The 72,089-nt window shown below is 39.4% G+C and overlaps 1 protein-coding gene and 1 pseudogene across 2 annotated transcripts; both read left to right on the forward strand.

The window, feature by feature from the left end:
* Positions 1–1,146: 1,146 nt before the first annotated feature.
* Positions 1,147–56,340, forward strand: GPAT3 (glycerol-3-phosphate acyltransferase 3). Of its 2 annotated transcripts, none has more exons than XM_053598800.1 (13): positions 1,147–1,249; positions 1,590–1,865; positions 9,995–10,061; positions 33,165–33,435; positions 39,618–39,692; positions 40,247–40,336; positions 41,957–42,050; positions 46,914–47,029; positions 48,164–48,219; positions 49,609–49,694; positions 50,222–50,350; positions 50,846–50,925; positions 55,102–56,340. In XM_053598800.1, exons 2-13 carry the CDS (start codon positions 1,725–1,727, stop codon positions 55,211–55,213), a joined length of 1,317 nt encoding a protein of 438 aa, XP_053454775.1. In that variant the 5' UTR covers positions 1,147–1,249; positions 1,590–1,724; the 3' UTR covers positions 55,214–56,340. The 2 variants fall into 2 exon arrangements, with proteins under 2 accessions (XP_053454775.1, XP_053454690.1); XM_053598715.1 differs by having other exon boundaries at positions 1,205–1,442.
* Positions 35,892–36,011, forward strand: LOC128593041 (uncharacterized; annotated as a pseudogene).
* Positions 56,341–72,089: the final 15,749 nt, after the last annotated feature.

Consider the following 72,089-nt stretch of genomic DNA (forward strand, 5'->3'; position numbering starts at 1 on the left):
GCATACGGATAGAGCACCGGGCATACAGATAGAGCACCGGGCATACAGATAGAGCACCCGGCATACGGATAGAGCACCGGGCATACAGATAGAGCACCGGGCATACAGATAGAGCACCGGGCAAACAGAGCATCCGGCATACGGATAGAGCACCGGGCACACAGATAGAGCATCCGGCATACGGATAGAGCACCGGGCACACAGATAGAGCACCGGGCATACAGATAGAGCATCCGGCATACGGATAGAGCACCGGGCACACAGATAGAGCACCCGGCATACGGATAGAACACCGGGCATACAGATAGAGCACCGGGCACACGGTTACAGCACCGGGCAAACAGATAGAGCACCCGGCATACGGATAGAGCACCGGGCATACAGATAGAGCACCGGGCACACGGATAGAGCACCGGGCATACAGATACAGCACCGGGCACACGGATACAGCACCGGGCACACGGATACAGCACCGGGCAAACAGATAGAGCATCCGGCATACGGATAGAGCACCGGGCATACAGATAGAGCACTGGACACACGGATACAGCACCGGGCACACAGATAGAGCACCGGGCACACGGATAGAGCACCGGGCATACGGATAGAGCACCGGGCATACAGATAGAGCACAGGGCACACAGTTAGAGCACCGGGCACACAGACAGACAGAGCACCCGGCCCGGCAGCTGGGCGCAGGCCCGCTGGGCCGGGCGTTTCTGCGACGCCTCTGCGCGGAGTGTAGGAGGAACCGCAGGAGCAGCCGCGGTTGGAATTTTCCTCTGGAAAAGGAGTGACGGACACTCGGCCAAAGGATCGCTATTCCAGGGAGACGACAGTTGAGTGGATAAGGCGATTCCCAGAGAGCTTTCTACTCTCGGGGTCAGAAAGACCGAGGCCCGCACCTCCGCAGGGGAGGGGACGGCCGCTCTTCCCGAGAAGTCGTTTTACACTCGCAACAAACAAGACCTTCCCAAGGGCCCGGGATACGTCAGTCGTTCGTCTCGCTGGGGAAGCAAACACTGACATTTCGCAGATGAGAACTCTGTTGGGGAAAGGACCTCCGCGGAGCGCCGTGGGGGGCGGGGCACGGCGGCGGCCCGGGAGCTCCCGTTGGGCGGCAGCGGAGGTGGGGCGAGCGCCGCGCAGAAATAGCCCCAGCTCGCCGCGGCTCCACGCCAGTTCCGTCCGCGGCCGGAGAGCTGCAGCGCGGCGCTGCCTCCGGGATCCTCGCTCCGGGCGGGCCTCCGTGAGTCACCTGCGGGGCTGTCGCCATCGCCGCCGGAGGAAATCGCGCGCCGCTGCGGCGCGCTCGGCCGGCGCCCGGAGTCCCCTCGCTCACCCCAGCCGCGTCCAGCGCCCCGGGGTCCCATCGCACACCCCAGACCCTCCCGGCGCCCCGAGTCCCCTCGCGCACCCCAGCCCTGTCCGGCGCTCGTCAGGTCTGCGCACGCCGCTGGGGCCTCAGCCCCGCCTGCGCCGCGAGCGGGGGGAGAGTTCATAGGCCGGGGCGAGGAGGAGTCCCGGGAGGAAGGAAGGACATTGCCGCACTTCTGAAGTTTTTTCCTTCCTCTCTTCTTTCCCGGCAGAGGTGAGTGCCGGGAGGCGGCGGCGGCGCTGACTCCGCCGGGCCGGGCTCGGCGCTCTGCTCCGTGATCTCCGGCCGGACTGCCTGGGGACAGTGACGGCTGTCGCGCTCCGACCGCCAGTGCGGACCTCAAACCATGGAGGGCGCAGACCTGGCCGGGAAGATCCTTTCGACCTGGCTGACGCTGGTTCTCGGCCTCATCCTTCTGCCGTCGGCCTTCGGAGTGTCTCTGGGCATCTCGGAGATGTACATGAAGATCCTGGTGAAAACTTTGGAGGTGCGTGCCCGGGGGATGCCGCCGTCCCCATCTCTGCGCACCTCTGCGGGGCTTTGGGGAGAAATGGAAGGCGGTGGGCGCCTAGATCAGAGCAGTAAGAGTCTAGGTGATGCGAAGGGTCCAGCTCTCAAGGTCAGCGGTCGGGGGGCAGGTGTGTGTATATATATTTCGGGTTCTTGTCCGCAGCAACAAGGAAATAAGCTTGGCAGTTTCTCGCGCGGAGCTGGAGGCATCAGGGCCGAGACCCCTGGACCACCCTGTGGTTCCTCAGGCTGAAGGCGAAACCACTCCACCCCTGACTGTTATCATTATTATTTTACTGATTAGAATATCAATTCTATCGCCTTTGATATCAGCCAATTTGTTTATATCCATTTTGCAGTGCAGCTGGCACTTCACTCTCCTGAGTTTTTACAGCCCCAGGTGCCAGAGGTCCTTTCGTGCACCCAAAGGCATCATATTCTACTTTATGCCCAAGATAAGAGACCAATTGCTGGATGGCAGAAAGAAAATTGATTTTTAGTGGAGTCATGGAAATTTTATCTAACCGACAGACCTGGAAATGCCATTGAAAAGGCGAATTCTTTGACCTCATCTGCAAAGCAAAGTGTTAGATGGAGGTGGGCCTGGCAGGACAACTGCAGGGTTTTTTGGCAGGTGTCGAAAGGCCTTGTCAGGTAGGGAGGGCAGGTGCTATCCCTCTTTCACAGACCTGGAAACTGAAACTCAGAGAAGTTCTGTGGTTTGAACTGAGCCTTGGAAACAGGAGTCTGAACTGAGAAGGGGCTGGCGAGGAGTGCAGTGGTTAGGACTGCAGATGCAGGTTTGCTTAGATTTGGCATTAAAATCCCGGCTCTGTTCCTCTATACGTGACCTTACAGACGTCACCTAACTCTTGTGCCTCATTTTCCTCATCTGTGAAATAGAATAGATAACACTTCTTCCCTTAGGGTTCTTTAAATGAGTTAAATTGTATCAAGCACCTTAAGAAAGGTATCTGCACCTAGTTAGGTGCAATAAAACTGCTGCTATTAAAATAATAAAATGATTACTTAGTTGCCAGCATTCCACAGTGCCTTCTACTCCTGCTTCCTATTTTCTGTCTGCCCTTAGGACATGGCTTTATCTGCTCATCTTCCTGAGCTAATGGGATGGCTCCCAGGTATACTTGAGACACTGGCTTCCACCTATTAACCTTCTGTTTTACCCCAGGTCCTTGCTGAACTTTTCTTTCTATAGCTATGCCTCTGCCTTGTCTTTGAACTTAGGTTTGATTCTTCTCTCATGTTTCCAAGTTCTGTTGACAGCTATTTCTTTGGAACTTTTCTTATGGATAGTACATCTGAGCCTGGTCATACTCTGCTGTGAATTTCTTAGCTGCTTCCTAGTGTTAGATCTTCTTCAAATGTTCTCTCCCTGGAGATGATCATCTTCAGCTGGTGTTCCCTCTTTCTCAGAATTTGGAAATGATGGAACTGCTCTCCCTCTACAGCAATGTCTTCTGGAATGTGTGCCCCATGTGAGAATGGCCTGGAGGTGACACACATATTGCACGTGCTCACTCCTGCCTGCCTTGCCTCAGTGCTTCAAAGGACAGCTAAGGAGATGCCCAGGAGGGAAGCCAGGGGTTGCTGTCAGCCTGGCATGTTACTGTGCTTGATGGGATCATCTCCAGTCCAGGATCTGCCTTTCAGCTTGACAGGGCCCCAAGTTTTAGTTTTTGTCCATCTAGTGTTGAAAAGACTTTCAGGGATGAATTCCTTTTTAATTAAACTCTCAAGAATGTCAAGGAGGCGCAGTAAGGAGGTGACCTCCCTAAGGTCATATATGGTCAAATGGAGCTGGGATTTTGATACAAACTCTAAGCAAATTTAGTGGCAGATACACCACTTAGCTAGAAAACCAAGTAGGTGGCAGGGTAGGGAACCACCCTCTTTGCTAATACTAAGTTATTAGGTCAGAGAGACGCTTAGCATATGTGGATTTCAAACAAGGATTCATCCTATGAGCCATCTCTGATTTGTTGGCTGTGGCTGCCTGGAGTTCCTGCATTTGGGAGCAGTGAGGCTCATCAGGAAAGAGAGCTGTGATCTCACAGATTTTTCTGTTTTATGCACAGGAGAGGGAAATAGCAACCCAGGATTTTCCACCCTTCAACTACAACGATGTTTGATGTTTCAAAGACATTTCTATTAGGCTAGGGTTAATACAGTAGATTGCTTTTCCTAACTATAAGAATAACTCCCTTAAAAAATTGGGCCATTATTTAGTATTAAAACATCTTTAGTGCTGGACAAATGCCCCGCCTTTCTACAGATTCCATTTAAGGCCCAGCCCTTCTGTCACTCACTACTATTTAGCAAGTTCTGAACTGTTTGGGTTCTTTCTTCCTTTCTTTAGATTTAATTCCCCCAAATAGTCCTTGGGTTCTAATCAGAACTGGTTATTTATTAAATTTCTTTGGTTATAATTTACATAGATTTTAAAAGGTCATTTGGTTATGTGTGTTTTGAAAAACAGATGGCTTTTTCCAATTCTAGAAGTTGAAATGTGTGTAGTGGGTGCCTTCTAAATAGCTGACTGGTCAAATAACTCATTCAGTTATATGCTGCTCTCTGACCCCTTCTTAGTTCATCAGTTCAGGCAGTAATTGTTTATTGAGCACCTACTGCATGCCTTCTTCATCAAAGATCTGTGCACTTAAGTCCCTGATATGGCAAGCTGCTTGGGGATAAGGCTTGAGTACTTAGCTTAGATTCTCTGAACCAGTGATGTCAGTGGGTAAATGATAACTTGTTTAACTGTATTATAATTTTATAGGAGAGAAAATTGTTTTAGGAGTACAAACTATAAAAAGTACAACTTTTGGCAGAAGGGATGTGTAGAGGTAGTCCATCTGGATAGTATGGTGTATGGGTCAGAATCTCCGAGTAGGGATGTATGTGAACTGATGGAGAGAAAGAAAGTAAGGGAACATTAGGTGACATGCAAATATTGTAATCCAAACAGATAACATGGGCAATAGACTGACAGTAAGTGTTAATGAACTAATTTTCCCTCCATGTTTGAGGAATAAGATAGGAACATGAACAGAGAGACTCCTACTTTATGTCCCTCTGACTTTGGGCAGGTCACTTTCCATCTCAACCTTATGTCTTCATGTGTTTATAGGAATAGTCCTCATAGGATTAAGCACTTGGTGCATAGTAGGTGCTCAGATCTCAGTGGAGTATGAATTGGAACACTCTCTGCTACTGTTTTTTATTGTATGAGGCTAATATTTAAGCTATCTTCAGGTCTTTGATGAGTCAACACACATTCTCATAGCAGACTCTTCTTACCTTTTGTTTTATTCTTCCTTCCTTTTACTCTCTTCTTCATCCACCAATTAGTTTTCTATCTTTTTAAAAAGGCATGCCTATAATTGTCAGATGGTTATAACCCCTCTGTACAAGGGACATTATCTCTGATGTTAGAAACCTCACCTAAGAAAACTATTTTGCCTTGGAGGCCAGCACTTATTTGAATAAGCCATTTGAGTTTTATATAACTTTAAGGATTTTTCTTTCTTTTCTTCTGTCAATCCTTAAAAGTCTTTCTAATGTAAAAATTGGAAATTGTAATTGGCTAGGTTACAGTGTTATAATTTTGCAAGCTTTTGGCCTAAGCTTTAAAAATTAGACGTGAAACTGTTTCTTTTTTGTGAATTGATTTGGAAATTAAGTGGAGAGAGAACCTGATTGATAAATGTCTTTCCTTGAGGGCAGAGTGAGGTGGGGAGTATTAATTGGAGTTGTCAGAAGCCACTTTTGTACTTTAGAACTCTGTTGCTGACTGAGCAGCTTCTTGCTTGGGGCATTGGGCAGATGTGTTCTGGGATACCTCTGGAAGAGATTGGAATCTTGGAGAAGCTGATGTTCTGTGTTTGTATTTGGGCTTACCTGATGGGCTTGAGAAGCTGGCATGGTAAAAGAGAAATAGCTATTTCTGGGGAGCTGCACTGATGTTCTAGAAAAACGTGGGGACTAACAGTGGGCTGTGGGGAGGGAGGAGGAAGCTATCCTTTTTTAACTTTGTGGCCTTCTGGGTGGTAAGCCCCAGATAGCCTCTCTTTTAATTTTTACAGCCACCCTTGGTATTGTTCCTATTTTAAAGATGGATGATAAAATGGATGATCCAAAATGTTAAAGTCTCTTGTCTATGATGATCATAGACAGTAAGTGGCAGAACTGTAATTCAGGTGTGCATCTGTCTGGCTGCAAAGCACCATTTGTTTTCACTCTCACTGGAGAATAAACCTATAGAAGAAAATGGTTTTCTTGTGCAGATTCCCTTTGGCATTACATGGCTGCTTTTCCAGCCTTTGACTTTGCCTAGCTGTGTCTTGCTACCCTTTCAGGAGAGGTTATGCATTCTTAGACTTGTCTGGTGGCAGCACATGGAGTTCTTTGTAGCACATCACGCTATTCAGGGAAAGTCACTGTATTGGTTTGCTAGGGTTGCCATTAAAAAAGTACTGCAAACTGGGTGGCTAAACAGAAATTTTCTCACAGTTTTGGAGGCTAGAAGTTCAAGATCAAGGTGTCAGAAAGGCTGGTTTCTTCTGAAGTCTCTCTCCCACACTTGTAGGGGGCTGGGGCCCTCACATGGCCTTTTTTCTGGTGTGCTTGCATTCCTGGGATCTCTTTGGCATCCAAATTTTCTCTTCCAATAAGGACGCTAGTTAGATTGGTTTAAGGCCCACCCTAACAGCTCCATTTTAACTAAATCACATCTTTAAAGACCCTCTCTGCAAATATAGTCATATTGTAAGGTATTGGGAATTAGAGCTTGAACATATGAATTTTGGAGAGACATTTCAGCCTATGAAAACCATAAAATACTGTAAGCATGGAATAATTGTTCTAGTCTAAGGTCAACTACTACTTGTACACAATATAAAATCATATGCCCATAATATAAAAGGTGAACTCTGAGATGAACAATGATTGATTGTTTATAAGATTTTATTTTGATGATATGTTTGGTTTACTTACAAATAATAATAGGTACCAAAGCATTTTTTAATTTAATATTTTATTTGGTAAAGAAAAAATTTGCAATTTGGGGAATTTAGACTGAATGGTCTTTGGTATGTCTGAGGAACAAAGAGGAGGATGGAGGTTTTATAAAGGGAAAAATGTATTTCTTGTCATCCCCTTCATCATGGAAAAACTACAGGTAATGGAAAGGCCCATAATATCGCACAGTCATTGAAAATTACTTTTTAAAAAATTACAGAATATTAGGGGTACACACGCTTTGTTTACATGCTTTGTTTTGTGCAGATTGAGCCAGTGTATAAATGTGCCCTCTGCCCAGATAGTATGCACTGTGCCCCATAGGTGTGAATTTACCCATCCCTCCTCTTCCCTCTCCCCAGCTTGATTTTCATTGAGATTTACTTTCATATATGCACTTAAGTGTCAATCGATTAGTTCCAACTTGGTATTGAGTACATGTATTCATTTCTCCATGCTTGTAAAGTTTCACTTAGAAGAATGGTTTCTGCTCCATCCAGGTTGTCATAAAAGATAGTACCAAAGCTTTATGTGAAACACTATGGAAATAAACCTTTACCTCAAATGAGAAAATACGGCAGGTATGAGTCCAGAGTTCGTGAACTTCTGCACCCCATCCTAAGAAGATACTGTGTAACAGGATGCAATCAGAATAAAACCAAGTCCTATTGTCCTTAGTGACTTGTCACTAGAAACCCAGGAGATTAGGCCACTATTTATAGACTGTTCTCTAAGTGCCAATGGTGTGTTCCTACTGGGCTCTTTGAGTTGTTGTGCAGGGGCCCGATATTGTCAGATCAGGCCTTACTCCTTGACCTTCATATATCTGCTTTAGGTTATTTATCTTTATCAGTTATTTTCTTCTTTATTTGAAAGAAATTTTAACTTCTGGCTAACAAACCGTTCTGAGCCTAGCAATAACTGAGGTTTTTGCCTTGATATATTAATAAATCTGTCTTTTTGCCCCTTCAAGGGTGCGTATGACCAATTATAATTGTTATATTGCTTTTTATCATTTTGCTACTTCCCCCTTATCCTAAATTAATCAATTTAGGTATCCTTAGTTTCTGAAATTGTAATACTCTATGCAGCATTTTCATGGCTTATATTCTAACTAGAAAAAGAACCCTTGGGATTCTCTCTAGAGTGCTGAGTTGAAAAGATCACTTGCAGGTTTTGAACTATAATGTTAATGGTAAAGAATTTTGGAAATGCATAAAAGGGCATTAAAAAATGTTTAAATCACGTGTTGGGATTTTTTTTTTTTTTACATTCCTGTGTACATTTAAAGCAAATGAGAGTTGTTTCTCCAGTTCTTAAATTCTCTCAGATCCATAGATCTTCATAATCATAACACTTTCCCTATGCATCTTAATAGGTAAGTACCCAGGAGGGCAGATAATTTTCTTTAGCTATGATTTTACCAAGTTCTTTCCAGCTTGTCCTGTCTATTTCTGCAAGCTTATTTCTGGATGCATTTTTGAGCATATTTTACCCCTAATTAGTTAAGAAAATAATTGTTATACTTTATACTCTGTGTTTAGGTATTTACCTGTTACCTCATTTAATCTTGACAGCAGCCCTATGGGCTAGGAACTACTATCATTTTACAACCAGGGAGCTGAGGCCGGCAGGGATTAAGTAACCTTGACATTCTTGATGCTGTAGCCTGTACTCTTGCCCAGCTTGCTTCACAGCCTTTTCAAGGAGTAATTTTTTAGAACATGCAGCATGCGAGAAGGTTTAGAAAGGGTAAATATCGCTCTTCCCTTATTTTAGTAGGGGATTATCAGTAGCTAATATAAATGTATACCTGGTTCTTGGAATACTGCTACATCAGAGATTCGCTAGGCTATCTCTCTTTTTTAAAATTCCAGATTAATGAGGATACATACGATTAGGTTACCTTGTTTGCATTTGTAAAGTTAAAGTTCTAGTTGTAGTAGTGACCTTCACCCAGGAAGTGTGCCGAATACCCGGTGTACCTGTTGGGTGGGAACTTACCAAACTCCACCCCTGCTTCCTCTCATCTTGGATTTATTGAATTTTTCTCTCACGTGGGCCTGAGAGTAGTTATTAATCCACTAGTTTCAATTTAGTACTGAGTACATGTGATGCTTATTTTTTATTCTTTTATTTGTGATACTTTGCTTAGGAGAATGTTCTCCACATACAAAATCTCCATCTTTTCATGGATAAAGAGTCTTCCATGGCATACACATACCACAGTTTATTAATCTATTCATGAGTTGAAGGATATTTGGGTTGTTTCTGCATCTTTGTGACTGAATTGAGCTGCTATAAACATTTGAGTGCAAATGTCCCTATGGTAAAATGATTTTTTCCTTTGGGGTAGATACCTAATAATGGGATTGCATGATCAAATGGAAGGCCTATTTTAGTTCTATGAGGAGTCTTCATACTTCTTTCCATAGAGGCTTTGCTAGTTTGCAGTCCCGCTGACAGTGCATGAGTGCTCCCTTCTCTGCACATCGGCATCTGTTGCTTTGGGACCTTGTGATGTGGGCTGGATGATACTCAAAGCGGTTTTGATTTTCATTTCTCAGATAATCTCTGAGCAGTTTTTCATGTGTTTCTTGGCTATCTGTCTGTTGTTTTACCCTCGCCGCCAGGCATATATTTCAAAATCTAGAAGTCCCGTCTTCTGAAGCAATCAGGAGGCAATCACAAATGCATTGGAGGCTGGTGACAGTGGAGCCAGTGGGAGAGCCCAAGGAGGGGCTTTTGTTCTCTTCTTGCTCCACAGCCATCCCAGATGAGCCCCCATAATTGTTATTCAAACTGCAAGCAGGTTTCGGACTAGGTTCATTTACAACTAGGTTCATTTACAATCCTGTTATTGAAACAACAAGGATTACTAAGGAAGAATGTGAAAGACATCTTGTCTGAGAATGAGAGAAGCTACCTCAAGTCTGTCTCTTCTGGGGTATCTCTTTAATTCACATACTTCCAGGGATTAATGTTTAAATTCACTTTCATATAATCATTTTAAGTATTCTACATGTATCTGAAGGATAGTTTAAATTGATATTTTTTGTTTTTGAACAGTGGGCCACTATACGAATTGAAAAAGGAGCGCCGAAGGAGTCAGTTCTTAAAAACTCAGCTTCTGTCGGTAAGTCTTCCTTTCCGTAATGGTTGTTAAACTACTTAGATTGAGCCTACCCAATTTGAACTTGAAATATGCGAGAGCAGTGTGTTCTAGAGGCCTTGGATCTCTCATAATTCTGTCCTTCATGCAAAATAGAAGCTGCCTGAGTTTTGATTGACTTTTTATTATACAGGTGTGATGTGTATTAGTTTCAGGCGTCCTCAAACTGTGGCCCCCGGCCCACATGAGGTGGTGTGATTGTATTTGTTCCCATTTTCTTTTTTTTTTACTTCAAGATAAGATATGTGCAGTGTGCATAGGAATTTGTTCATAGCTTTTTTTTTTTAAACTATAGTCTGTCCCTCCACCCATCTGCAGGACAGTGAACTGGCCCCCTGTTTAAAAAGTTTGAGGACCTCGGAATATGTTCTTGCAGGTATTACTTGCCTGTCTAAGGCCTGTTTTAAAGATGGCTGCCCACAGTTTTTAAAGATTAGTCAATGCAAAAACAAACAAACAAAAAAGTTAATTGGAGTACCTGGTAAGAAAGCTATTACTGAAATTTCATAACACCTCATTTTAACTTTTAATTTGTGGTTCTCAAAAAGTATGTTCCTCAAAGTGCTCTTTCTTGCTGGAGACCAGTTGCTAATACATGAAATAAAAATAATTTTTCAGTGAAATAAGCTTGGGAATCATCACATACTATATTTTCCTTTAGAGGAGAGCACTATGGCATAGTAATAAAGGTAAAAGAGTCCTACAGTAAAGAAACATTCTTAATTTTATTTAATTTCATGTTTCTTGAACTTGTTTGACCATGATAGCCTTTTTCCTTTATGACACCTGTTCCCTTCAGATAGAAGTGAGCTAACAAATGAATTAACCTAACCCATCCCTGCCTCAATTTCTGTGCTTTGCCTTTGTTTTAATAAAGCCTTTCACTTGGGGAAGAATTGTAAAACTTAAGTCACTGGGTTTATAAGAGGCTAGACTTCCACAGTAATGATGGCTATGCAGTAAGAACAAATAAATCCTTAAATTTAATTAAAAGGCTAAGCCTCTTTGTGTTTTTCAAAAACAGAAACAATTTTGTGCCCATCTGATTTAGAATTGAAAATGGTCAAGCTGTTAAATACTTCACTAGAAAGAATTTATGTTCTGGAGTCTTGTCTAAAAGGAATAATAGAAATTGTATGCTATAGTGAGTTTTGGAAGTAAGGTATTTGACTGAAAACACCTGAGAATTTCTGTATAATTGGTTATTATCCTCACATAATTGAAACAATTACTAGAACTTCATAGTATATATACTTAAACGCCAAAGTGCTCTTGCCAATAACATTGCCAAGGTTGGATATTTCAAGCTCTTCATTGCCAGAAGGTCTAGAAATCTAATTTTTTTATTTTTCTGAGTACTTTTTAAAATGTGTGTCATTATGATTTAAAGTGAGAACAAATGCTTTGCTGGTTTCTGTTGTGCTTGGTGAGATTTTGTGCTGTCATTCATTGATCTTGAGTGGAACTCTGTAGCCTTATGGATTAGAATGGTTGTGGTGCATGTCTTGGGCCATGAATTTATTTATTTATTTTTGAAACCAAGTCTCACTCTGTTGCCCTAGTCTAGAGTGCCATGGCATCATAGCTCATAGCAACCTCAACTCTTGGGCTCAAGCCATTCTCTTGCCTCAGCCTCCTGCGTGTCTGGGACTATTGGTGCCCTCCACAATGCCTGGCTAGTTTTTCTCTTTTTAGTAGAGACGGGGTCTTGCTCTTGTTCAGGCGTCTTGAACTCCTTAGCTCAAGAAATCCACATGACTTGCCTCGGTGCCCCAGAGTGCTAGGATTATAGGTGTGAGCTACTGCTCCTGGCCATGGGCCATGAATTTAAAAGGGCACAAGGTATTTCAATGTGATTTAAAGAAATTGGGTTTAGGTGGATTTTTTAAAACCTATGTGGAAGTGAGAACTTTATGAATATTTTCACCTGTGGCATTATTATCATTACTTGTCATACATTTGCCTTTTCTGTTTTTTATCTCTATCTTTTCCATGGTAAAGTGAGTAAACAGTGGAAGTGAACATGAGGGGAAAATATGAATCATGACGGTTTAGACTGGAGTATGGCCAGTGCTGCAAAAATTTGTCATATTTCATTCAGAGTGACTGCCCTTCCTTTTAGCATGTGTGAAACGAGGAATTGATTCTCACAGTTACTACACGTCTGTGACATGTAGGTTGAGAAAACCATGGTCCTTATGGGGAGACAGGCATCTGACAGGCCACTGTGATAAATGCTGAAACAGGTGCATAAACAAAGGGCAGTGTGAGGTCTAATTTAGGCTCTGACATGTGGCGCTTTCGTCTCTGTAGCCCCACAGCTGTACACAGTATGCACTCCGCTCCCATCCTGACTCTGTGCTCGAGTAGCCAGGACTTGCAGGGTGTGTGCCCTGTTGATGGATGCTGTGTTGGTGTTTGGAGTCATCTGAGAAATAGTGTCACAATCCTGACAGAGGGTGATGAAACACTGCCACTGGTGCTCGTGGCTGGTGCAATCTCCAGTCTTCTGAGCATCATGTCTGGGTACCACTGCCAGTGGCAACCCAAGTCAGTGTGCAGCCAGTCAGAGTGTACGTGGGGGTCGCAGCCAGGCTGAGGGCCCCAGGAGCATGGGCATGATTGTGAGTTATTTGTTTATTTATTTTTTATTTATTAAATCATAGCTGTGTACATTGATATGATCATGGGGCATCATTCACTAGCTTCACAGACCGTTTGACACACTGTGAGTTATTTCTGAATGACATAGTTCAGATAATAGATTTGGGGCTGCTGAGAGGGAGAGATGAGCTAAATAGAGAAAATAGTTATGTTTACTTTTTGCACCAAAAAACTTGCTTCTGCCAGTCTTTTACTCAGTGAAACACATTCTTTAAAATGCATTTCAGGTCTCCTTCCACAGTAAATCCCACTCACATTATACTACTAAGGTGCTTTTTTTTTTCTTTTTTAAAGACAGAGTCTCACTATGTTGCCCTTGCTAGAGTGCTGTGGCATCACAGCTGACAGCAACCTCAAACTCTTGGACTTAAGTGATTCTCTTGCCTCAGCCTCCTGAGTAGCTGGGGCTACAAGCACCCGCCACAACGCCTGGCTATTTTTTGGTTGCATTTGTCATTGTTGTTTAGCAAGGCCTGGGCTGGGTTTGAACCCTCCAGCCGTGGTGTATATGGCTGGCGCCCTACTCACTGAGCTACGGCCCCCATCTAATGTGCTTTTTTGGAATAAGCCGACTGAAAGCTGAGCCTAGGGGATTATTATCTCTATGGTTAAATGGTTCTCTACTGTCTTAAGCCATAGTCTATCATTCTACTGTGTTCTTTTATTTAAAAGCTGTTTAATTTACTGAGCTTCAGGTATGATTATGAGTAAGAACTTGTTAAGAAGTTCTAACGTTGTACCTTCCTCTTCCAGGCTTACGGGCTTTTCCTCATTGATAATACAAACATGAAGATAAACATTCTCTTCCCTGTCAAGTAATTCAGTGGAGAATATAGAGTTACCCTTCTATCCTAGTTTTGTTCCCCAAAAGGAGATGAGCCAGAGCTATGAGTAGAAGGCTAACAGGAAAAAGAAGGGCAGGGGCTCGGTCACTTCTTTCATGGCTGAGCTTTTACTGCCTCAGCCATAGGACAAATGCATCTCCTTGGACCTTGGTGTGACTTGAGATCTTAGCAACTTTTCTTTTAGTTTCTTATAAACGGTGCAAAGGACCATTTGACTTGGAAGAGCTGCCATCCTTATTCTTTAAGTACCTGGCTGATTTCCAGGATTTACTATGCTAGGTTCTTTTTTGGTCTGTTTGTTTTTTGTTTTTTGAAATAGAGCCTCACTCTGTCACCCTGGGTAGAGTGCCCTGGAGTCATAGCTCACAGTAATCTCAAACTCTTGGGCAAGTTCCTCTTACCTCAGCCTCCCAAGTAGCTGGGACTACAGGTGCCTGCCACAATGGCCTGGCCAATTTTTCTATTTTTAGCAGAGATAGGGTCTAACTCTTGCTTAGGCTAGTCTCGAACTCCTGAGGTCAAGCAATCCACCTGCCTCGGTCTTCCAGAGTGCTAGGATTATAGGCTTGAGCCACTGTGCCTGGCTTATGCTAGGTTTTTTTATGTTGGGTTCGCATCAGTTAATAGTTTTGATTGTAAATCATTATATGATCCTAGTGACTCAAGATGAATTCCACTCTAATTGTATTTTGATGTAGGACATTTGGAGTGATGACCAACCTGCATTTACCTGAGAGTGAGTCATACACATGGCAAACCCAGACAGGCTGTGGCTCATCTTTGGGGTGTTCCCTCAGAGTGTGTGGCTGGCCTGACTCAGCACCGTTGGCCACAGACTGTGCAGGATCCACGGCCCTCCACACTGCTCTGCTCCACAGGCACCCACACTCCAAGATTGTGGTCACACGGCCTGATGTGAATTTAGCCCCTTTGCTACATTTCTCTTCTACCATATATCTCATATCCCTCCAGCCACTGCCCCTTCATCCATCCAAACACTCAAAAAGGACAGAATGCTAAGGAGAAACTTCTGTGGGTGTACCTGTTCAGGGAGAATTCAGATTGCCTGATATTTTTCTTTTAATTTTACTCTTGAAATTTTTTGTCAAGGCATTCAACTAACCATATTGATATCCCATATACATTGGTTATATCAACATTAATAAAATCTTTTACATTCACAGAAAAGTGGGGGATTGTCTTTTGGGACAGAAATTTGGGGAGTATCACTTTTCTTTTCTTTTTTTTTTGCAGTTTTTGGCCAGGGCTGGGTTTGAACCCGCCACCTCTGGCATATGGGGCCAGCGCCCTACTCCTTTGAGCCACAGGCGCCGCCCAGGAGTATCACTTTTCGATATTTATTTTACCTTGAGCAGGCTGTTTTTGATTGTTTAAATCAGCTAAGTTGATTTAGTACTATTACTTTGATATAAACTCTGAATACAAACCAGTTCCTGCTGCCCTCAAAGATATGGAGTATACTGGGCTGGTGCACTGGCTCACGCTTGTAATCCTAGCACTTTGGGAGGCTGAGGCTGGTGTATTGCCTGAGCTCATGAGTTTGAGACAAGCCTCATCTCTAAAAAAATAGCCAGGTATTGTGGCAGGTGCTTGTAGTCCCAGCTACTTGGAAAGCGGAGGCAAAAGAATTGCTTAAGCCTAAGAGTTTGAGGTTGCCATGAGCTGTGATGCCATGGTACTCTACCATGGGCAACAAAGTAAGACTCCGTCTCAAAAAAAAAAAAAATACACTTAACGAGGTTATCTTATTGATAGAATGCAGGAATGTGTGTAGCTCCTTGTTGTAGAGAGCAAAATAGTCTAACTATGGGGGTTGGAAGGGTTACATGCTGAGATTTTCTTTATCGTGGCTGAAGGTCCCTATTGGAGAACATTATGCCTGATGATGATGATGATAATTTTCAAACATAAACAAAAATAGAGAAAAATAGTCTAATAGTCACGACCCACAGGAACCGTATTAAAGGGCCGCGGCATTAGGAAGGTTGAGAACCACTGATCTAATGAGACCTGTATAGCCAAGTTAAACCTTTGTTGAGTTTTGCCACACCTGATTTGTTTTTTGTTAAAGTTTTAAAATTAAAGTACAAAATTTTATGTCTTTTCAGGGTTTTTTTTAAGAAAGACTTTCAAATAATCATGATACTATTACTGTTTAAGAAACTTAACACTTTTATTCATTTTTTTCTATTTTTTTCTTTCTTTCTTTTTTCCCCCTCCCCTCCCCTCCTCTCCCCTCCCTTTCCCTTTTCTTCCCTTCCCTGTTGAAACAGGTCTCATTCTTTTACCCAGGCTGGAGTGCAGTGGCCTATTAACAGCTCACTGCAACCTCAACTCCTGGGCTCAAGTGATTCCCCTGCCTCAACCTCCCAAGTAGTCAGGACTTTGGGTGTGAGCCGCTGTGCCCCATTAATTTTTTCTGTGTTTTGTAGAGATGGGGTCTCTGTATGTAGCTTAGGCTGGTATTAAACTCCTGGCCTCAAGTGATCCTTCTGTCTAGGCCTCCCAAAGTACTAGGATTACAGGCATGAACTACCATGCCCAGCCCAAACTTAGTAATTTCTTCATATAATCTAATACATAGTCCACATTGAGATTTCCCTAATAGTTTTATAACTGATTTATTTGAACTGAGGTTCAGTCATAGTCCATGATAATGTTTATTTATTTTTCCATTGCTTTAATTGGAAATTTGGAGGTTATTGTGGGGGCAGATATACAACTTTTGTTAAGTAATTTACAAAAATTACTTAACAGCAAGTGATTCTGAGAAATGAATCTAGTAAGAATATTTATCATTATGATCAAAGATAACATACATAAATGCTGAACCATAAGGTTGACATTTTCATTGAATTGATGGCTCATTTAACAATAGGGTTTTATGAATGCTTCAGTGTTGTGGGAATTCTTGTTTAATGAAATTAGCTATGCTAAATCAACAGAGTGAATGTGCCTGTCAGCCAAAATATGGGTCAACAGTATGTTGAGTGGGTTGTTAAAGTGTTAATTGCTAAAATGGAATTCTGCCTGTTATTTTCAATGCCTCTGGTTTCTCTGTAGTATTAACTGACAACTGATAACAGTGTCCACAACTCCTCTATTTATGTTTTAAAACACGTAGGTAATTCCATGATTGGATTTATATTTGGGGTTAACATCTTCCCATTTTATAATCAGTATTAATTATTTTGTAAGTTTTTGAAGAATTATTGGAGTATACTATAATGATGAAAAAGGGAATAGATTTTCTCATTCACCTTTTTCAAGACAAAAAAGTAAATTTCTAGTGCTTCTAGTATAATGTTTGTGCTGCTGTAACAAAATACCATAGACTGGGTGGCTTATAAACAATGGAAATTTATTTTTCATGGTTCTAGAGGCTGAGAAGTCCAAGATCAAGGTACTATTTCCTGGGTATGTAGAGGGCTTCTGTGGTCCCCTCACATGTCAGGAGGGATGAAGGATCTCGCCAAGATTTCTCTGGGACCTCTCTTAAAAGGGCACTTATTCCACTCCTGATGGCTCCACCTTTATAACCTAATTACCTCCCAACAGCCCCATGATGAACTACCCTCACATTGGGGATTAGGTTATAAAATGTGACTTTTGGAGGAACACAAATGTTTAGTCTATAGTAATAATTTTAATCTCCATAACTGAGAGATACTTATAGAAAATTACTCAGAATAAAAGGGGATCAAATTATTCTATTACAGATATGCAAACTATGAGGGACCTTTATTTCATTAAAGCTGTTGATTCTCTTCTAATTCTATTCTGTTGCCACTTCCTCCGCCAAGACCCTGGCAAAAATCATGAGTTGACATCTTTGCCGCTGAACTGAGATGTGGCCTCAGAACTCCTCCTTCCCCCTGCCATCCAGCGTACAGCTTCTCATGACTCACTGTACCACCCTGATCTGGAGAATAGATAGGGACTGTTATGCTGGAGAGCAGAGGTCACTAAGTGAAAGGGGAGAAACTTGTTGAGTAATTGGGTTTGGCATGGATTTGGTTTTATTGGTTGAGGTTGTATTGATGACAGTTGCACATAATTGAAAGTGCAATAAAGTTGATCAAATGCTCTTAGAGTTTTAAGCAACATAGGCAACAGGATAGATTTTAAAGTAATCTTGCTAGTTTTGATGAATGAGCCATCAGAAAGCAACTTGGTTTAGGATTGTTTACTCAGAGATGATGCTCTAAAACGGGATAGAAAAACCATGCCTGGTTGCCTGAGAAAGCTTGCCACAGAATGACAGAGGCAGAGTTTTTGACAATCAGGGTGAGACCCAGAGCCTAAAAAGATGCTTCGGTGTGGTAGCCTCAGAGCAGTGTGATGGAAGCTCCGGTACGGACTTTTCTAGGCCGGATGCTGGTTTCCCTGCAGCTTGGGCTGGCTAGAGAAGAGCTTTGATCTCTTGCAGACTTTTTCAGTTTCTGTAAGATTCCTCAGGGAGCAGAACCAGTAGACCCTGACATCTCCTGTAATTTCTCGGGGACAGTTGGGAATGAGATCAAGAGTAAAGAGGGATGTGGCCTGCTTTTTGCCTCTGGAGCCAGGGTGCTTATCTCTGTGGCTGACTGGCCTGGCCTCCCCGCCCCTCTGGGATGGCTCTCTGGGCAGCCTGGCTCTGCTTCTTTCAGCTGGGAAGGTGGTAGGGGGACCCCAAAGTACCATGATGTGAGAGATGCTGAGGACAGATTTTTGTGGGTGGGATACTTTGGCTCTTTCGCCTTTAAGTATCTGGAAAAATGCACTGTCCTCAGAGGACAGCAACTTAGAGGAACGCTGGCCTCAGGCTCTTAGAAAAAGTTAAGGTATTTAAATGGGAGACAGTGAATCTAAATACCACAGCACCCTTGTTCATGTTATTAGAGAAAACAACATTCTGGTATCCCTTTGCAACCAATGGTATTCTCTTGATTTAGGTGGGGGAAAATTGATAATGAATTCTAGAAGTTATCCTTTAAGAGAACAAAAATAAACACAACCCCCCACAAAGGAAATTAAAATTGGACAGAGGGTACAGACTGTAGCTATATGCAATCAATAACATGTAAGAACTTTGTAGAAACATGTAAAGTCCTTAAAGTCTTTGCAAGTGTGTGTTGCTTTTTTCCACGCTTGGAAAGCTTTTTGTTTACTAGGCCTGTATCATATAGTACATGGAATTGGTGGTTCATGAGTTCAAGGAAAGTAAGAAAGAGAGAAATGGAGTTCTAAAAGACAGAGTGATTTCAGAGAAGGGCTCTGGGCGGAAGAAACTGTGAGCAAAGGGGAGAGGTTAGGAGAGCCGAGGTGGTATCAGGTGCCAAATAATGGATTTAGTTTGGCTGGAGTTGAGATTGGATATGCAGGTTTACATCAAATCCTGGAAGACTTTGAGTATATGTCAGGCTAACATATTAACTCCTTAGGGGAGAAGAGGTCAGAGTTTTGAGAAGATGAATCTGGCAGTTTGGTGGGAGTGGGATTAAGTAGGAAGAAGGTCGAGGAAGGGGAGAAAGCGGGCGGGATCCACCTCCATAGCTTCACCAGTGGGGAAGTGTATGTTTAACTTTTGGATTTACGCCAATCTGATAGGCAAGAAGGGGAAACTCAACTTAGTCTTCATTTCCATTTCTCTTATAAAGAATGTGAGTTTGTACATGTTTTCATGTCAAAGGGCCAATCCTGTTTCTTCTTCTGGGAACTGTATATTAATATCTTCTGACCATTATTCCACCAGGCTGTTCCGTTTCTTTGTTTTCTTAGGACCTTTTCATATATTAAGATGATTAGCTTTTGTCTGTGCTGAGATATTATAAATAGTTCTTTCATTTTGCAATTTTTATTTTTTTCCTTTGCCTATCTTTTTTTTTTTGGACAGTCTCAAACTGTCACCCTGGGTAGAGTGCCATAGTGTCATCAGAGCTCACAGCAACCTCAAATTCTAGGGCTCAAGCAATCCTCTTGCCTCAGTTTTTCTATTTTTAGTAGAGATGGGGTCTTGCTCTTCCTTAGGCTGGTCTTGAACTCCCGAGCTCAAGTAATCTACTCACCTCAGCCTCCCAGAGTGCTAGGATTTCAGGCATGAGCCACTGGGCCTGGTCAACCTATCATGTTTTTTACTGTGTGGATACTTTTCATTTACATATACCAATTTATCAATATTTTCTTTCTATAGCTTCTGAGTTTTGAGTTTTTTAGTAGAAGGATTTTTCCTCTGCCAAGTTTTAAGGGAATTCTCTAAGGTTTTCTTTGATTAATTCTATGGTTTTACTCTGTATATTTAAACCTTCGATTCATTTATTCTGGTGTGCTTCTCCAGATGGCTATCCAGTTGTCTCAACACTCTCTAGTATGGAGATGCATCCTTAACAGTTTTCTGAACTCTGTTCTATATTTGGATCTGTTTCTGGGAAGACACAGAAGGTGTTTTTTTTTTTTTTTTTTTTTTGCAGTTTTTGGACCGGGCTGGGTTTGAACCCGCCACCTCTGGCATGGGGCCAGCACCCTAATCCTTTGAGCCACAGGCGCCACCCAGTTTCTGCATTTTCTATTCTGTTCCATTCTGTCTACTTGTCTTTTTATGTACTGGTGTCATATTTTCTTAATTATCAATGTTTTAATAGGTTGTTCTAATAGCTGGAAGGAATAGTTTTTCTAATTGCTTTTCCTACTTACTCTTGTTTGCTTATTTTTCTTTATGATATTGAGATTCAGCTTTGTGTAGTCCAAGGAAATGCAGCTCTTTATGTTTATTGAAGTTGGATTAAATTTATTTAAATCTGGTGAGGAAGGCTTGTCATTATCTATATTGAATCTTACTCTCCAGGGACAGTGTATCTTTCCATTTGTTTAGATTTTGTATCCTCCAAAGATACTTAAAAATTCTCCTCAAATACATTTTGTACATTTTCTCTTATGTTTCGTTTGCTACCATAATTGGGGTGTGTTCTTCCATTATGTTTTCTAAGTGACTGTTGTTCATATATAGCGAAGATTTTTATTTTTATTTCAGATTAACATGGGAATACAAATCATTAGGTTACAATGTTTGCATTTATTAGGTGAGGCCCCTGCTGTAGGGTGTCCTGCACCCAGGAGGTCTGCCATATACCTTTACATTGTGCCCCTTAGGTGGGAGCACACCAGTCCCCCTTTTTCCTCCCGCATATGGGAGAGATTTTATTTTTAGTAAGGTACAAGGATATAAAATTATGAATTCTCATTCTATATGTGGTTTTTCAGGAGTTTACCCTCCACCCCCAGGTATACATTTTTTTAAAAAATCTTCAAATATTGATAGTTTTACAACTTCTTGTTCAGCTTTGGGTTGTATTTCATTTCTTCTCCGGTTTGGATTGCATGTCTCCCACTTGTCTGATTGTGTTGGCCGGTGCTCCAGCGCAGCGCTGAGGAGCACAGCTGGGGATTCTGCTGGGCACGGGCTTTCATCCCTTCCGTGTCTTCCCAGTAAGGATCGTGCTGGATTTGATCTATTTTTCCAACTTGTGTTAAGTACTTTTGTTGATTCTTGTTTTGTTATTTTAAATAAAAAAATCAGTGTTGAAATTTTCATGGTTTTTAGGCATATCTGGTGGTGAATACGTATTTTCCTCCCCTGAGACCTATTATGGTAAATTATATTAATAGCTTTTAAACTATGTGAATCATCTTTGCATTTATGGACTAAGCATTGCCTGGTCATAATATGATGCTGTAAATTGTCTGCCAAAATTGGAGTTAGGGTTTTTGTCGTTGATCCTCATACTTGCACTTAGTGTATTATCTACTTATCTTCTTTTCTTTCTCTCTTCCTTCTCAGTTTAAATGTTTGGTAGTATTTCCTGTAATAAATTTTGGTGCGGTGTTGGTTGGTTGGCTGGTTGGGTACGGGTATGGAAGGTTTTTTGCTCCCCACGTTATTGCATCTGTGCAAATGGCTCTCTTTAGAGTATTTTTTCTTGGTGTCATTAAAGTTTTGTTTTTAATGCAAAGTTAACTATTCACTTGGATTTTTATTAAACTTATTTGCATAGGATTTTGTGCAGAGTTTTCTTATGGTTTTTATCATTTTCTGTTCATATTTTTTCTTTGTAAATTTTAATGTGGTATTATGTATGGGCTTTTTTTCCCTGCTCCAATTTTATTTTTCTCAATTGGATTAAGTAGTGGGGTGTACAAGGGTTTAAAGTAAATTCTACCCGTTTTTGAATTAAAAAAAAAGTTGATTGTAACTCTTTAGTGTGCCAACCCAGCAACATTACTAGGGGGAGCTTGAATAGTTTCATAACCCTTATGCTTTCTTGAAAAAATAAGGAATCATGATTGAGTCATCATGATTAAGTAGCATTGAGGAAAACCAAGGGTGATGCATTTATGTTGAGCACGTTTCCTGCATATGAAAGGTCGTGACAGCTGTGCCAATTTTTCCGTGTTTTGTTTTCTGGACCTATTATATGGTATAACATACTCTGGTTCTTCTAAAGCAGTATCAGAAAAAATGTAAAAAAAATTTTTTTTTTTAAATAAAACAATTCCATAGCAGATGAACTGGTCAAAATTTTATGTAGTGAGTTTTTCCATTTTAGATTGGTATTCACATTTTCCTTTTTTCGTTCTCTCCAAGTCTCCCTCTTCCAAGAATTGAAAAATTTAAAACCTTAAAATAACAGCAAAACTAGCAAGCAGCAAATCCTCTTACTAACACGTTGCAAATGTGACCATCAAGAAAGATAAAATATTAATAATAAGTGAAATTAAGCAGAAAGGTATTAATGTGCGTCTGTGACCTCCCAATGTTCTAAGGGATTATTGGTAATAAGTTGGTTCTCTCATCTTAAATATTTCTCTAAATCATCTTAGTTTGTAAGGTGTATTGTTTCACATAAATATGTTGTTTGAATCAACAAAATGATAATGTGATGCAGAGGCGGGGGCAGATCCAGGTTTTGTGGAGGTTTGAAGTTCATACCATGGTTCATACCATGGAGGTTTGAGGTTCATACCTCTGTGATAAGGAATGCAAGGTGACCAACACAAATGCAGGTGCAGGCCCGTGAGCTGAAACCTAGATTCACAGCTGCAGAGAGAGTTGCTTGGCTGTTTGGACTGAAAGAGATAGAGGCTATTTCTACAAATCTTGCCTGGTGACAGTCCAGGTTAGTGAAGATCAAGGAGGTAGAAGGTTTGAGAGTATACCTAACACCACCACCAACAAAACCAAATCAAGGGTGATTATTCTTTCTAAACCTTGACTAATCAACAAGATGCATTGCTCAGCTCCTTCTACCTTGGAGGAGACTCAAAGAATAAGGATACTGGCAAGACATCTGTGTATTGATATTACTGAGTCATAAATTGGACAGACAGCCTCCTTGGACAACTGTCTGAAAAATGGAAATTGAAGGATGATAGGGTAGACCACTTCCCAGGGGCTTTTTCTTCTTCTTCTTTTTTTCTTTATCTTTGCTTTTTGTGGGAAGGCCCATAGACCTAACTGAAAGGAAATTAGTTGTGTTCCAAGACTCAGTAAAAAAACAAAGGGTGACTTGAGTTACAATTTTCTGAGAATGATGATCAAATCTAAATGAATTAGTGATAAGCGTATAGCTAGATTAATGTTAGATGAAGTTTAGGTTTTCCTCAATCAATTAAAGTTCCCTTTCTTCCCTTAAAGGTAGGAAAAATACTCAGAAGAACTGCTACTCAGGGCTTTCTCAGTAAGGAAGAACCGGGGGTGATGTGGAGCTGAAGGGAAAGATCTATGTAGTTGGGTTTCATCAACAGGAAAATGTTGCACACCGTGACATGGAACTTAAGGCTTTAAGAGATAAGGAAGCATTCAGTTTTGCGTCACAGGCTTGGTATCACATCCTTATTCTCGGTGACATAGCCTTGACCACATCACTCCATCCCTCTGAGCCTTAGTTTCCTCACGTATCAAATGGGGATAATGCATAACACCTCATAGGATTATGAGGACTACACAAGGGTTACGTGTCAAGGGCTTAGCATACAGCCTGGCGTCAGGAACTAGAGAACACTAGTTACCTTCTAGTATAGGAAGGAAGATTTAAAAATATACAGGGAAAGGATTGGTATGGTTGGCCAATCTCTAATTGAGATTGTAGCTAGAAATTTGGGAGACTCTTAAAAGGAATTTTTTTATGATTTTGAAAAATTAAGGTATAATTTACATAGATTAAAATGCACAATATTGAGTGTTCAGCTAGGTGAATTTTTACATCTTTGTAGATCCATGTCATTATTATACAGGTGAAGCTAAAGAACATATTCAAGATCTCAAAGCCTTTGAAGTTTTTCTTACTTTTGAAATTTATATGAATGGGCTCATATAATATGTATACTTCTTTGTGTCTGTTTTTTTCCACATAGTATAATATTTGTGAGATTTCTCCATGTTATGTGAATCAGTGAATTTTTTTTTCAAGGTTTTCTTTTTTTGTGTGTGTTTTTTGGCCAGGGCTGGGCTTGAACCCGCCACCTTCGGCATATGGGACCGGCGCCCTACCCCTTTGAGCCACAGGTGCCACCCAGAATCAGTGAAATTTTTTATAATTACTGTGGAATATTCCTTTGTACAAATACCAATAATTCGTTTATACATTATTATGTTGATGAACATTTGGGTTATTTCTGGGTTTTAGCCATTAGGAAGAAAACTTCTATAAACATTGTCATATGAATATGGTTGTGGGGTAAGCAGGTATATGTTTCACTCTATTATTATAGAAACTGCTGAAAGGTATTTCAAAATGTTTGTGCCCTCCCAGCGACGGTGTCTGAGAGTTCCAGCTGGTCCCAAGCCTCTCCAGCACTTTGGTATTTTTAGCTTTTAAATTTAAGCCATTCTTATGGGTGTGCAACAGTATCTCAATTATAGTTACAAAAATAGCATCTTATGTTTTTCCCAATATAAAATAATACATATACTTTTGACAAATTTGACATTGCAGAAGTATAAATAAGAAAAATAAAAATCAGCCATGTGAAATACTATTACCCATAAAAGTCCTAATATGTATATTTCTTTATAGTTTTTTCACCCATTTATATATATTTTTACAAAATGTAGTTGACATTTTAGCTTAGTAGATCTGGGGTTGGGCTCTGGCTTCTATTTTTTTTAAAGATTCCATAAGCCAGGTGTTGTGACGGGAGGCTGAGGCAAGAGAATCACTTGAGCTCAAGAGTTTGAGGTTGCTGTGAGTTATGATACCATGTTACTCTACCGAGGGTAACAAAGAGAGACTATGTTTCCAAAAATAAATAAGATTCGACAGATAGTTCTGGCATGTAGCCACACTGAGACCACAAAGTTAGTTCAACTCTTTTCCTTTCTTAGTGATTGGTCTGGTACCTGTCACACTCTCTGTATTGATTAACTGAATGAATGAATGAATGTTTTATTTAGATGAGGAAATTAATTCCCAGCTTAGTTGACTTTTCCAACAAATTTCTTAAGTGTATTTTTCTTTTTTCTGTTTGAGACAACATGGTGATAGGATCTTAAGTGTAATTTTCAGCATAGAATTCATTTTTAAAAGTCGAGAGAATAGTAAAATCAGTCCCTTTTTACCCATCACCCAAATTCAACAATTATCAAGAATTTGCTCCTTTTTTTCTTTTCTGAGACAGAGTCTCACTTTGTCACTCTGGGTAGAGTGCCATGCCATCATAGCTCAAGAGCAGCCTCAAACTCTTGGGCTCAAGCGATGCTCTTGTCTCAGCTTCCAGAGTAGAAAGGACTACAGGTGCCTGACAGAATGCCTGTTTATTTTTCTTTTAGAAACAGGGTCTCGCTCTTGCTCAGGCTGGTCTTGAACTCTTGAGCTTAAGCAATCCATCCACCTTGGCCTCCCAGAGTACTGCTACATTTTTTTATCCTTTTTTTTTTTTCTGGTTTTCCTTTGTGGAAGTATTTTTTCTTAATTAAAAAATTAATTACAGGGCGGTGCCTATGGCTCAAAGGAATAGGGCATCAGCCCCATATGCCGGAGGTGGTGGGTTCAAACCCAGCCCCTGCTAAAAACTGCAAACAAAACAAAACAAAAAAATTAATTACAGAGCCAATATATACACCATGTAGAAAGTTAGAGAACAATAATAAGCAATTAGAGACATAAGTCTCATCTTAATGTCCTTGCTTTTACATACATTATGTATATGTAAGTATTTTAAAGCTAACCCCAGATAGCATGTTTTTTTTTGAGACACAGTCTCACTTTGTCACCCTTGGTAGAGTGGATGGTGTCCTAGCTCACAGCAACTGCAAACTCTTGGGCTTAAGTGATTCTCTTGCTTCAGCCTCCTGAGTAGCTGGGACTACAGGCAACCACCACAATGCCCAGCTATGTTTAAAGACAAGGTCTCACTCTTGCTCAGGCTGGTCTCGAACCTGTGAGCCAGGCAATCTGCCTGCCTCAGCCTCCCAAGTGCTGGGATTACAGGCGTGAGCCACCATGCCTGGCCCAGATATCATGCCTTTTTATCTTTACATACTTTAGTATCCATCTCAAAAACTAGACTTTTTTTTCCATGAGACCCTAAAACCATTATTGTACTAACTAAATTAATAACAATAAAATTGATTTTTAAAAAGTACTTGGGAAGGAAAGCGGTGAAAAATCAGGAAAGCAAAAGGGTCACTATGAAATAAACATAGCCACATTGCCTAACTTATGTCCTGGAAATTGTAACTTGATTTATGACCCAAGCAACTACTTGGACATGGTATATCTGGAGCTTTGCCTTATGGTCTCATAGCTAAATTGTTGTGAGAAAAGTTGGCTAAAGTGGACTGGAAATCTGTGCCATTTTGCGATTATGTAGTTGATGCAATCATCGACATATTAGTACATGTAGTCATTAAGAAGAGTGAGATGGAGCTCGGTGGTGTGTGTCTGGGATCCCTTCCTGGTACTGGCTTGTTGGGATGTCGTAAAGATCTTTCCAGTCTTTAAGTGACTGCCTGAGCTTAGGCCATTGCCTCTGCCACGGTGTGAGTTGTTTCTGTTCTTTAATCACAGTAACAGTGGTCTGTCTTACTCCTCAGCTCACACATAGAGCTGCTTACTGTAACCTTACCTTGTTCTCTTAATCAGACTAGTCATGTTTTGGGGTCAGGAAGGAAGTTGGGGATGGTAGGCAAGGATCTAAGCCTGGCTTCCTAACCAAGGGCCTGAGCTGCTCAGAAGAGCTCCTCAAGCCAGGAAAGGACCCCACTACTGATAGTTGGTGCTGGGACAGGTAGACTCCTTCCTCCCTGCTCAATTTTTCAATAATTGGGTAGGGGGATAGAAGCATAAGATACATAGACAAGAGTGTACCTTTATAAATGTACAACTTCATGCATTTTTCAAAGTGAATTTACTCACATACGTCTCCTCTAGATCAAGAAATAGAACATATCAGCATTCCATCCAGAATGTTCCTGTAATGCCATGTCCCACAACTTTGGGAGAGGGGAGTGTATTTTTGTTAATACTCAACCAGATTTAATTGAAAATTTATAGTAATGGAGTTAGGAGACATTTCTATTGCATGCTATCACTGCTGTATGTTCACTCATTTTTGAGTTAATTAAGCTTATGATTAAGCAGTGTGCTTGCTCAGTTTAAATGAGGTTTCCTGAGAGGGTGTGTTTTGATCGCTGAGCTTCTGAGTTTGGGAACATATGTCATGGATAGATTAAGGGTTTCTGAGCTACTGTGTTCTCTTTTGGTCTGTAGGAGAGCTTAATTTTCTTAATTGTTTGCTTAGGAAGCTTGTTTTACAACTAGAGCCCCCCCCCCCCCAAACTAGTGCGATTTATTCTAAGAGTTCACTCAGCTAGTTTAGAGTTAATTGTATTTGAGATGGTTTTAACTTCCGCCTCCATTTCCACAGGCCTTTTATATCTGCTATTACTTATGTATGAGAGACTTGCTAAAGGCCCAGGGGCACAGGGCAGCTTGTGCAATTAATCTCTTACAGTAGATAGAGTTCTAATTTTATTTTCTGCCATGTATGGTCTATGTTGGTTTCGGCCAGAGTATTTGGTATATGGACAAAGTTCAAAGTGTTTATTGCTTTACTTTATTTATTTTTTTTGAGACAGAGTCTCAAGCTTTCCCCCTGGGTATAGTGCTGTGGTGTCATCATAGCTCACAGCAACCTCCAACTCTTGTGCTCAAGTGGTTCTCCTGCTTCAGTTTTTCTATTTTTAGTAGAGAAGGGGTCTCGCTTTTGCTCAGGCTGGTCCCTCAAACTCCTGAGTTCTAGCAATCCACCTGCCTTGACCTCCCAGTGTGCTACGATTACAGGCATGAGCCACCATGCCTGGCCTACAGGTTTACTTTAAAATTCTGACTTGAAATAAAAGGACAACATTTTTCCTAGATTCAGGCTTTTACCAATTTAAGAATTATGGATTGCTTTGAAGGATCATGACTGACTTATTACAAATAACTCATTTTAATGACAATAAAACTAATATAAGAATAGTATCTGTGCTAGTGAATGTGATGTGTGCTTATATTTTGAAGACTTTTGGTCTGCTCATGAATATTTCTTGATGCCAAGAGAAACATTCTCTCTCGTCCTTTCTAGCCTGTGACTTGAGGCCTGACGTGGAGTGAGTGTTTCCTATATGTTGCTTGATGGAATATTTTTTTCTGTCAGCAGCTTACATTTAGGTGAATTGGATCAGTAAATCTGACCTTCCATAGTCAATATGTATCAGAAAAAGTAACATTAAGTTTTTAATAGTGCTTCTTTGACAACTAATTTTATAATAGTTCCCATTTTTAGATATTGCGTTCTTAATATCAGGGAGATCTTGAGGCTGCTCTCTTACACCGCAGCTCTTCATCTTAGGAACAACTGTCAGTTCCATGTCACTTTTTATTTTTTAGTTATATGTGTATTTACCACCTGGTTTGAGAAATAAAACATTACAGAAACAATTGAATTTTCCTAGATATCTCTTCTGATCTCATAACTCTGCCACCCTTGGGACTACTATTCTGATTTTCATGCTTATCTTGCTGTGTATTTTCATACTTGTCTTACATGTTTAGATCTTTGATATGTAATATTTATTAGTTTACATTATTCAAATTGTACAGATGTCTTTCAGATATTTTGTATTCATTCAGATTTTTGCTCATTCTGATGTTTGAAGAATGTCTGTGTTGGTAAATGTTGTAGTAAGTTCTTTCAGCTTCTCTATAGTATGTGCTGCATATAGCCATCCGTTATCTCTCCTTAATGGACCTTAGATTGTTTCCACTATTTTTCTATAGTAAACGATATTGTAAAATGTTCTTGTATGTATTTTCTTGAGCACAATTTTATAGGAATCTTTCTAGAGAGTAAAGGAAAAGTCTTCTTTATGGTGGAATCCCAAATCATAAATGTGGAAGGATCAGAGAAAATGACATTTTAGCAGTTCATTCAGGCAAGAATTATCAATAGATGATGGTAATATCATGAGTGAAAGTTTGAATATCTAAAGTTTGATATCCTAAATATCTACTGAGAACAGAATATTTACATGGTCTCAAAGTATATTCCATTTGCAAATACTTACAGATCACAAGTACTTACTAATCATAGGAAAATACCAGCTTTACATGTAGAATCTTGGAAGCATCACCTTAAACTAAAAGATCAGATTTACACATCACCAGTCACGGGACCAGCAAAGATCATGTGGCTCCTGATGTGAGGTCCCGAGAGGGACACAATATCACTGACATGGTGTCACCACCCAAAGTGTACACCCTGCGTCCAGACATGAAGAAACATTAGATAAAGAGATATTCGGCAAAGTAAATGGTTTGCACTTAAAAAGTCAATATCTTGAAAGACAAAGGAAGGCTGAGGAACTTTTTCATGTTTGAGGAAACTGTAAACACTTGATATATAAATGTAAGGTATGATCCTGGGTTGAGCCCTGGGCCAGGAAAAAAATTGCTTTATATTATTGGGACATTTGTCAAAATTGGAATAAGGTCTGTAGATTAGACCACTAATGTATTGCATTAATGTCAGCCTTATTGATTTTGGTAATTGTATAGGGGTTAAATAAGTGAATGTTTGAAGGAAACATATGCTGAAATATTTTGGGGTAAAGGGCATGATGTCTATAATGTATTCCAAGTGGTTCAGAAAAAAAATATATTCTTATACACAGAGATAGAAGAACAAAATAAATGTAGCAGAATATTGGCAGTTAGTAAATAGGCACGAAGTGACCTATTGTTTCAACTTTTCTATATATATTGAAAATTATTAGAAAAACATCTTTCTGAATTATACCTGGGAATAGAATTGTTGGGTCACAATTGTTGGGTCACAGGTCACTGATGTCTTTGAATCACTGGACAGCACTGAATTGTTTTCCAGCATACTGGTGCTAATTACATTCCCATGTTCTTCACCAACACTTGATAGTTGACATTTCTATCAATCTTATGGATATGAAGTAGTATTTCATTGTGGTTTTAGTTTGCATTTCTCTGATTATGGTGAATGTGAACATCTTTTCAAATGTTTAGTCGTTAAGGCTACTCTTTTATGAATTACTTGCCATCTTCTTAGCCATTTTTTAATAGTATTCTTTGACATTTTCCTGTTTTTTGGTGTGTCTAAATATTCTGGAAATGAATTCTTTATTAACTCTGTACATTGCTTTTATCTATGTACTATTGAAACATGATTAACCAAAATAAAAAATTGAGTTATACTTGGAGTTATTCAGAATTCAGGAGGTAAGGGGGCAGAGAATATATTACACATCAAGTATGTAGGGGCTGAGGGCTGGCTTCTGTTCACAGATCTCTTTTTTCTCATCTCTATTTAATACAGGGCAACTTGAGCTTGCATTCTTATCTCTGGCTCTTCTAAAAAAGATTATTTTAAGAAAGGCTGTCTATTGTCCCTAGTGTATTTCCGTTAGAGATTTACTGAAGAACTTACTCTTCCCTCTTGCTCTAGACATAAAAAAAATCTGTGTATTGCTAAACAATGAAACTCTTGCACTGCTAACTATTGGCCAGTGCTTGGGTTGAGTAAGCTTCCTAGAGTGGTGTTGCAGGGCCTACAGAGATAATCCACAGGGACATTATCTTGGTTCATCTTCTAACACTAATTAAGCCTCTTATGGGAGATGGTGAAGAAAGATTAAACCTCATAGACTTGACTTCTGAAAAATATAACCTAATGATCATTTAAGAACTTATTTTAGGAGTGGCACCTGTAGCTCAGTGGGTAGGGCGCCGGCCACATATACCAAGGCTGGAGGGTTTGAACCCAGCCCGGGGCTAACTAAAACAATGACAATTGCAACAACAAAAACAACAACAACAACAAAATAGCCGGGCATTGTGGCAGGCGCCTGTAGTCCCAGCTACTCAGGAGGCTGAGGCAAGAGAATCAGTTAAGCCCAAGAGTTTGAGGTTGCTGTGAGCTGCAATGCCACGGCACTCTACCGAGGCTGACAGCTTGAGAGTCTGTCTCAAACAAAGAAGCAAACAAACAAACAACCAAACTTATTTTAGCACTCTAATTCTTATGATATTTAGATACTAGCTTTGGATGTGGGGCAAAAATAATCAATCTTCTCCCCACCAAACCCCCCAAACTTAAAATCATAAATTGTTAGCTTATTTATTTATTTATTTATTTAGAGAGAGGGTTTGGTGCTGTTGTTCAGACTGGAGTGTAGCCGTGCGATTATAGCTCACTGCTGCCTCGAATTCTTGGGTTCAGGAATCCTTCCAGGCATGCACCACCATGCCTGGCTAATTAAACAATTTTTTTGTATAGATGGGTGGAGATGGGGGAATGTCTCAGTATTGCCTAGGTTGGTCTTGAACTTCCGGCCTCAGGTGATCTTCCTTCCTCAGCCTCTCTAAGTGCTGGGGTTACAGACTGGAGCCACCATGCCCAGCCAGTCTCTCCGATTATAAAAGACACCAGTCATGGAGTTGGTGGTGGTTATCCTAAACAGAACTTGACTTTCCACTCCAGATTTTCTTTCCTTTCCCCTCCAGTATATTATTATTTCTTAAAAAAGCCAAAACCCTGAAATATTACAGCTCTTTCTATTGATGCACATAAAAGTTCTCCAGTGGACAGACGGCACGAGGGGCAGCGTAGCACTCTCCACTTTCTTCCCTGATTTCCTAGTAAGCTAAAAAGTGAGGAGATCAAGGGATCCTCTTTCAGGGAATTTAGTGTCTTCATCTCTACCCCAAAAGAAAAAGTGTTGTCATCTAACATTATTAGTAAATTCCTTTGTGACACACCCCAAAGGAACCGATGGATGGTCACATTCCTATGCATTTAGCTGCTCCTGATTCTTTGAAGATTTTCTCATTTATTATTCATATCTAAATGGCGAGAACTGGGTGGCAGTGGTCTTTTTTCTTTAAATAAAAGTATAAGTTTATTTTATAGTAGAGAGGGAAGAAGCGGGTGAAGAGATGAAAAGAGAGAGAGAGAGGGGAACAGAGAGCCAGGAGTGAGAGGGGAAGATCGTCATTTTTCAATTTATAAAAATTTATGCTGCTTTAAAATTCTTTGAATTATTTTCTTTATGGAAAATATAATAACAGTATAATGAGGGAAATATAATCCTATTACCCAGAGATAATTACTTGATATTTTCTTCTTGGTGTTTTTACTATATGGATGCACTGCATAAAGTTAAACTGTAGCTTTAGATTTTGTTTTTTCTTGCTTGACATTAGAGTATTTACAGTGGATGCATCAGAAATTATCATCCAGATCAATTATAATGCAGAATGCTGCAGTGGCCACCCTTGCATACATTTCTAATTATTTTTTTATGTCAGATTTCTAGAGTTAGAATTATTGATTATCAGCAAAACTATATTTGGTCTTTTCATGTTAAGCTGATTTTGACAGTTGCTTCTAGGTCCACTTGTACAGGTTGAATATGAGAGTACCTCTGTCATTTCAGTCATTAAATAAAAATATTGCCAATTTGTTAATGTAACTAGGCTAATCGTTGTTTAATTCATACTTATTACTAGTGAAAAAGTTTTAGCTTGTGTTACTTCTATGCACTTTGCTTACTTTTCTGAAGGAACCTGCATTTTTCTTATTTAATCATTTTTATATATTGAAAAATCAATTTATGCCATTTTGCTTGCTGTTGACTAATCTTTTTTAATCAGGGAGAACAGAGTCTATTTTTACACAGTGTATAAAAAAATTCCCTCTCTATACTTGGGAGGAGGTCGTTTCTGTGAGTTTTTTCCTAGTGGGATGTAGGGAGGAAATCCAAGCCAAAGAGTTATAAAGGACCCAAGTTCCTCGGTAGTGAGCTGGAATCTTTGGGTAGAGTTCCTTCTCTCTTCCCACCGCAGCTGTTTATCTGAAATCTGACTCGTGTTACCTGTTAAACTTACTCGCTTGTCTCATGTGTTCCGCACAGTTAAAGTTGCCCCTTTGGTCAATTGTCCCTCTGTCCTATATGGAATTTTCTCATGTCATGATGCTTTCTTTTAAGGTATTATCCAAAGAGATGAGTCACCCATGGAAAAAGGGCTCTCTGGTCTGCGAGGAAGGGACTTTGAGCTGTCTGACGTGTTTTATTTCTCCAAGAAGGGATTGGAAGCCATCGTAGAAGATGAAGTGACCCAGAGGTTTTCCTCAGAGGAGCTGGTGTCATGGAATCTCCTCACAAGAACCAATATAAATTTCCAGTACATCAGTCTAAGGCTCACTATGGTGTGGGTGCTGGGCGTCATAGTGCGCTACTGTGTCCTACTGCCTCTGCGGTAAGTCCCCTGCCCATAACTCGGCCATGTCATCGGCTCACCTTTTTTTTAAAATCATGTATGTAAGGGCCACCTAGGAGCACTGTGGTCCTAATTCCACCTTTTCCCACTTAGGGAACGCCACCAAACATGACCTCTGCAGGAATGTTTTAAGTATCTATTCTCCTTTCACATCTTTTCCTTAATAAAGATGGGTGTTCAGAATCCAAAGCATGACTTATAATCTGGATCCACTTTGCTACTGCAGTCATAGATAATTTGAGGATGGATAGACAGGGAAGTTAGAAAAAGGAGGAGGAGACATGATTAACAGTTTCGCATTCACCCAGTGTCAACCAGACTAGAGCAGCTGCCAGAACCCATTGGCCCTCTTTGCTGGTCTCTAACAATTCACAGCTGCATAGGAGGAGAAAATTCCTGAGAGTGATACCATGTGGAGAGAGCTATTCAGAAGTGCATTTGTTCCATCTAACTTCATTGTGATTGCCAGCGTCTCTTATTATAAGTTCCTCGCCTGTGTCTCCTTCCTGAGCTTGAGTGCTGCCTGATGAGGAAGCAGTTTGAAGCCCAGTTTAGTGGAAGCACCGTATGGACCATAAGTAGAAGACACTGGGCCGAGATCAGTCTAGCGTGGTGGAGGTGGTAGCAGCAGGCATGGGGACCAGCCACGACATCATTATTGATCGTCTCCCTGGATATGGCCTGTTGTCCTCTTCACAGAGCTCTCCAGGCACTTGCTACCAGACAAACGAAATTGGCACATGAGTTGAAAACTCTTAACTATCCCAAGGGTGTTCTCTCCTTTCCTTATCCAGATTTATTACAAGGGAAGGCATTGCTTAAGTATAGGCAAATGCAAATTTCCAAGAAATTCTTTTGGTTTTCTTTTGCTCATGTTCTCAGTCCAGAAGTTGGGGCATGGTATGTCTTTTGGGAATCATTTCATTTGTGATAACAAAGCAAAAGTCAAGGTTTCACATACACTTTTCCTTGGGCCTTAGCCACTGCTCCCAAAGTGGGGTTCATGCACTCTGGGAATGCACAAGGCTATTCACTGCTGTGCAGGAAGGAAATGTTAGAGCTTCTACGTGTTAAACACTTCTATTCTGTTCATAATTAGAACATCCATTTATTCTGTTTTTATTTATGTAAAGAAATGAAACTTTAGTAAATATGTGGATTAGTTCTTGCATCCTCACCTGGCCATGGATCAGACACTGTATCCAAGGTAACGTGAGGGGAGAGTGAGGATAACTCTGCGTGTAACACAGAGTACTTTTGATGCCCTCATTTGCTGTTGGTTAGCTTTCAGCATGTTGTCCAGAAAATACGTGTTTGATACCATTATCCAGTTTTAACTAAACTAATAATGCTCACATAATAGGCAAGTGGCATAAAAGATTTGTGAAACCACACATTGTGGATAATCCAGTAACATAATCATCCACTGCTTCTCAGCCTTTTGGCTAAGATCAAGTGTAGTAATGCATCTAAGAACAACAAGAAAATAATAAAGTAAGACTTGTATTCTTAGTACAGATTAAGGGTATGAAACAGGCTCGGCACATATAGCTCAGTGATTAGGGCGCTGGTCACATACACTATTGTTGGTGGGTTTGAACCTGGCCCAGGCCTGCTAAACAACAAGGGCAACTACAACAAAAAAATAGCTGGGCGTTGTGCTGGGCACCTATAGTCTCAGCTACTTAGGAGGCTGAGGCAAGAGAATTGCTTAAGCCCAAGAGTTTGAGGTTACTATGAGCTGTGATGCCACAGCACTCTACTGAGGGCAACATAGTGAGATTCTGTCTCAAAAAAACAAAACAAAACAAAAATTTAAAAAAAGAATATGAAACAATTTTCCGTCCAGTTAATGTAGTAAATAAAAAATTTTAATAGTTTTGAACGAAATCCTTAAACATGTTCAGATGCAACTCCCTCTGATTTAATATGTAGGAACAAGTGATTCTTATTAGGACAAGATGGAGAACTGTTCATTGACTCTCACTGGATAAAAGATTTAAATTTAAGACATGAAACAATAAAAATTTTAGAAGGGAGTGTGGGGAAAATACTTGTTAAAATTGGCCTGGGAAAAGATTTTATGGAGAAGACCCCCTTGGCCATTGCAGCAATCCCAGAAATAAGTAAATGGGACATGATCAAGCTAAAAAGCTTCTGCACAGCTAAGGGTACCACAACTAAAGCAAACAGATGGGATCCAGAATGGGGGAAGATAATTTGCATGCTATGAATCTGACAAAGGGCTGATATCTGGAATCTACAGAGAACTCAAATCAACAAGAAAAGAGCAAACAATCCCATTTATAAGTGGGCAAGACACTTGAACAGAAACTTCTCTGAAGATTGCCAACAAACGAAATGGCCAAGAAACACATGATACAAATGCTCATCATCCCTAATCATCACAGAAGTACAAATGAAAACCACCCTGAGCATGAATATTCTTGCTGTTCTGATTTTATAATAATCAGCACAGGCTAAACATTCACTATATAAAAACCATGCATGTGTCCCCAGACCTAGGTTTGGCTTTGTAAATGCTGGTGATAAACAAAAAACAAAAAACAAACAAACAAAGACCAACATGAGGAAGAGGAAGATCTTCTCTCTACTAAAAATAGAAAAATTAGACTGGTGGTGTGGTTGGCCCCAGAGTTCCCCGTTCGGGGGACTGATACAGAAGCTAAGCTGATGCCACAGCACTCTATCCTGGGCAGCGTGGAGGGAGATTCTGTCTCCAAAAAGAAGTGTGAAAAATGCCATCTAATTAAATTTCCTGAAATATTTTTAAGAATAGATTCTAGATTATTTTGTGAAAATGTTTATTATAAATATGGTAAAGGAATTTTACAAAATCAGGGAAATAATTTTCAGATTATAATATGAAGCAATACACCATGGTTTGTTTCCAAGTCTAATAATAAAATTATCAATAATATATTAAAAAAAAAAAAGAAAGAAAACCACCCTGAGATATCACCTAACTCCGGTGAGGTTAGCCCACGTCACAAACTCTTAAATCTGCAGATGCTGGCATGGATGTGGAGAGAAGGGAACATTTTTTACACTACTGCTGGGATTGCAAACTAATACAACCTCTATAGAAAGAAGTATGGAGAATTCTCAAAGACCTAAAAGTTTACCTTCCATTTGCTCCCGTAATCCCATTACTAGCTATCTACTCAGAAGAAAAAATTCATTTTACCATGGGGATGTTTGCACTAGAATGTTTATTTCAGCTCAATTCACAATTGCCAAGATGTAAAAGCAACTCAAGTGCCAATCAACCCATGAATATATCAACAAGCTGTGGTATATGTATACCATGGAATACTATTCAGTTATAAGAAAACATGGAGATCTTGCATCCTTTGTGTTTACCTGGACGGAGTTGAAACACATTCTTCTTAATAAAGTATCACAAGAATGGAAAAACAAGTTTACAATGTACTCAATACTAATATGAAACAACACACCCACACAGAAGAAAAAACACAAGTATAGTCTTGCAAGAGGGAGGGCAGAGGAGTGAGAGGGGAGCGGGGAGGAGGGAGGGTAATTGGCAAGTTCTCGTCTAATGTGCACAATGTGAGGGTATTCAACATGTCCCCTGGGTGAAGGGCTCAACTACAACTTGAACTTTACATTAGAATTGAAAACAATGTAACCTAAACATTTGTACTCTCATATTAATCTGAAATTTAAAAAAAGGAAAGAAGGAAAGTAAGGTAAAAATTTTGCATAATTGATGGATGAGATTAAAAAGTGATTTAGTTATTGCATCAGTGACTGACATGAACATATAGAGTCTAAAGAATCCGATATTCAAATTACTGTGTCAAAAGATGTTAAACGAAGAGTTTAACAAGATTTAACATCTTAATAAGATATTTATGGGGACATACATTCCAAAAGCTTTGTTCTCATTCAAAATACAATTAATAACATTAATTATATTAACATCTATTACTGTATCATATTACTTAAATTATAATGATATAATTAGTAATATGATTGTATTAATTATAGAATCATAAAATTATATTATTGGTATATAATAATATAGTATTGATTATATTTTGAATGAGGACAAAATATTTTGCAACATTAATGTATATACTTTTATTTATTTTTTTGAGATGGGGATCTCACTATGTTGCCCAGGCTGGACTTGAACTCCTGAACTTCAGAGATCCTCCCATCTCAGCCTCCCAAGTAGCTGGGATTATGGGGTGTGGCACTGTGCCCAGCTTAATGTACATAATTTTGAAATACTATACTTAAAAAAAATGTTTATAAATTAAAAAAAAATTTTTTTTTTTTTTTGAGACAGTCTCACTTTGTCACCCTCAATAGAGTGCAGTAGCATCACAGCTCACAGCAACCTCAAACTGTTGGGCTCAAGTGATTCTCTTGCCTCAGCTTCCCAAGTAGCTGGGACTACAGGCCCCCACCACAACACTCAGCAATTTTTTTAGAGATGGGGTCTCACACTTGCTCAGGCTGGTCTCAAACCTGTGAGCTCAGGCAATCTACCCACCTCGGTCTCCCAGAGTGCTAGGATTATAGGTGTGAGCCAATGTGCCTGGCCTAAAAACTTTTTTACATTCTTCATGTTTACAATTTTTTTTCCATGTCAGTACAGCAGTGTATGTACATTATTCTAAACATATTGGGGGTACATTCTCAGATGTGTTATTAATAGGGTGTTTCTCCAACTGGGTTGAGAACTCTGTCTTATTTTTTTGCATTACAAAATACCAAACTTCTGTGTTAATCATGATCATCATCATCATTTAGAATAACAGCTTCAGAATAATATATGTAATATGATACCATTTTCAGAATAACAGTAAACACACATGTGTAAACAGTCTATCTATGCACAGAGAGGAATATATCAATGTTTCGGAGCCTGGACGCTGTAGCCAGACTGCCTGGGCTGCAATCCTGGCTCCACTGCTTCCTGACTGTGTAATCTTGGTGAAATTATTTAACCTTTTTATGCCTCAGTTTTTTCATCTGTAGAATAGGGATGATGATGATAATATTACTGTCTCATAGAGTTTTGGGGATGATTAAATGTTAAATATGAAAAGTACTTAGAATATTGCCTAATACATAGTGTTAGCTGTTGTTTTATCATCATCTAATGTAAACCCTGAGATTGGTTAAGATAAACTGGTTTGTGCTCCAAATGTCTGGTCAGGAGGTAAAGATTGATATATATCAGGAGTCAGCCAGCTTGACCCTGGAGAGTGTTGCTATTCCTGCCCATTGACCTCAGGCAGCCACTTGCAGCTTCCCCAAATCCACAGGGTCCTTTGATGCTGCACTGGGGCTTCTTTCAGTCGGCTACTGAATTAACACCCTCTGCCTCCAGCAAAATGGGGTAATGCTCTTCAGAGAACTAAAAGACACAGGTCTGGTTTGATCTGGGAGGGCTGTGAGATAACCCACAGTCTCTGCTTTTTCCATTTGACAAAGTAAAATGATTTCAAGAACCTTAGAAATAATTACACCACTGATTTTTTCCTCACTTTTAACTACATCCCACTTATTTTAAAGACTTAAATATTAATCCTTTTTTGAGTAGTTCTATTTGTATTTCTACAAGTTAGTATTTTCCTTTTGAGGAGATTGGAATATATATTAAAAACACTTCAAAAGAGAGAAAATGTTTATACAGAGATGAGAGGTATTGTCAGTTACCTTGTTGCTAGCTTCTAAATTATCTTGAACCCTGCAAAAAGACAACAGATTTGCATTAAAGGATTCCTGCCGGGTGATATATTTTGGTATATTTCCTTCACTAGCCCTCTAAACCCTTTGATGATTGAACTTGACAGTTTTATGAACACATTTCCAGGCCCTCTCTGTGCACGTGTAGACTAATTACACATACGTGCTTATTGTTACTGTGCAAATGCTATCATACTTCATATATTATTCTGAAACTACTTTTTTTCCTCCTCAAAATGTGTCAGGAACATTCTTCCATGTCAGAATCTATAGATTTACCAAATTCGTTTGATGGCTGCATTACCATTCCTTAATGTGGATACCCTACAACTTATTTACAACTTCATCATTTAGGAACTTCTAGGTTACTTTCCTACTATTGACAAACTTTTACCTTTTCTTTTTCTTTTTTATAGGGTTACTTTGGCTTTCATTGGAATCAGTTTGCTGGTTGTAGGAACCACTCTGGTTGGGCAGCTGCCGGACAGCAGGTGAAACGTTTTCTTCCCTCCAGCTGGTAATAAGTAGGACTGTCCTTTTTCTTAGCTGTGTCCACAAAGAGAATATTTGTTTGATTTTTATGTATCGTATTATATTTCTGGTCTCAGTTCCCTTATTAGCATTCTGCTCACTTTGTCTTCATAGTCTTTGATTTTCCATTGTACTGCCACATAAAATTGAAATAAGTTGTTTTTCCAAAGGAGAAATGAAAGGAAGAAAGAAAATGAACCGAGAAGCCCAAAGGAAAGAGTCTCACGTTTGGCAGATTCCTAAGACCAAGAGCAGAGAAGCTTCAGTTTCAGGACTTTATCATACTAGTGTAGTAGGGTAGGAGCTACTTTCCATTAGAGTTATGTCCCATTCTCCTGGTAAACTTTTGTCATCTAAAAATAAATGCTTCGATGAGACTGTAAGAATTGACCTGTGCTTCTTCCTTAGAGTAGAACACGTATGCTGATGTGAAAGAGCCCATTAAAGCTGGTATTGTGTTTCTTACAAGTGCTCAGAACCACACTAAAAAAAGTTGCTTTTTTTTTTCCTTCAGTTTCAAAAACCGGCTGAGTGAACTGGTCCATCTGACTTGCTGCCGAATCTGTGTGCGAGCCCTCTCTGGCACCATTCGTTATCATAACAAGTGAGTGTCTGCTGGCCCCTGGCCTGCCTTTCTCTTGGTAAATCCAGTTTGAGATTAGCAGGAGAGCTTGGGGAGTGAGTAGGAGGAAGTAGGTGGAGCCAGAGTATTTCCAGTGTTCATCCCTGCTTCTTAGGGTGTCAGGTAATGCACAAAAATACTTACTGGAAAGAGGTCTGTTTGCAAAAGGAATATAGTATTAAGCATGTGGTTGTGCTTAGTAATAGGGCATCTATGGGGTACAGGCCAGACCGTGTGCTTGTGATAGGTCACCCTTCTGTGAAAGACACTGTTATCCCATTTTATGGGAGGAAATGGAGCTCTGGGTTTAGTTGTTTAAGATTACTCTGTGAATACATAGCCCTGTTAGGTTTTGAGCTGGGTCTGTTTGATGTAAAAAAAAATAACGATGCTGATGGGCCCTGTAGGGGGTGAAAGGAAAACTGGACTTGGAGTCTGCAGCCTGGTTTCTGGTCTCAGTGCTGCCACTTCTAAAATCCACGTCTGAGCCTTCAAACAAAACTCTGCTCTTCTCATCCCCAGTCATGGAGGCGACTTACTATCGCTAGCCAAAGAAAGTTATTAGCTGCGTAAAAGTGATTTTGATTGCTTTTGAATGTCTTTTCTGTTACCTCAGTTTTATTTTCTTTACATTTAACATCATCATTTTAGAAGTTCAGGACAAGCCTCTCTTGTTTCATCTGACTGGATCTTTCTATCTCATATGTAGAGGGGAAACATTTTGTCATTTGGCTGACCATCTGTTACCAACTTAAGAGGCTCCTTTAAAAGTTTTAAATTCTATGATGCTGCAGTTGGACTATGAGTTTTGAAGTAAGGAGAAGAAGACATTGCTCTGGCAGGAGTGTGATCAGAAGAGACACTTTCTGTAGAAAGGGCACTCGAATTACATATGGAGGACTTAATAACAGAATGGCTTCTAATTTTAAGGAAAACATGCTAAAACAGCTACGTATTTGGTTCTCCTCTTTCTCTGTGTAGATAGGCTCAGACAAAACTACTTTGCTTGATTGGTGTCAAATACTGATTTAACTTCAGGACAGAGACCAACAAATTAAGCCACAAGTCTGAAGTCCAAATCTGATCTGCCATTGGTTTTTTTGTAAATAAAGTTTTATTGGAACATAGCCATGCTTGTTGATTTACACATTGTCTTTGTGTTGCAACAACAGCATCATGTAGTCATGACAGGGATTGTCTGGCCTGCAAAACCTAAAGTATTTACTGTCTGGCTTTGATAGGAAAAGGTTTACAGGCAGACCTCTGTTCTAGTTAGGAGGCTGAGAGGGAGGAAACTATGATAAATTTTCTTGTGGATCACCATGAAGCCACTGAAAGTGATATTTATGAAGATCAAAAAAATATGAAAATATTTAAAATTAAATAAGCAAAACTATGTATCATAAATGGAAAGTCATGGGCCCTTACACTACTCCCATTGTACCACCTAGAGGTGACCTTTTGAAGATGGGCCCATGTACTGCCCAACTTTATTTTTAAAAACACGCTTAAAAAAATAAGATGAGTTTCTCCATGCTGTCCTGCAACACAGTGGCTATTTTTCAAGAGTTAGTATTTACCATTGTTTGTAATTAATTGCAGGCAGTACAGGCCCCAGAAGGGAGGCATTTGTGTCGCCAACCACACCTCTCCAATAGATGTTTTAATCTTGACAACCGATGGATGCTATGCAATGGTAAGAGCAGCTTGTTGATACTGCAAGTAGTTGCATGTTTTATGGATGCCTCAAACTTTTAATTTTTTTGGCACAAATTGGAAAGTTAGTTTAATGGTAGAAATTTGACTGGGTTTACTGTAGCTATATATCTATATTGTACTGCACATATTATATGTATGTTCTACTTATATGTCATATATTTGCATGAGAAATATGTAGTATAAGAAAAGGTAATAGCCATTGTATTTATGTCAGTAAAAAAAACTAACGTGCTGAAATGTGGACATACTTGAGCTTGACAGGACTTTGTAAAGTTCCCTTTTTTTTTGTAAAATCCCTGCCGATGTTTAATAATGTTTTGTAAATGACATTCTTCCTCCGTAGAGTTGTACGAATCCCCTGGCCAGACAATTAGTTCTCTCTTCCTTCAGGGAGTTATATGCAATTAAAACAAATCTAGCTCTTTAATGAGGATCTAGCAAGAAAGGCAAATATTTACACGATGTCGTCTCCCTCAGTCCTTGCGCACAGCCTCAAAAGAAAAGAGAATCCAACAACAAAGTCCAAAGCCCAACAAGTCAATGCCTTTGAGTGGATGGACATTTTTTTTCTAGCATTTTGTTCAGATCTATGTTTTCTACTGCCCTATGCATTTGCCAAGATTTCCTGCATCTCCTGTATGTGTCAGGCAAATTCTGGAGGATAATCAAAGGGGCATGATGCTCTAAGTGAGGAATAGAATGCGGAATAGAATGACTGGGCAGGACCCCAGGGGATTTTGTTGTTCTACTCTCATGGTGGTGGGTTGGGCTTCAGGAAGAGCAGGTGGGTTTTATTTTACTTACCGTCGCCAGTCATTATAGTCATGGTCTGGTCGGCCTGTGAAGGCATTTGAAGGGAGCCTTTATTGATTGCTGCAGGTAGGAGGGTGGGGAGGGCTGGGACATGTGGAGGTATTTGACTGTCCATGGGTTACACAGTCATGGAGGGGTTTTTTCCTAAACATTTCTACTTATTGCCATATGTCTATCTAAAATACACGTGTTCAGATACATAACTCTTAGACAACTTCATTTTAATATGCTTTTAAATTTCTCTAAATAATAGAGTTCTTATGAATCTAAAGGAGCTTTAGCCACCTTTATAAAAAGACTTATGGTTATTGGTGGTTATTAATATTTTTAGGTTAGGAATAGTTGATAGTTATGTACTTTTTTTTTTTAAGATAAAATCATCATGGGCTGGGTGCAGTGCCTCACATCTGTAATCATAGCACTCTGGGAGGCCGAGGCAGGTGGATTGCTTGAGCTCAGGAGTTCAAGACCAGGCTGAACAAGAGTGAGATCCCATCTCTAAAAATAGCTGGTGATTGTGGTGGGTTCCTATAGTCCCAGCTATTTGGGAGGCTAAAGCAAGAGGATTGTTGAACCCAAGAGTTTGAAGTTGCTGTGAGCTATGATGCCATGACACTCTACTGAGGGTGACAAAGTGATACTCTGTCTCAAAAAAAAAAAGAAAAGAAAAAAGTCATCATATATGATAATCAGCCATACGTATGTGTATCAAACAAACACAGTGTTGTGTATAATTTCAAGGTATTGTGGACTCCTTCCCAAGGAGGACTCTCATATTAACAAGCCTCAAGAGATCCCCAGTATTTTTCTGGATATATAATAATCATTATATTTATGTAGACAAACACTTTCATCCATTATACTGTATTTTACTTTCCTGTAATCTAATGAGGTTAGGACGAAGGAAGCAGAGGTTCGGGCAACCAACCCTCCTGCTGCTATAACAGAAAACCACAGACTGGGTAATTTATTTATTTATTTTTTTGAGACAGAGTCTCAAGCTGTCGCCCTGGGTGGTGTCATAGTTCACAGCAACTTCTAATTCTTGGGCTCAAGAGATCCTCTTGCCTCAGTTTTTCTATTTTTGGTAGAGGTGGAGTCTCAATTTGCTTAGGATGGTCTCCAGTTTGTGAGCTCAAGCAATCCACCCACCTCGGCCTCCCAGAGTGTTAGGATTACAGGCATGAGCCACTGTACCCTGGCCAGCCTGGATAATTTATAATGAATAGAAATGTGTTGGCTCATAGCTTGGGAAGCAAGGAAGTTCAATATTAAGGTGCCAGCATCTTATAGTGCTATTAATTCAATCATAATCTAAACACTTTCCATGGTGACCCACCTATCATGAGTGGGAGCACCATGATATGAAGAATTAAGTTTCCAATCCATGAACCTTCCGGAATACATTTAAACTATGTCACTGCCTAATCATGATTTTGTGTTTCTGAGGTCATATTTCTTTTCTGTCTTGGTCAACTAAGGGTTGAGTAGAGCCTCTTATGACTGGGGATCTTAGAATTTTGTTGGTGTTTTCCCTGCATTTTGATTACATTATAACTGCAATTACATTATTAGCCAAGGTTTAGAAAAGCATGATAACTACGAAGTATCCAGTGGGTTGAATGGTAGAAAGCTAAATCCAATAGAATTTATTCTTTTTTCTTTTTTTTTTTAAAGCCCTAAATTGAAGACATTACCCAATTGAATTTAAATCCAAGATGGCACTGGGTAGAAGGGGAGGCGAGGCTGTACTGAAAGCCTCCAGAATTCATAAATGGCTTTTCTGGCTAAATATAAACTATGTATCTGAAAAACATTAATGATATCTTAACAATGAGTTTTCTTTTTAAAAAATTATTTTTTAATTGACAAATAAAAATAGCATAGGTTAGGTGTGGTGGCTCACTCCTAGTGTAATCCTAGCACTCTGGGAAGCCAAGGTGGGAGGATTGTTTAAGCTCAGGAGTTGGAGACCATCCTTAGTAAGAGCAAGACCCTGTCTCTATCAAAAAGTAGAAAAATTAGCTGGGAAGGGTGGCATGGGTCTATAGTCCCAGTTACTCAGGAGGCTGAGGCAGAAGGATCACTTGAGCCCAGGAGTTTGAGGCTGCAGTGAGCTGTGATAACCACCACTGCATTCTAGCCTGGGGGACGGAGTGAGGCTCCATCGCAAAAACAAAAACAAAAACATCCCCCAAACCCCTCCAAACAAACACGCACACACAAAAAAACCCCAAAACAAATGTATATATTTATGGTGTATAATGTCATGTTTTGATGGGTGTGCACATTCTGGAGTGACTAAGTCAAGCTAATTAATGCATCTGTTACTTAATGACTTCTCTAAAATCTTTTTGTTATTGAAAGTCTGAATGTACACCAATACTTTCAATTCAGAGTCAGGTTCTTTCTTGCCTTCCTCCAGTCCATATTTTCATCTCCCCTTTTTACTGTGAAAATCCTGTTTTCCAACAATATCAACATATGTACTCATTTCCTCAGTTCTATCATACATCTAAAATCCTTTTAGCATTGCTTCGCCTGTTTTGCTACAATAAAACACAGGTAGTAAAAGAGTTCAGGACATGTTGCAATTCCTACTTCCCCATCTAAGATGGACGGTAGGAGGTCAAATTCTGTATCGGTAAGCTTCTTGGGTGTTCTCTTCTTCCCCAGCCACTGTTCTTTTATTTACATGAAATACAGTTGGGCTCAATTGCTGTAGTTTGGATTCAGTTTCTTATTCTCACCCTTGTTGATTAAATTTTATTTTTTGAATATGTAGGACATCAACATACTTCTAAATGTCAATGATAATAAAAAGGAAGTGCCACTCCCTCCCATGTTCCTCCTATCTCTTTCCTTCTTTGGTTTGCATTATCTTTTCTATACATATCTCTTTTTGTAGACATGAAGAAATATATGCATAGCATTTCCTCTTCAGTCTTACACACAAGGCAGTATGCTGTAGTTGCTCTTTTGATTTTTTCACTTAATAATATCTTCTAGAAATCACTTGTTTTCTGTCATGGAGATCAACTCTGCTCTTTTCTCAGCCACGTAATATTCCATTCTATGTATGTGCCATTGTCTATTCATCTAATTCCCCATATTTGCACATTTAGGTAACTTCTAATATTTTGTAATAACAAGTAATACTGTAATTTTTAGCCTTGCATCTATGTCTTCTCATTTTGTCAGAGGTATATGTCTTCAGGGTAAGTTCCTAGAAGAAGAATTATGGAAATGAAGGACAAATATATATGTAATCTTTATTTTATTTTATTTTTTTGAGACAGAATCTCACTCTGTTGCTCTGGGCAGAGTGCTGTGGCATCATAGCTCAGATCAATCTCAGATTCTTGGGCTCAAGCAATTTTCTTGCCTCAGCCTCCCAAGTAGCTGGGACTACAGGTGCCGCCACCACACCCAGCTAGCTTTTCCATTTTTAGTAGAGACGGGGGCTTGCTCTTGTTCAGGTTGGTTTCAAACTCCTGAGCTCATCCACTGGCCTCTGCATCCCAGAATGCTAGGATTATAGGCATGAGCCACCTTGTCGGGCCTGTGCAGGTAATCTTGATAGATGTTGTCATATTTCCTTCTTTTGGTCATATAATCCTTTCTCCGTTCCCCCAGGCAATGTATAGAGTTAGCCATACCCCATAGCCGTCCATCAGAGTATATCATCAAGTTTTTAGGTCTTTGTCAGTTGGATGGATTTGAAACGGTATTAAAGTGTAGTTTTGATTTGTATTTTTCTAACCTTGACTAAGCTGAAGGGCCTTTACTTATTCAAGCTGGAGGATAGCTAGTTCAGCAATGTAACTTGAAATTGAAAGGTGCTACAAAGGAATTCTTTTTGCTTTCATTTGACTGTTCAAGTTCTTTCATGAGACTAAGAACGTCAGTGAGTAGAAGGCCAATCTTATTTTTGAGTGGGAAATAGGATTTTATTGGTACTTATAAAAAACCTTTCTTTGAGTAGCTGTGCCTTTACATTTTTCTCTTTTTGTCATGGTACTTCTAGGTTGGCCAGGTTCATGGTGGGTTGATGGGAATTATTCAGAGAGCCATGGTCAAGGCTTGTCCACATGTCTGGTTTGAACGCTCAGAAATGAAGGATCGACACCTGGTTACTAAGAGGTAAGTACTGGGGTAGCATAAAAGATGGTAAATCTTGACCTTTCTGCCAAGAGTGCCAAAGAAGCACTAAAGATAAAACTAAAACATACAGAGTTCTATTTATAGTTGGACTTTTTGGTTGAGTCATCTGTCTTAGCCAGATTTTTAAGAAATTTAATTCTGTCATCATAAATTGATGACAGGCTTAGAAGGCCCATACATCTATATTGCTGTGCCTTAGATATGGTATAGTCACTGAATTTTCAAAGTTAAAAATTACCACCATGAAAGTTAAAAAATTTGTAACTCTTTGCTAAATAAATAGACGGTTGATTTAGTGTTTGCTGAATGACCTTTGTCACTTAATGGTGGAGACAGCTGGAGACAGAAAAGTGAGAGAAGAAACCTCTGGGCTTTGAGGTAGAGATGAGCCACTGGAAACCTTTGCTGGAAAAAACGGAGAACCACTTTTTGCCTGAGGTCTGTAATTGAAGGCACTCCGGTGGTTACTTCCATATACATGAAGGTGGCCCTTGCTCTTAGGGTAAAATGAAGAGTACTTGCTGAAATCTTCTTCTGGTTAGAAACATTATTCCTTATGTTGGAATTGTTTAGCAATGAGAAGCTCTGGCAGCTACAGTATTTCAGCCTCAGCCTTCACCAGCTTCTGATGAGCAGAGTTGTGAATATAAGGTTGGCTGCAGGGAAGACAGGACTAAGCCTTCTCAGCTTCATGGCATGGATTTAATAGGAAAATTTGACCTGACTCACTTAAGGAATTATCTTGTACTTGATGGCTGTAAGGCAGATAGGTTCAACAATCAATATTCCCATTTTTCAGGTGAGGAAATATATGCACCTAAAGAAGGGTACAAAGCTCAAAATAAGGGGCCCCAGAACTCTCATCATATGACTGTCTAGTAATATTTTTAACGAGCAGGCAGAAGCCTCTCACACTGAAATTGAAATAGTGCAGATATTCTTGTACTTCTTTAGGAAAGGAACAACTTGAGTTTATTTCATTGACTTATATCTTACTTTCTTCTTATTGCTTTAAAATTTCATTTATGCTAGTAAATTATAAAGAATATTGAAAAGAACTTACACCTATCTCTTTTCAAAGGCAGAATTTTGATCCTTTATTTTTCTTGACAGACTAAAAGAACATATTGCTGATAAGAAAAAATTACCCATATTGATCTTCCCTGAAGGTAAGAATGGGGACTGCCTACCAAGCTTTCGTTGGTAATAACAGACCACCAAAAGTGTATGATGAATAAAATTGTTCTAGAATTGGCTTTATTAGCCCAAATCTCTGCTGTCCTATAGGAATGGAATATCTTCTCTGAAATATTAATTCCTGGGTTTCTTTGGAAATTTGATGGAAGTCATCCTATCTTTTTTATTTCAAATGTCATTTCTGGATAATGAACCCAGGAACATTATTTTCCATGACTTTATTTATTTTTTAGTCAGCATTCCACTCTGTTGCCCAGGCTAGAGTGCTGCAGTGTCATCCTAGTACACAGAAACCTCAAATTCCTGGGTTCAAGCTATCCTCCTGCCTCAGCCTTCCATGTAGCTGGGACTACAGGCACCTACTACCATGCCTGGCTAATTTTTCTGTTTTTAGTAGAGATGGGTTCTTACTCTTGCTCAAGCTGGTCTCCAACTCCTGAGCTCAAGAGATCGTCTCAGGCTGGGTCTGGTGGCTCATGCCTGTAATCCCAGCACTTTGGGAGGCCAAGGTGGGCAGATGGCCTGAGCTCAAGAGTTCAAGACCAGCCTAGCTAGAGTGAGACCCTGTCTCTAAAAAAATAGCCAGGTGTTGTGGTAAGCGCCTGTAGTCTTAGCTACTTGGGAGGCTGAGGGAAGAGAATTGCTTGAGCCCAAGAGTTTGAGGTTGCTGTGAACTAGGATGCCATAGCACTCTACAGAGAGTGACAAAGTAAGACTCTGTCTCAAAAAAAAAAAAAAAAAGAAAAGAAAAGAAAAGAAAATGTTTGTTATTAAGCTTGCTTAGAACTGTCAGATTACTACTTACTACTTAAGCAAGGGTTGATGTGTGAAATGGTAGTGTAATGTCTGTAATTTTCATATTTAAAGTTTTTTTATCAAAATAATTTCTCTAAAATTTATTTAAAAAATGATGGTCGGGGTGGTGCCTGTGGCTCAAAGGAGTAGGGCACTGGCCCCACATCCTAGAAGTGGTAGGGTCAGACCCAGCCCCGGCCAAAAACTGCAAAAAAAAAAAAAGTTAAAAAAAAAAAGATGGCCGGTGGCCCATGCATGTAATCCCCACATTCTGGGAGGCCAAGGCAGGTGGATTGCCTGAGCTCAGGAGTTCAAGACTAGCCTAAGCATGAGCAAGATCCCATCTCTAAAAATAGCTGGGAGTTGTGGCAGGCGCCTGTAGTCTCAGCTGTTTGGAAGGCTGAGGCAGAAGGATCTCTTGAGCCCCAAGAGTTTGAGGTTGCTGTGAGCTATGATGCCATGGCACTCTACCCCAAGGCGACTGAGTGAGACTCTGTCTTAAAGAAAAAGAAATTATTTAGAAAATGACTGCCTTTAAAAATATTCAATGCTCCCTCCCCCCACAGGAACCTGCATCAACAATACTTCAGTCATGATGTTTAAAAAGGGAAGCTTTGAAATTGGAGGAACCATACATCCAGTCGCCATTAAGGTAAAACAAATACCAAAAAAAAAAAAAAAAAAAATCTTTGGATTGGTAACTTTCTTTTGATATAATTTCAAACTTAAAATTTGCAGGAATGAGGAACACCTGTGTACTCTTTACTGAGATTCACCATTTCGATACGTTTTGTCCCATTTGCTTTCTCATTCTCTCTTACTGATCTGTAGCTAGCTATCTAGTGAGTGGGTGATCCTATGTCAGGCATTATGTTAAATACTGAGGATATGGTGATTCTGTAAAATGGATACCATGCCTGCGTTCATCGACCTTCCAGTTAGGTGTGGAGACAGGTATTCAACAGTCATGCGAAGAACTCTCTTGTTGCAGAGATCTGGGACTCTAGTTAGAAAAGCAGCTGGAATTAGCTGGTCCGGTTTACTTTTTTTTGATTAATTCTATCCAGCAAAGTGACTTCTCTTTTTCTTAGGATCTTAAAAACATTGACAGGGATGAAAAGCCAGCACTTGGGTCATAACTACAAAACTAAGATGTATTTTTCTTTTCTTTGTTTCCAGTATAACCCTCAGTTTGGTGATGCATTTTGGAACAGCAGTAAATACAACATGGTGAGCTACCTGCTTCGAATGATGACCAGCTGGGCCATCGTCTGTGATGTATGGTACATGCCCCCCATGACCAGAGAGGTATTACTGAAATAATAGCTGGCTTTGGTGCTTTATCTAATCAAATAAAGGCACAAAAACCTTTGCCTGAAAACCTGGGTGTCTCCCTTCTTCCTATCATGCCTTTCTGCTTTCTGAGCTGATGAATCATTTTTTAATAATGTAATTAGCTCTCTTCATATCAGGCCATTTTATATTCAAAGTCTCTTTCCCATAGAGTTTTACAATTGCTGTTGGTTCATTGCAACTGCAGATATTACAGAATGCTGTTTCTTGGGTGAGACTAATAAAAGAATCTGATCAATGTATGCACATGATAAAAAATTAAATAATATAGCACTGCATTTTCTTGATAGAACAAAGAAATAAAATTGATTGACTAACAGTATGAAGTACTTGAACTTAAAGGTGACTCTTATGTTTTAAGACAAATATAAATGATTATAAGACATTGTAAGGTATTAGGAACTCTACACTCAAGATGTATTAATACTTGTAATTTTTTTTTTCAACCAGGAAGGAGAAGATGCAGTCCAGTTTGCCAACAGAGTTAAGTCTGCTATTGCTATACAAGGAGGACTGACTGAACTTCCCTGGTAAGAAATTTTTCAGAAGTACCATTTATTTATTTATTAGGAAAAAAAATCACTGTCAACAATGCCACTTATTTTCCTAGTTGTCTCTAGGTTTAGCTGAAAGTGATAGTGATTTATACATTACATCAATGGCTTAAAGAGGATAAATGTTTCTCTCTCTCTCTTAAATATGAGCATTCAAAGCTGGTGTAGCAGCTCAGTCTGTACTGCTCTCTACCCTCAATTTTTGCTTCTACTTTATGGTCCAAGATGGCTGCTCCAACTCTACCCAGTGTATACAGGAAGTGGCGAAAAGGAAGGAATTAAAAAAAAAAGAAGGATACATTTATCTCTTTAAGAGCATGAGCTGGATGGAAGTTGGAAATGTCACTTATACTCACACCCATTGGCTAGCACTCAAGTCAGATGATAATGTCTAGCTGCAAAGGAAGCTGGGGAGTGTAATCTTCATTCTGGATGGCCATGTACCTACCTAAAAGTTAAGCTGTTTTACTGAAGAAGAGGGAATGGATTTGGGAATGGGTTGGGCATTGGGAGGCAACAGGCTACATACAGGCTCATTCATACTTAACTCAAGCTATAACTACATTTGAGAAAGCTTAGCAACTTGAAAGAAGATAAGTAAAATATTTTAGTTATGAATAACTACTAGCTTTAGTTTTTTGTTTGAAGAAGGTGGGATGTAGTGAGTGCTATTAGTCTTCTTTGGTTGCCAAAACAAAATACAGTAGCTCCCTTTTTTCTGTGGGGGATATGTTCCAAGAGTCCCAGTGGATGGTTGAAACCATGGATAGTACTAGATCCTATACTATGTTTTTTCCCATACATATGTACCTGTGATAAAGTTTACTTTATAAATTAGGCACAATAAGAGATTAATAACAACTAGTAATAGAAAAAAACAATTATAACAATATGCTGACTACAGTAAAATCTATGTGAATGTGGCCTGTCTCTCAAAATATCTTAATATTTTCAGACCACAATTGACTACAGGAAATTGAAACCATGAAAAGCAAAGTGATGGATAAGGGAAGGTGGGGGGATTACTGAACCATTGACTGTGTGGCTTAAGCAACAGACATTTATTTTCTCCCAGTTCTAAAGGTTAGAAATTTGAGATTAGGGTTCCAGCATGGTCAGTTTGGGGCAAGGTCATTCCCCTGTGTTGCACATATGCTGCCTTCCCTCATGTGCTCACATGACCTTTTCTTTGTGCAGGCACTGAGAGAGAGTACAAGCTCTTTGGTGCCTCTTCTTAGAAGGGCACTCATCTCATCAGGAGGGCCCCACCCACAGGCCTTCGTCTAACCCTGATTCCCTCTCAAAAACCATGACAGTGGGAGTTAGAGCTTTAACACATGAATTTTAGAGGTGACAAAAACATTCATTCTGTAACAGTGACCATTACCTATACCTGCATTATCTTAGATGATCAAATTCTTGCATCCGTATAGACATTATAATAGTAAGCTGTCACAAAGCAGTCTATACCTCAAGTCCAAAAAGTTCCACAAAGTCCCTGCTGTCTCTTTTGGTGTTTCAAAAATATTTTACATGAAAAACTCATTTGAGGCATTTGTAGCAGTGTTCTAGGAATAGGATTTGGCCAACTGAGTCAGGCTGTCAGCCAGATAACCAAGAACCTTCCAAACCAGCAAAAGGACCGAGGACTGTTCAGAGTGTATGCTGCTGAGATAAAGGGCTGTCTGGATCCTTACACAGCAAGCCCTCAGTTAGCATTGGTAATTGGTTCTGGAAAACACTTTAAGCAAAATGACTTACAGTAGTTCTTTGAGTAATATCATTTTGTTTAATGTTGCTTTGTTATAATGTTGAAGAGAAAAAAATTGTTCTGTTATATAATATGTAATTTTGCTTAAAAATCCAACCAATGACACTGAGTGAGGACTTACCTGTACTCCTTTATACAAGGGTGGGGAAGATCATGAAAAGGTTTTCTCTATTTTCATATTGTGACTAGAGCTAATTTTACCCAGGATGGGTTTCTGGCATCTATTACTCTAATTAACAAGCTACTAATTTCTACATGAGAACCTATTTCTAAAACATACTATGCTATTAACAAAGCTTTGGAAATTGACGAGTGATATAGATGAAGATAGCCAAAGCTATGTAAGCAGGCTTCAGGAAGGTGGCCTTCTGATTATATACTGGCTGACCGCCCCTGGAGTATGACTTCTTAACATAGGGCAGCTGACTAGCCCTAAGATACAGGCTGAGACTAATTTTTGTATTATATGATCTAAATTGGAATATGTTGAACTAAATGACAGATATAACAAAAATTACAGTTTCCCTTAGTTCACAAATGACTTAGTGATCCACATTCATATGTGTAGCTGGCTTCCTTTTCATTTTTTAAAAAACTAAAAAAACAAACAAACCTATTTTCTCATCCTTCTTCTTTCCTGACCTCCAGCCGTCTTGCTCCTACCCTGAAGCCTGGAGCTTTGGATCCGTCTGTAGCCTTGGACACATAGCTTCATTTGTCTTTCCATATATATTTGTCATCTAGATAGCTTTTCTCATAGTGCAGGTGAAAACGTAGTTGTATGATCTTAAACTGGTTCTCCTGTATGGTGCTGCTTTTCTTAAGAACTAAGATCTGTTGCCATTAGAAAGAGGAATTGGATAAAACTTTGAAGTCTCTAGAAGTGGCAAGCACAGTTGGGGTACTTACAGCAAGCAGCACAAAGTTTGCTGGGTATTTGGGAAGGAGAATTATACAAAAATAATGCCAGGTTGCTAACTTGATATTTTTGCCTGTTTTTGGCCTGGACCAAAGGAGAAAGGAGAAAGGCCGTTCCCTTTCTGTCCCTCTCTTAGTTCTTACCACTTAGAATTCAGGTAAATGTTGTGAATAGTTAGAGGCAGCTCGTTTGGATAAAAGAGGCTTATGTGGGCAATGCTGAGGTCCTAATCTCGTTTGATGAAAACTTCCCACAACTGACCCCCTGGATAATGTGTGGATCACAGTCTCTTTTTAAGTTGAGAACTTGCTGGTGAGCTGTGTCTTAGATTTGATGCTAGAAGCCAGAACCTCCCGGGGTGTCAGACAGGCGTCTGTACGGAGGTCAAGTTCTGTCCTCATGGCATTGAGTTCACTGGCTAACCTACAACCATCCATCATCATCAGAAGCACTTGCTAATCATTACTATTTAACTGGGTTAAAATTAAACAGTCACAGTATAAAGTAAGCAGTTTCTTAGTCCTCACTCTCCTGGGAGTTTAAACTCTAAAACATTAGATTGGGAGGGAGATAATGGCCCTGAAGTGCCAATCTCCTTCCAGCTCCTCCAGTTTGTAACTCCTCGGTGTAGTCCATAGAAGGAAAGGCGTGCAGAGCCCCAGCATCAGGCAGGTCTGTGTTTCCACCACCCTGGAGAGAGTTCAGACATTTACAGGCTCCAAATGAAGGAATGCTGCTTACACAGGCACTCACCTCTAGGTGAATGTAATGTGTGATTTTGTTGTTTGTTTGATTCTGAGTCAGTTTTGTTATATGGAAGATTATAAATACTGGAAATATAGTGCTTTGAATGAAAATGCAACTCCTTAAACATAGGATTTGAGTAATGCTTAACCCATTTGTCTTTAAGAAATTTACCACTTGGTAAATGGTCTGTGAAGCTAGAGAATGATGCCCCATGATCAAATCAATGTACACAGCTATGATTTAATAAAAAAATTAAAAAAAAAAAGAAATTTACCTATCCATATACAACACCCTTATCATTTCTTAAATGTATATTTAAAATTTTCCATATGGTTTTCTAGGAAGCCACAGGTAGATGAAAAACCAGTATTTTGTTTTCCTTGGGGAAAGATATAGAGAAATAATTTTAGTTTTAATAATCCTTGTTTTGATCCAAGTATTTTATATAGGTCCCTTCCGTTCTAATACGAAGTGGAGTGGAGCTATTGTTTCTTATTTTAACCAAACATCAGAAAGATGGTTCTTTCCCCCAAAGTAACATATATTTGGTAAGGGGTAGAGCAGAGACTGAAATCTGGTTCTTCCTGCTTCCAAATCCAGTGTTCTTGGCCCCATTGCTGACCAGCTGCCCCAGGGTTGTGACTTTATATGGCATGTCAAGACTCTGCATCGTTGCTGGGGAGTATCTTTTATATGTTTGTCTTTCCATTCCCAGGGATGGAGGGCTGAAGAGAGCAAAGGTGAAGGACACCTTTAAGGAAGAGCAGCAGAAGAACTACAGCAAGATGATTGTGGGCAACGGAGCTCTCAACTCTAAGTTGGACTGATGCCACCTGTAGATGAACTTGGCTTTCCAGAGCTAGCCCTTAGGAGTGGAATGATTTTTTTGGGGGGGAGAGGGCGTCGTTTTGTTTTATTGTTTTGGTTTTTTATTGTTAATCTTTTCTACAGAATGATCGTCTCTACCTCTTTATGCCAGAGGCAGAACCTACAGGTGCCCTTTTTGGCTTTGTGGTGGTGGTTGTGACATTAGCCCCATGAATGACAAGGTTGTTTGCTGAGGTAGAACAGATAACGGCCTTTTTTTATGTGTCATTATTGATCGAATGAAATGTTTGCACAAGAAAAATGCTTCTAAAATGTGTTTGGAACTTGTTGATATGGTCATTTTCAAAAAAATACCCTAAACTCTCTTGTCCTAATTAGCTTTGCCACTCCCTTCAGTTACTTACACGGTGGAATTACACATCTGTGTGAGGTGACCCTTGTATTTTTGTTCTACCACAAGATTGAAAAGAAAAAGGGAGGAATTGTATTCAGGAAAAAGGACAACTTTTGTGGCTACTTGATCTGAAAGTCTGAAGGAAATGTAAATAATTTTTTACTACTGCATTGAAAGATAAATACAATCTGGTAAGCTTCACCAAAGAAAAGTGAGTCACAGTTAATGTGTGCGTGCATTTCTATGTAGGCAACTCCAAAGCACATGTTAGCCAGCAACTGGTGACAAAGAGCTTTGTTGGTTTTCCTTGTTCCTTTAGTGAAGCCCTATACCTTGTTCCCCTCCCATCTACTGATTTTTTTTTGTTCTTGTAACTAAACACATTTTCAAATAGAAGGAGCCTTTAAAAAACAAATAATCACCTTGAGTAACTTCAGTTGAATGAGTGGAAGTGTGTGGAGCCACCCCTCCCCCTCCACCTCTTTGTGGTTTATTCCCAAACTTTCCCAGTCTCATAAACAGAAAATAACTGGTATAATTACCTTTTGGAAACTGAGCCTTACATTTTTTAAAGGGGGAAATGAGTCTTCCCCAACTCACACAGCATATGTACTGTTTGATAGCAATATAATGCTGTTGTAAACCCTTGAGAGTATTATATCTCTTCTGGCAACCGTGTACAGAATGTAAAACTGTCCTACCATGAATATAAATAAATTCTATATTTCTAAATGTGTGTTGCATTTTTTCTCTCCACCCTCTTTTAGTTTTGAGTAAGCTAAATTCTGTCTTATCACAAACAACGATTGTTTGGATTTTCATTTCAATGACATAGTTAGACTTTCTTGGACTGGAACAACTGGGAAACAAGAGCATGAACCTACTGGCCTATTTTTTTCGTTTTTTTTTTTTTAGCTTAGTTTTTTTGGACTGTGGCCCTGTAGACTTTGCTTTGAGTGAAGTCACAAACTTCTGTTATTTTGCAGATGAATTCAGGCAATCATATATAATTAGCGGTTAGGTAGGCCTGGCTCAGCACTATCTGGGTAGGTTCTTCTTACCTAGCTAGGTGGATTTCATTCCAAAAATTTGCCGGCTGGTGACCTTCATGGTCATCTAGCTGTCTATTCTCACACGCTGGCCCTTTCTCTTTGTTGTTGCTTTAAGTTTTGCCCTTACAGACACTGTTAGAGGTGATCTTGACAGAGAATCAGCAAATACAAATATGTATGTTGGAGTGATGGTCTTTTTTTTTCCAGAAAGAGGAATTCCTTTTTCTTTTTCTTTTTTTTTGGGGGGGGGGGTGTAGATTCATTAGGGCTTGAATTAATAAATTCATTTTATAAGCCCACTTCTCAGGAAAGTTGACAGATCAGCTAGTATCTGCTTTGTTTGAACACTAATAAAATGCGTTTTTCTAAGAGCATTGCAAAAACAATGATGCTATATTAATCAGAACTTTTGTCCTTTTTTTTTTTTTTTCTTTTTTTATGGTTTTTGGCCGGGGCTAGGTTTGAACCTGCCACCTCTGGTATATGGGACCGACGCCCTACTCCTTGAGCCACAGGAGCCACCCAGAACTTTTGTCTTATAAGTCTGATTTATGTAGCTCGTTTTCTGTTTTTAAAATTCATTTTATTTTATATTTTTTTAATTTCAGGTTAATGTGAAGGTACAAACAACTAGGTTACAATGTTTACATTTGTTAGGCAGAGACCTCTTGTACACAGTTAATTTTCAAGCTGCTTAAAGAATTGGCCATGTTACTGAAACCACCTTTTTGGAAAGCTCAGATTTAGCCTATGCTCCTTAGAACTCCTTTTCTGATTGCCTGCCCTAGCATTATTTATACCCACTTTAGAAATACTGTATCCAGAATTTAGGATTCTTGAGTCTTCTGTTAGTGTAATGAGATATCAAGGGTAGGCAGGATTTGGTAGAAAAATCATGTTTGATAAGTAAGACCTTTCATCTAACCCTGGCATAGATTCTTTAACTGACCCGCAAGGTTGCCCTATTTTTATTTCAGATTTGTCTGGTCTTGTTTACAGACAGCAGTGTCTAGGAATGCCTAAGGTTTCTAAAATATCCGGCCACAGCCTGGGATTGGATGAGCAGCCATGTGTGAAGCAGTAAATATCCCCAGAGCACAGAGTAAATAGTCCTGGAGGGCAGTTGGGTGCAAAGAACGGTTTCAGGGAAAATTTCCCTGTATCAACAGACTTTCTGAGACACAGTTTTGTATGGGTGATTTGCATGAGCTCCTCGGTATCTGCGCTGCATTTGGGCCACTGTGGTAATATCTTAGGGTACACCGTGAGGGTTGCCAGTTTCCTGCCATTACAGATAATACAGCGAGGCTGTGAAGACTGTCTCTTGGACAAAGCGGCTCTGTCTTTGATTCCCATCTAAATTACTTTCTGACAGGACAGAGTAGGTTGTGATGGGAAGTAGGGGCGGGGCTGGGATCTGGGATTGACACTGTAATACGGGGGCCCTAATAAAGACCTTCCCCAAAGCTGTGTGTGCTTGCATTCGTTTTTTAACTCTTGTTCCCAGTGGATTGACACTGGATTTTATTTTTATTCTTTTGAATAATGGTTAAGATAATGGGATAGAGAGTCATAAGATGTTTTCTCATTGTGACCTGAAGCATTCACTGGCTTTTCAGTCTTTGACACTTCTCAGATTCTCATTTATCTCATTTACTGTGTAATTACAGAAAACACAAAAATGTGTATGAAAATTTGCAGGTACACTGTCAGGGCAGTGATGAAAGCAAATACCTATATACTTACTGTCCAGGGCAACAAATACAGTGTGGCTACAGCAGTAGGAAAAAAATCACTTCTTACTCCATTTACTGCTGTTGGACAGCGGGGTTATTTCCGGCTGCGTTGTGAACATGTTTGTATACGCCTCTTGGTGTACACGCCCGAGAGTTCCTCTAGCTGATATGTTTAGTAGAAATTAGAATTGCTGCATGGCAGGGATCAGCATGTTCAGCTTCGGTGTGGAAACAGCCACACTGTTTTCAACAAGGCTATGCTCTTCTATACAAGCCATCAGCAGTGTATGGCAGCAACATTATGTCTGCTGCAGTAGCATGTGTGGATTTAATTGTATCTTATTTTGTGCTTTCTATGTCTTCTGCTTTTTCCCTCTCTTTGGCCTTTCTTGGATTTATTATGTTTTCCATTTTCTGCTTAAATTGGAGGTTAATGATCTTATTTCTATTTGTTCTGCGGTGACCTTACAAATTTTGACTTGCATACTGTTCAGTCTAAAGTTAATCACTACCTCTACTCTCTGAAAAATATCAGGACCCTAGAACTTGAATTCCAGTTATTCACCCCTAGTTTATATGATATTGTGCATTTTAATTACTTTTTAAATCCCGCAAGCCACCATTGTTGGCATCATTGTCATTTTCATCATCGTCATCTTACATGGTCAGTGGTTAGCCTCATTCTTTATCACTTTCTTTGTAATTCCTCCTCCTTTTATCTCATTTGGGATTGCTTTCCCTTAGGGAGAGTCCACCGATGGCCAATGCTCTACTTTTGTTTTTCTGAAAGTGTATTTACATTATACTCATTCTTGAAAGTTTTTACTCAATGTAGAAGTTTATGTTTAGCTTGATTGTTACTTTTCTGTAAGCACATTAAAGATCCTTCTATATTTGCTGTAGAGAAGTCAGCTGCAGCCCAATCATTATTTCTCTGAAGCTAAGATTTGAGTATATTTAAAGCCAGTTCTTTGCTGTTGTTATTTTGCCATTTCACTATGCATGTGGGTGTGTGTTTATTATTTATCTTGTTTGGGACTTGTTGGCTTCTCATCTATGGATTTTTCGTCAATTCTGGGAAATATCCCTTTGATAATGTCTTTACCTCATCTTCCCTCTCCTCTCTCTTTAGAAGTCTGATTAGATAAATGTTAGACTTTCTCACTGTATCCTTTATGTTTCTTAATCTCATTTTAATGTTTTTCATTTCTTGATCTAGACTTCTTTCTGGGAAATCTTTAGTTTTATCATTTCTTCAATTCTCTCTTCTATTCTGACTTCTCTACTCTTATATCCCTTTATTGAGTTTTTAAATTCAATTTTTAAATGTTCCTAAATATTTACTGATATTTATTATTATTATTTCTGCAAGCCAGCATTGATGATTAGATCATAATGTGTATTTGCCAGATGTTTTCAGTGGCACCGTTCATGTTCGCACCGATGTTTGTAGGTGACAGTAACTTTCTTATTCCTCTGTCTCCTTCAGCATCAGCTCTTGTTCCCCTAGTAAAATAACTCAGTCATCCAGGATGTCATATTTCAGGTCTGTTTCTCAAAATTGGGAAGTTGATGGAAAATTAAAAGCACTCTAATAAGGAAAAGCCTTTCCTTTGATTCTATTGCTTTCTTTCCTCTTGTAGCACTATCTGAATAGTGTTGCAATAAACACAGGAGTACAGATAGCTCTTTTCCATAATGATTTCCTTTCCTTGGGATATGCAACCTGTGTTAAAACTGCTGGATCAGATGGTAGTTCTAGTTTTAGTTTGTGGAGGACCCTCCATACCGTTTTCTATAATGGCTATACTCATTAACATTCCCACCAACAGGGCATAAGAGTTCCCTTTTTCTCACCATCTTCTCCAGCATTTGTTATTTTTTGTTTTTGATAATAGTCATTCTGATTGTGGTTTTGATTTGCATTTCTCTAATGATGAGTGATGGGGAACATTTTTTACACATACCTATTGGCCATTTGTATGTCTTTCTTCCAAACCAAGTCAAGATCATTTGCCCATTCTAAAGTCAGATTATGACTACTATTTTGTTGTTCAATTGTGTTGCCTGTATATTCTGAATATTAATCTCTTGTCAGATGAATAGTTTGCTAATATATTTTTCTAGTCTTTAGATTGTCTCTTTGCTCTGTTTATTATTTGCCATACTACAGAACCTTTTTAGATAGATATAATCCCATTTCTCTATTTTTCCTTTTGTTGCTTATGCTTTAGAGGTTTTATTCACAAAATCTTTGCCCAGACCAATGTCCTAAGGTGTTTTTCCTAGGTTTTCTTCTATTAGTTTTAAAGTCTCAGGTCTTAAGTCTTTAATCCACTTTGAGCTCATTTTTTCCTATGGTAAGATAAAAGGGTCCAGTTTCATTCTTTTGCGTTTGGATATCAAGTTTTCCCAGCACCATTTCTTGAAAAGGGTGTCCTTTATCCAGTGAATGTTTTTGGTGCCTAAGTTGAAAATCAGTTGGCTTTAAATACATGGATTTATGTCTGGCCTGTTTACTGTGTTCCACAGATTTATGGTCTGTTTTTATTTCAGTAACATGTTGTTTTGATTACCTTGGCTTTGTAAGATATTTAAAAGTCAGATATTGTGATGCCTACAGCTTTGTTCTTTTTCACTCAGGATTATTTTGGCTATTCAGGGTCTTTTGTGGTTCCATACAAATTTTAGGATTTTTTTTCTATTTCTGTGAAAATGTCATTGATATTTTGATAGGGGTTGCATTGACTCCATAGATGGCTTTTCATATGTTCATTTTCATGATATTAGTTCTTCCCATCCATAAGCATGAATGTCTTTCCCTTTTTCGGGATGCCCCTCAATTTTTTTCATCAAGCTGGGTGCAGTGGCTCATGTCTATATAATTTCAATGCTTTGGGAGGCCAAGAGGAGAGGATCATTTAAGCCTAGTAGTTCAAGGGGACAGTGAACTATGATGGTGTTGCCACTGCACTCTAGCCTGGGTAACACAGTGAGACCTGTCTCTAAGAAGAAAAAAGAAAAAAATTCTTTCATCAATATTTTATAGTGTTCTTTGTAAAGGTCTTTTACCTCTTTAATTAATTTATTCCTAGATACATTTTTTGGCTGTAGCTATTGTAAATAGGAGGGCTTTCTTGATTTCTTTTTCCTCTGGTTTGTTTTTGGGGTAGAAAACACTTCTGAGTTTTATATTTTGATTTTTGTATCATGTAAAACAATTTTAGTGAATTTTTAAATCAGTTATAAGGGTTTTTGTGGGAGTCTTTAAGTTTTTCTATATAGCATACCAAATCATATCGCTTAGAAACCAGGACAATTTGACTTCCTCCTTTCTAATGTGGATGCCTTTTATTTCTTTCCCTTGACTGATTGCTCTGGTTAGAACTTCGAGTACTGTTGAATACGAGTGATGAGAACAGGCATCCTTGTCATGTTCTAGTTCACAGAGGAAAAGGGTTTAGCTTGTCCCTGTTTAGTCTGAGGTCAGCTGTGTACTTGTCATATAGAGGTCACAATATGACCTTTACTGTGTTGAGGCACATTCCTTCTATACCTAATTTGTTGAGAGCTTTTATCATAAGGAGATGTTGAATTTTTTCAAATGATTATTTTCATCTATTGAGATGATCATTTGTTTTTTGTTCTTCATTCTGTTGATGTGATGTATCATGTTTATTGATTAGTGTATGTTGAACCATCATTGCATCCTTGGGATAAATCCAATCTGATGGTGGTATCTATTTTTGATGTGGTGTTGAATTTGGTTTGCTAGTATTTCATTGAGTATTTTTGCATCTATGTTCAATATATCCCTGTATTGGCTTGTAGTTTTCTTTTTTTTTTTTGGTTGTGTCCTTGTCCAGTTTTGTTATCAGGGTAATGCTTGCTTCATAGAATAGGCAAGAAGAAGAATTCCATCCCTTTATTTTGTTTAGAATATTTTCAGAAAAATTGGTATTCTTTTTAAACAGTTTGATGGAATTCAGCAGTGAAGTCATCTCGTTCCTGACTTTTCTTTGTTGGCATTTTTTCATTGACTCAGTCTCGTCACTCATAATTGGTCTGCTTGTGTTTTTCTATTTGTTCTTGGTTCAATCTCCGTTAGGTTGTTTCTGTCCAGGAATTTATCCATTTCTATTAGGTTTTCCAATTCTTTGGCATATGATGGCCTCTAATGATCCATTATATTTCTGTGGTATTAGTTGTAATGCTTTTTGTTTCCTATTTTATTTGGGTATTTTGTCTTTTTTCTTAGTGTAGCTAATGGTTTGTCAGTTTTGTTTATCTTTTTTAAAAAATCAACATTTCATTTTGTTGATATGCATAATTTTTTATTTTAATTTAATTTATTTATCATTATTATTATTTTTTAATTAAATGATTTTTTATTTTTATTTTATTTCATGTTAATGTGAGAGTACAGATGACCAAATTACAATATTTGAATTTGTTAGGTGGAGTCCCTCTTGTAACTGTGTCCTGAACCCAAAAGGTGTGCAATGCACTCCCATGTTGTGGCCATTCAGTGGGAGCACCCCCAAACCCCCCCATTATCTCTCTCCTCAGCTTGAATTAAAATGAATTTTTCTTTTATGTGGGCATGAATTAGATTGTTCACTGGCTTCATATTAGTATTGAGTACATTGAATATTTGCTTTTCCATTATTGTGATACTTTACTAGGAAGAATGTGTTTCAACTCCATCTAGGTCACTACATTATTTTTTAAAATCTCTATTTCATTTATCTTTCTTTTAATATTTATTATTTTTTCTCTTCTACTGACTTTGGTTTTTGTTCTGCTTTTCTAGTTATTTGGGTGCATGACTAGGTTGTTTATTTGAAATTGTTTTACTTACTTGATTTTGTTTGTTTGTTTTTTGAGACAAAGTCTCACTTTGTTGCCCTGGGTAGAGTGCCGTGGCATCATAGCCCATAGCAACTTCAAACTCTTGGGCTCAACAGATCCTCTTGTCTCAGCCTCCCAAGTAGCTGGGATTACAAGTGACCACCACAAAGTCTGGATAACTTTTAGAGATGGGGTCTTCCTCTTGCTCAGGCTGGTCTCAAACTCCTGAGCTCAAGCAATCCACCCACCCTGGCCTCCCAGAGTGTTGGGATTACGGGTATGAGACTGCGCCTGGCCTCTTTTTCCTTTTTAGTGCTATAAACATTTACTGCTATAAACTTCACTCTTAATACTGCTTATGGTATCCCATAGGTTTTGGTATGTTGTGTTTCTATAATATTTTCATTTGTTTGAAGAAACTTTTATATTTTCTTCTTAATTTCATCATTTGGTCATTCAGAAACATACTGTTTATATATATTGGTATAGTTTTCAAAATTCTTCTTAACATTTATTTCTGGTTTTATTCCATTGTAACAAGAAAAGATACTTCATATGATTTTGACTTAAGAATTTGTTGAGTTTTGTTTTGTGGCCTAACATATGGTCAATTCTGGACAGTGCTCCATGTGTTGATGAGAATAATGTATATTCTGTGACTATTGGGTGAAATAGTGTGTAAATATTTTTGGGTTCAATTAGCATAAAGTGTAGTTTAAATCTAATGTTTCTTTGTTAATTTTATTTAGATGATATGTCCAATGCTGAGAGTGAGTGTTGAAGTCCCAAATTATTATCATATTGAGTCTATCTCTCCTTTTAGATCTAAAAATATTGGTTTTGTGTATCTGAGTGCTCTGGTATTACATGTATGCATATTTACCTATGATTGCTATATCCTCTTGCTGAATTGATCCCTTTGTCACTAGATCATGGCCTTCTACCTTCTATCTGCTTTTGTAAATAAAATTTTACACCAAAACTGAGTAGTTACTACAGTGACCTAGATGGCTCACAAAGCCTAAAATATTTACTATCACGTTCTTCATTCTGAGATATAATTTGCTTATGCTAGTTCTAGGGCACTATAAATCTTGACTACTCTAAACTAAATGATTGGTTTAAGGTTTGCTGGGTTATGTAAATAAACATAATGATAATTTAGCCTGTAAACCCAAATGAGGGCCATTTTGTGGTTTTGAATGATTATCATTATGTTTTTAGATAAATCCATGTTGTGTTTATAAGTAGTTCATTCCTTTTTATTGCCAAGTAGTTTAATTTTTTCCCTTTCACTTAGCAGTAAGGTTACACAAGTAATTGTCACCTTGCTCACATTTGGGAATGGGGTGGGGGTAGATGACTTCCACTTTACTCTTATACAGAGTATGTAGCTCTTTGAGATCTTGTCAAGGGAGGGGTCTCTGGTTAGACTTCCCACCCTGGGCAGGCCTTCAATTTTGCTCTTTGTCTTTTAGGTCCTCGAAGCTCTAGAAACCAATGCTCAAGTGTGCCTGGTTCACCCAGTGCCTACAAAACAAAAGGCAACTTCTGGCTTCTCTGCTCTGCTTACCTCTCTGGAACCTATTTCCCCCTGGTCCTTGGCCTGAGTAGTCCTAATTTTCTTACTAGTTGTGGAAGCATCCAAACTAATTTTTTTTTTTTTTTATCATATAGGAAGAGGGTGAGCACTTGTTGCTATAAATAAAATTTTTAGGAAGAGAAAATGAATTTTTTTGCCTTGTCAGTGCTGTTTGTTGTCTGCCACCTGGAAGAAAGACTTGAACCCCACTTTAGGTACAAATCAGATAGTAATTTATTATACCTGCGCAGGGGGCTGTAATAGCAAACAGCCCTGAAATGAGGAGTAGGTTGATTTTTTTTTTTTTTTTTGCAGTTTTTGGCTGGAGCTGGGTTGGAACCTGCCACCTCCAGCATATGGGGCTGGTGCCCCACCCCTTTGAGCCACAGGCGCCTCCTGGAGTAGGTTGACTTTTATACCATTTTTGTGCTGTGTTGGCAGGCAAGCTGGCAAGCACAGAAGCAGAACGTGGCCAGTTAGTTAGCTCAGGGGGTGGCTCGGGGCAGGGTTACAGTCAGGGGGTCTGGTTGGCTTAGGGGGTTACATCGCGGCAGCTGGCATGGGGACAAACTAGGCTTGGGAAATTTTGCTTGAGTAAGCTTTCCACCATTGTTTAGCCATTGCTAGGGGTTTGGGGTAAGTTCTACCACTGTTTTACCTGTGGCTAGGAGTTTTTTGGGAACTCAGGGAACTTCCTTGTTCTGAAACCTGTTCTCAGAATTAACCCAAGGGGCGGGAGGATTGAGACATGTGGGGACTCAGGCTGAGACAGTCAGGGGCCTTTAGGGGTCCCTTTGCTGGGTACTACACTGTTTATTGAGTCTGTTGTTGGAGGCACAAAGGGGGTGAGGGTTGGAGTCCTTAGGGTCCTGCCTGAAGCCTGAGCAGCCCAGAACAGGCAGCCAGGATAGGCCTTCACCCCAGACATGCCCTATAAGTGCTGGGAGGCAGGCTGGGGGGTGTGGTGGGACTGAGAACAGCCTGACTCAGAATCTGCTCAGGCCCCCACCTGGCCACAGGTGGGCTACTGCCCCTCAGGACCCCTGACCTCCTCCACCTCTGCTCTTCCTTGGAGCCTCCAAACGAGGACCCAGAAAGTGAGACCCAGGATATAACTCTAAATAAAAATAAAAAAAGTTTCTCTGAGTGTCTTAATCTAGATGAAACCCATTATTTTAATATGAAGGGCAAAAAGTCTCCTTTATAATCATTACTGTTCATATGAAAATTAAAATTTTGGCTGAAGGTTTTTTGAAAGATGATGTGATTTATAGGAAAATATGGACTGACAGGGGAAAAGGTGTAAACTTTTTGTGTTGATAGAGAAAGAAAAAACCCAACAGCAGGAAGGCAGAAAGTCAGCTGGGGGAAGGAGAAGGGCAGTGGAATTCTCAGCATCATGGGTGGGTGGCAAGTTTCCGGGCTGCCCATGGGACAGCCTGGGCTGAGGGTCCCATCAAGGCCTTTGATGGTCTTCCCTGGGGGGTCATAAATTCCTGTTGTAGGTGCACCCTGCTGTTGTGAGAAGCATATAGTGATCTAGGGCACAGCTGGCCTCTTGGCTCCATGTTTGGCAAAGATGTCCAGGAGAACTTTGAGTAGAATATGTATATTCTATTTTGGTGACCTATTTAATAAAATATCTCAGAACCTTTTGAGTTCTAATCTATGATTAGGGAGTACCACGCCCAGCAGAGCAGGAGCAGTCAGTCTCTTCTCAAGGTGCAATGTGATATGTTTTTCTTATAAAAATAAAAGAATTTAAACATCTTTGAGAATCTTCAAAAAGTTGTGTTTCTTGTCTTAAGATATAGCCTTGCTGATTAAACAAATCAATTAAGAATCCCAGATTAGAGTTGGGTAAGTTCTCAAATCATAGTTTCTCCGGCATTACGAAGTAAAACACCTGTGTGTGTGTTTGCTGCCTGCTTTGCTTGTGCTGCTCTGGCTCAGTGGAGCGCAATGACTGAGAAACACAAAGCCCCTGGCATTATGCAAATTCAATCAAGCAGGTAAAACATTTTAAAAGGTCAAGAAACATGTTTGGACAAATCCATCATTGGGGATTTAGAGTGGCTTTGAGTTTTTTCACATAAGTTTAGGATGGTAAATGCCTAAGGATTCTTTTGAAAGTGTGCAGAAAAGCAAACTTGCCTTACCTCCAGTGTGAATGGAATCAAACTCTAACTAGGAGCAGGATGTGAACCTCATGTCTACGGAATGCATACCTGACAGTGCTCACGTGCTGAGTCACCTGTGGACTTGACCTTGGCTTAAAGCCTGTTTATTTTAGTAACCATCTTTTGATGCAGGCACACCTTGACATCTGATTGTTGCTAAATCACGCACAAGTGAACCTGCTAGACTTCCTAACTGGAAGGAATTTTCAGTGCTGGTAGTAAGGCCAGTTCTGAAATTGTTCCTGCAGAACTGGAATTTTGTTCAGGACCGGCAGAGAAATGACTTTGGAAATCCTGTTCTATCCGGTAGGTTCTGCAGAAATTTGGTTAACCAATGAGTGATCAATGATGCCATGGCATCACCCAGTAAATTTCCCGGTCTAATATCTCTCCTTGGAAAATACTCTAACAGTTATCATGTTTAAACATTTACATGTTCTTTATGAAATACATACTGTGATTGGGGCTGTTAGTCCTGAGACTCTTTGGTGCGTAAGACAGGAACATAGAATCCGGAAGTGGAGACAAACACCACTAACCGCATGAGGAAGTGGTGAGGCTTTTTCTCTTTTCCTGAGAAACAAAGTGCAATGGGAGTCTAAGAAATGATTCGTATAGGGTGGAAGGGTGTGTGCAAGGGAGGATGTGAGTGTGCCTCGGAGAATGAATAAGTGCTCTCTGATGAAGTTAGGAAAAGTGCAGGGGAGGGATGGATTCCTCGTTCCTTACATGTAATGTTCTGCTCCCCAACCCTGAGAGAAAAAACCCCAAATAGGAGAGGGTTGTTTATAATCAGAGACCTGGCTGCCTCTGATATATTCCCTGCTCTTACTTTTGGAGCCATTTACCACCTCTCCACTATTATTACCCCACCCCAAGCCATCACCACTTCGCACCTGGGATACAGTCAAACTCCTTAAACTCACCTCCCTGCTGCTTCTCTTGTTCCCCGAATCATCTATTTGGTAAACAGCAGTTAATATGGTAATTTTAAGTCATAAATTGAATCATGTCACTCCCACTTTGCAAACTCTCCAGTGGCTTCCCATGATGCTAAGGATAAAGATACAAATCCTCACCCTAATATTTGAAGGCCTAATGCATTCTGACCACTTGATGCATTCAGACCTCCAGCCTCATTTCTCCTGTGCTTTCCTAGAGCAGCACCCCCCGCACTCTGTCCTTATTTTCCTTTCTGAAGCCAATATGCATATTTCTGCCTCAGGGCCTTGGCACTTGCTGCCTCAGCTTGGAATGATCTTCTCCTAGATATTTGCAAAGCTCTCTTTCCTTTCTCTTTTTTTTTTTTATTGTTGGGGATTCATTGAGGGTACAATAAGCCAGTTACACTGATTACAATTGTTAGGTAAAGTCCCTCTTGCAATCATGTCTTGCCCCCATAAAGTGTGACACACACTAAGGCCCCACCCCCCTCCCTCCATCCCTCTTTCTGCTTCCCCCCCCATAACCTTAATTGTCATTAATTGTCCTCATATCAAAATTGAGTACATAGGATTCATGCCTCTCCATTCTTGTGATGCTTTACTAAGAATAATGTCTTCCACTTCCATCCAGGTTAATACGAAGGATGTAAAGTCTCCATTTTTTTTAATGGCTGAATAGTATTCCATGGTATACATATACCACAGCTTGTTAATCCATTCCTGGGTTGGTGGGCATTTAGGCTGTTTCCACATTTTGGCGATTGTAAATTGAGCTGCAATAAACAGTCTAGTACAAGTGTCCTTATGATAAAAGGATTTCTTTCCTTCTGGGTAGATGCCCAGTAATGGGATTGCAGGATCACATGGGAGGTCTAGGTTGAGTGCTTTGAGGTTTCTCCATACTTCCTTCCAGAAAGGTTGTACTAGTTTGCAGTCCCACCAGCAGTGTAAAAGTGTTTCCTTCTCTCCACATCCACGCCAGCATCTGCAGTTTTGAGATTTTGTGATGTGGGCCATTCTCACTGGGGTTAGATGATATCTCAGGGATGTTTTGATTTGCATTTCTCTAATATATAGAGATGATGAACATTTTTTCATGTGTTTGTTAGCCATTCGTCTGTCATCTTTAGAGAAAGTTCTATTCATGTCTCTTGCCCATTGATATAAGGGATTGTTGGCTTTTTTCATGTGGATTAATTTGAGTTCTCTATATATCCTGGTTATCAAGCTTTTGTCTGATTGAAAATATGCAAATATACTTTCCCATTGTGTGGGTTGTCTCTTTGCTATGGTTATTGTCTCCTTAGCTGTACAGAAGCTTTTCAGTTTAATGAGGTCCCATTTGTTTATTTTTGTTGTTGTTGCAATTGCCATGGCAGTCTTCTTCATGAAGTCTTCCCCCAGGCCAATATCTTCCAGTGTTTTTCCTATGCTTTCTTTGAGGATTTTTATTGTTTCATGCCTTAAATTTAAGTCCTTTATCCATCTTGAATCAATTTTTATGAGTGGGGAAAGGTGTGGGTCCAGTTTCAGTCTTTTACATGTAGACATCCAGTTCTCCCAACACCATTTATTGAATAGGGAGTCTTTCCCCCAAGGTAAGTTCTTGTTTGGTTTATCGAAGATTAGGTGGTTGTAAGATGTTAGTTTCATTTCTTGGTGTTCAATTCGATTCCAAGTGTCTATGTCTCTGTTTTTGTGCCAGTATACCATGCTGTCTTGACCACTATGGCTTTGTAGTACAGACTAAAATCTGGTATGCTGATGCCCCCAGTTTTATTTTTGTTACTAAGAACTGCCTTAGCTATACGGGTTTTTTTCCGGTTCCATACAAAACACAGAATCATTTTTTCCAAATCTTGAAAGTACGATATAGGTACTTTGATAGGAATGGCATTGAATAGGTAGATTGCTTTGGGAAGTATAGACATTTTAACAATGTTGATTCTTCCCGTCCATGAGCATGGTATGTTCTTCCATTTGTTAATATCCTCTGCTATTTCCTTTCTGAAGATTTCATAGTTTTCTTTATAGAGGTCCTTCACCTCCTTCATTAGGTATATTCCTAGGTATTTAATTTTCTTTGAAACTATGGTGAAGGGAGTTGTGTCCTTAATTAGCTTCTCATCTTGACTGTTATTTGTGTACACAAAGGCTACTGACTTGTGGACATTGATTTTGTATCCTGAAACATTACTGTATTTTTTGATGACTTCTAGGAGTCTTGTGGTTGAGTCTTTGGGGTTCTCTAAGTATAAGATCATGTCGTCAGCAAAGAGGGAGAGTTTGACCTCCTCTGCTCCCATTTGGATTCCCTTTATTTCCTTGTCTTGCCTAATTGTATTGGCTAGAACTTCCAGCACTATGTTGAATAGTAAAGGTGACAGAGGACAACCTTGTCTGGTTCCAGTTCTAAGAGGAAAAGCTTTCAGTTTTACTCCATTCAGTAAAATATTGGCTGTGGGTTTGTCATAGATAGCTTCAATCAGTTTTAGAAATGTGCCACCTATGCCTATACTCTTCAGTGTTCTAATTAGAAAAGGATGCTGGATTTTATCAAATGCTTTTTCTGCATCTATTGAGAGGATCATGTGATCTTGATTTTTGCCTCTGTTAATATGGTGGATAACGTTTATGGACTTGCGTATGTTAAACCAGCCTTGCATCCCTGGGATGAAGCCTACTTGATCATGATGAATGACTTTTTTGATGATAAGCTGTAATCTATTGGCTAGGATTTTGTTGAGAATTTTTCCATCTATATTCATGAGTGAGATTGGTCTGAAATTCTCCTTTTTGTTTGGGTCTTTTCCTGGTTTTGGTATCAGGGTGATGTTTGCTTCATAGAATGTGTTGGGGAAGATTCCTTCTTCCTCAGTTTTTTGGAATAATTTCTGCAGTACAGGAATAAGCTCTTCCTTGAAGGTTTGATGGAATTCTGGAGTGAAGCCATCTGGACCAGGGCATTTTTTAGTTGGAAGCTTTTTTATTGTTTCTTTGATCTCAGTGCTTGAAATTAGTCTGTTCAGGAGCTCTATTTCTTCCTGGCTAAGTCTAGGGAGAGGGTGTGATTCCAAATATTGATCCATTTCCTTCACATTGTCAAATTTCTGGGCATAGAGTTTCTGGTAGTATTCAGAGATGATCTCTTGTATCTCTGTGGGATCAGTTGTTATTTCCCCTTTATCGTTTCTGATTGAGGTTACTAGAGATTTTACTTTTCTATTTCTAGTTAGTCTGGCCAATGGTTTATCTATTTTATTTATTTTTTCAAAAAACCAACTCCATGTTTCATTAATTTTCTGAATGATTCTTTTGTTTTCAATTTCATTGATCTCTGATTTGATTTTGGATATTTCTTTTCTTCTACTGAGTTTAGGCTTAGATTGTTCTTCTTTTTCCAATTCCATAAGATCTCTTGTGAGATTGTTGATGTGCTCTGTTTCTGTTTTTCGAATGTAGGCATCTAAAGTGATGAATTGTCCTCTCAAAACTGCTTTTGCAGTATCCCACAGGTTTTGGTAGCTTGTGTCTTCATTGTTGTTATGCTCAAGGAAGTTAATGATTTCCTGTTTTATTTCTTCCTGCACCCATCTGTTATTCAACAGAAGATTGTTTAATTTCCATGCCTTTAGGTGGGGTCGAGCATTTTTGTTAGAGTTGAGTTCCACCTTTAGTGCCTTATGGTCTGAGAAGTTACAAGGTAAAATTTCAATTCTTTTGATTCTGTTGATATTTGTTTTGTGTCCCAGGATATGATCAATTTTGGAGAATGTTCCATGGGGTGATGAGAAGAATGTATATTCTTTATCTTTGGGGTGGAGTGTTCTATATGCGTCTGTCAAGAATAGTTGTTCTAGGGTCTCATTTAAATCTCTTATATCTTTGTTTAATTTCTGTTTAGAGGATCTGTCCAGCTCTGTAAGAGGTGTTTTAAAGTCCCCTGTTATGATGGTATTATCAGATATCATATTGCTCAGACTGAGTAAGGTCTGCTTCAAGAATCTGGGAGCATTTAAATTGGGTGCATAAATATTTAGAATTGAAATGTCTTCCTGTTGTATTTTTCCCTTGACCAATATAAAGTGACCATCGTTGTCTTTTTTGACTTTAGTTGCTTTAAATCCACATGTATC

Source organism: Nycticebus coucang, chromosome 1, assembly GCF_027406575.1.
Source record: "Nycticebus coucang isolate mNycCou1 chromosome 1, mNycCou1.pri, whole genome shotgun sequence".
Taxonomy (NCBI): domain Eukaryota; kingdom Metazoa; phylum Chordata; class Mammalia; order Primates; family Lorisidae; genus Nycticebus; species Nycticebus coucang.

What these genes read in the sequence shown, in the direction of transcription:
- GPAT3 (XM_053598800.1), top strand. Translation starts at nt 1,725, where the DNA reads ATGGAGGGCGCAGACCTGGCCGGGAAGATCCTTTCGACCTGGCTGACG. An exon ending in GGGCAGCTGCCGGACAGCAG is followed by an intron (nt 39,693 to 40,246) that starts GTGAAACGTTTT and finishes TTTTTCCTTCAG; the next exon opens with TTTCAAAAACCGGCTGAGTG. An exon ending in CGACACCTGGTTACTAAGAG is followed by an intron (nt 47,030 to 48,163) that starts GTAAGTACTGGG and finishes TTTTCTTGACAG; the next exon opens with ACTAAAAGAACATATTGCTG.